Genomic DNA, 72,089 nt, shown 5'->3' on the forward strand with positions numbered 1-72,089 from the left:
ACAAATCGAGTCATGCCAATAACTTATGTAGCACATGTGCAGGTGTCAGTAAACAGGGTAGAATGCTGCAAATCCTGGCTGTACATACTGGTGAAAATTTGAACTGAAGAAGCTTATTAGTGAGCTTCTCAAACTCTTAAATTCAGCTAATTTTGCTCTTCGTGTAATAGCTAGAAATAAACGAATCAACCTCCTGATATATTTTGCATATTTCCACTAAATAATGTCTTACGGAATAATTTTCTGGGATAACTCACCACTTAGAACATCCATTACAATTTTAGAAGAATAGTGATGACCATACCTATAACACTGTAAGAAAATATGATCTTTATTGTCCTAATTAAAGCCCTGAGTGGCTCAGAAAGTTCAACATGTAGCAACAAACCTTTTTGATCACTTGCCCACTAACGTAAAGGTCTGGCAGGTAGAAAAACAAATTTTAAATCTAACAGATCACTTCTCCTGGACAACTCCTTGTATTCCATGAACGAATTTCTATTTCAAATTTGGTTACTTGAAAAATTAAGTGAAATTCTACGAGTAGGACTAGAAAAAAAAATAATGGTGCTACCATCAGTGAAAGTGTTGAAGAATTACAGAACTGTTGAATGGAATGGGCAGTCTAATGGGTGCAGAATGTGGACTGAGAGTAAATCGAAGGAAGACGAAAGCAATCAGATTTTGAAAAAATGAGGACTGGAACAAGCTTAACATCAGGACTAGTGATAACGAAGGAGATGAATTTAAGAAATTCTGCTACCTATTACCGTACACAAATCGTGTCAACTAAATTGTTCCGCATTATTTCAATACAAGAATCGTTTAGTGTTCCATGGGACATGTAATACCTAACGAACAAGTGGGAAAATAAGACTGGAAGACCGTTGCCAGAAAACGGACTGGTTGGAGAGGTATCTCCTTAGAAACACCAAAAAAATTAACTTGGTGTTGGGAGGAGCGTGTAGAGAGTAAACGTTGGCAGTAGACAGACTGCAATGCCGAGAGCAACTCCTCATTCAAAAATGCCGTGACGGTGCTTCACAGTCTTTCATTCCTTCGTAGTCATGGTCTGTTGGGGGTGTTTCCTTCTCGTCTATGGTAAGTGCCTTGTCTCACCGGTTATTTCCAACGTCGTTCAAGAACATATCAGCATGATCTAAGCGTTTCGCAGTACTTAGAACTGACCGTTTCCTTTAACGATTTCGAACTTATCCAGCAGTTCGTTTCGCGTGGCGAAGCTTGCTCAGGGGGTTGCTGCCACGGCAAATGCACGACCAACTGTAACGGATCCATGCCACGTGACAACTCATTGTAGACGATCAGACTCGTTGAATAACACGGCTTTTGCAGGCAAATGGTACTCGAACACTTGTGTTGATAAAATCACAGGAGTCATGTTCTGCCCCATCAGATTAGAAACAACTGCGTCGAGTCTTTGTCGCCCAACTACCTTCCTCTGCTGGGCACACAGACATATCATTTCGGTATCAGGTTGAAGAAGGTCTGAACATTTACTGGATATTGACTAGTAGCTGGAGTATGAAGAGCCTTTTCTGGTAAAATATCAATTCTAGTTCGCCGTTCGCTGTTGCTTTCCTTGCAGCTGAAAGCGGCAGATGGCTATCGATTCTAAAACCCTCCAGTAGCATTGCACCTTCACTTCACGGTGTTTTTCTCTTGTTACCAGCCAATGGAAAATATTACTAAAACGTAAATACACAAATTATTAAGCTATGCGTTACCTTCTTAACATGTAACGCAGATATATACCTGTGGCCGCAGACACACAAGGCGCCAGTGGTGCGGTCCACGGCTTTAGAAGGACGGAGCAAGCGCTGGAGCGTCAGTCACCTCGGCTCTCTCTGAAGATGGCTGGACGGTATTCAGCTGAAATATTAGAAGATGAAGTCAAATTTAGGCGGCTGCACGCCAGATATTTTATGGATCAGTATTTTCGCCTCAAAAATATGAAGATGCATAGCAGTTGAATCGTTTGGCAGTCAGCTTCCAATGCCGGTTCTCTAAATTTTCCCAATGGTGTTTCTCGAAAAGAACGTCGCCTTCCCTGCAGGTATTCCCATTAAAGTTCCCGAAACACCTCCATAGGACTAACGTGTTGTTCGAAGCCACCGGTAACAAATCTAGCAGCCCTCCTCTCAATTGCTGCAATGTCTTCCTTCAGTCGGACCTAGTGCAAATTCCAAACACTAGAGCAGTACTCAAGAATAGGAAGCACCAGTGTCCTGTTTGAGGTCTCCTTTACAGGCGAACTACTCTTTCTTACAATTCTCCCAATAAACAGAAGCCGACCATTTGCCTTCCCTACTACAGTTTTCACATACTCGTTCCACCTCATATCGCTTTGCAACGTTACGTCCAGATATTTAAACGACTTGACTGTGTCAAGCAAGACACTAGTAATACTGTAACAGAATATTAGAAGTATGTTCTTCCTGGTCATCCGCATTAATTTACGTTTTCCCCCATTTAGAGCTAGCTGCCATTCATCACACCAACTGTCCGCAGCTCGTGGTCTAGTGGCAGTTTCGCTTCGAGCGCCGAGCGGGAAGGATCTTGTTTATTTCACTTGCCTCACCGTCGCTTATGTGGAGTTTCCTTCGTTAGTGTTGTTCTGTCTGCCGAGTGAGTCGTAACGCCTCCGCTCCACCTTACTGTCAGTGTTCGTCTACTTACAGCGGCGTCGGCCGCTCCCTTATGGCTACCATAGTTTCCACGTGTATTCCACGAAAAGGTACTGTCAGCTTCATTTTCAATAAAAGAACGTGACATGTGCAGCCTGGGTTTCTAGAAATCCACGATTGGCTTGTCGATATAGTTCATGTGAACTCTCATCAGGTGCACACCGCTTATTTTGACGCAGACGAGTACGTGTTTTACGTGAAATTTATGGATCCCCTTCACGTTGAAAGATTACTGTCACGACATGGTTCTCAAGTCCCGTTCAAGCATCGCAATAATTCCGTTAGTATGGCACCACTCGCAGATGCTGAAATTGACTATACCAAAGTTCGAGTGTTCAACCTCCCGCCGGAGTTTGATGACAACTTTCTAAAGGACATATTGACTCCTTATGGTAACGTGAAAAACGTCCGTCGTGAACGTTGGTCTACTCAACACAGATTACAGTGTTACAGTGGAATTCATTGCGTGGAAATGCATGTCAAACTCAATATTCCATCACATTTACTAGTGTGTGGTTATCGCGTTCGTGTCATGTATACTGGTCAAGAGGGAACCTGCTTCCCACGTAATGAAAGCGGACACGTTCGGTCTTATTGCCCGCGGAGAGTTTTTGTATTAAAGCCGTCATTAATGCAGCGTCGTAGCTTGACGGTTGCTGATCTTGTTCTTTCCACTCCCGGCGTCGGACCTACGTCTGCTTCAGGCCACCAAGAACAAAAAGTCAGTTCTGATAATCGTGTAACTGATTTTCCGCCTTTATCTCCGCGACAGGTTCAGAATCCTATTGCCCCCAGGATAGAACCAGTAACAGTGACAAACAAGCAATGTCGCACTCAAGATGATGAGGATGAGGATTTGGCTGTGCCTTCTGCCCCAACCTCCTCCACATCGATTGTATCCCCTGCTCCTCTCGATGCTACGATACCTCCCATCCATGGTACGGTGAATGGCGAAGACGGTATATCCAGCATCCCTCCTGCTCGTGAAGTGGCTCCTCTTGAGCTGCCTGTATGTGGAGAGGGAGCAGAGACCCCCCCCCCCCCCTTCTTCTTTGTATCCTCCGTTATAGTCTGAGACAACGCATTGTCCTTCTGATCCTTCGTCTCTACACGCCGACGGTTTCCCGAATTTGCCGCCTACAACAATTCCTGAGGAGAATGAAATTAGCGACCAAGTATCACCTATTGTATTGGTAGTTCCACAGAATGCTTCCACCTTAGTGAATGGACCTGCAGTACATGACCCTTGCTCTGAGGGGCAGGAGGCTGTGACTATAGCCCTTCCCACACATCCGTCTGCAGAGGCCGCCATGCCACGTAAACGACAGAAACAGCGTATACAATCTGACCGTGCGGTGGCACGTCAAAAAGCTTGTGATGATGGGGGCTCTGGTCCCCCGATGTCTGATTCATCCGTGTACTCCGCAATGGACCTTGACGCTCAGCTGTCTACCTAATTCAGCTCAATACGTTCCGTACATCTGTGTTTAGTTGTGATCAATGACCCAAGCCTACACGTTCCTTTCCTTAAATGTTAATCGTGTGGAATCAGATTTGCGATTGGCTTCGCTGCGTCACTTCATTTACGATTCATGTGCGGACATATTATTCTTACAGGAGATGTTATTTAGTAATTTCTCCTTACCTGGTTTTGGTATGATCTTTAATGTACCACCTGAATATTTTACAGGGACCACGTTATTCTTTCGCGAAGGCATTCTTATTGTTGAGGCGGAGGCATAGGTTGGCAACTTCTTAATTTTACCTTGGTTCTTTTATATGCCCCTTCTGGCACTGGTCGCGCAGTGGATCGTTCGCGTTCTTATAAAGAGGATATTGTTTATCTACATCTACATCTACATCCATACTCCGCAAGCCACCTGACGGTGTGTGGCGGAGGGTACCCTGAGTACCTCTATCGGTTCTCCCTTCTATTCCAGTCTCGTATCGTTCGTGGGAAGAAGGATTGTCGGTATGCTTCTGTGTGGGCTCTAATCTCTCTGATTTTATCCTCATGGTCTCTTCGCGAGATATACGTAGGAGGGAGCAATATACTGCTTGACTCTTCGGTGAAGGTATGTTCTCGAAACTTTAACAAAAGCCCGTACCGAGCTACTGAGCGTCTCTCCCGCAGAGTCTTCCACTGGAGTTTATCTATCATCTCCGTAACGCTTTCGCGATTACTAAATGATCCTGTAACGAAGCGCGCTGCTGTCCGTTGGATCTTCTCTATCTCTTCTATCAACCCTATCTGGTACGGATCCCACACTGCTGAGCAGTATTCAAGCAGTGGGCGAACAAGCGTACTCTAACCTACTTCCTTTGTTTTCGGATTGCATTTCCTTAGGATTCTTCCAATGAATCTCAGTCTGGCAACTGCTTTACCGACGATCAACTTTATATGATCATTCCATTTTAAATCACTCGTAATGCGTACTCCCAGATAATTTATGGAATTGACTGCTTCCAGTTGCTGACCTGCTATTTTGAAGCTAAATGATAAGGGATCTATCTTTATATGTATTCGCAGCACATTACACTTGTCTACATTGAGATTCAATTGCCATTCCCTGCACTATGCGTCAATTCGCTGCAGATCCTCCTGCATTTCAGTACAGTTTTCCATTGTTACAACCTCTCGATACACCACAGCATCATCTGCAAAAAGCCTCAGTGAACTTCCGATGTCATCCACAAGGTCATTTATGTATATTGTGAATAGCAACGGTCCTATGACACTACCCTGCGGCACACCTGAAATCACTCTTACTTCGGAAGACTTCTCTCCATTGAGAATGACATGCTGCGTTCTGTTATCTAGGAACTCTTCAATCCAATCACACAATTGGTCTGATAGTCCATATGCTCTTACTTTGTTCATTAAACGACTGTGGGGAACCGTATCGAACGCCTTGCGGAAGTCAAGAAACACAGCATCTACCTGTGAACCCGTGTCAATGGCCCTCTGAGTCTCGTGGACGAATAGCGCGAGCTGGGTTTCGCACGACCGTCTTTTTCGAAACCCATGCTGATTCCTACAGAGTAGATTTCTAGTCTCCAGAAAAGTCATTATACTCGAACATAATACGTGTTCCAAAATTTTACAACTGATCGACGTTAGAGATATAGGTCTATAGTTCTGCACATCTGTTCGACGTCCCTTCTTGAAAACGGGGATGACCTGTGCCCTTTTCCAATCCTTTGGAACGCTACGCTCTTCTAGAGACCTACGGTACACCGCTGCAAGAAGGGGGGCAAATTCCTTCGCGTACTCTGTGTAAAATCGAACTGGTATCCCATCAGGTCCAGCGGCCTTTCCTCTTTTGAGCGATTTTAATTGTTTCTCTATCCCTCTGTCGTCTATTTCGATATCTACCATTTTGTCATCTGTGCGGCAATGTAGAGAAGGGACTACAGTGCACTCTTCCTCTGTGAAACAGCTTTGGAAAAAGACACTTAGTATTTCGCCCTTTAGTCTGTCATCCTCTGTTTCAGTACCATTTTGGTCACAGAGTGTCTGGACATTTTGTTTTGATCCACCTACCGCTTTGACATAAGACCAAAATTTCTCAGGATTTTCTGTCAAGTCAGTACATAGAACTTTACTTTCGAAGTCACTGAACGCCTCTCGCATAGCCCTCCTCACACTACATTTCGCTTCGCGTAATTTTTGTTTGTCTGCAAGGCTTAGGCTATGTTTATGTTTGCTGTGAAGTTCCCTTTGCTTCCGCAGCAGTTTTCTAACTCGGTTGTTGTACCACGGTGGCTCTTTTCCATCTCTTACGATCTTGCTTGGCACATACTCATCTAACGCATATTGTACGATGGTTTTGAACTTTGTCCACTGATCCTCAACACTATCTATACTTGAGACAAAACATTTGTGTTGAGCCGTCAGGTACTCTGTAATCTGCTTTTTGTCACTTTTGCTAAACAGAAAAATCTTCCTACCTTTTTTAATATTTCTATTTACGGCTGAAATCATCGATGCCGTAACGGCTTTATGATCGCTGATTCCCTGTTCTGCGTTAACTGTTTCAAATAGTTCGGGTCTGTTTGTCACCAGAAGATCTAATATGTTATCGCCACGAGTCGGTTCTCTGTTTAACTGCTCAAGGTAGTTTTCAGATAAAGCACTTTAAAAAATTTCACTGGATTCTTTGTCCCTGCCACCCGTTATGAACGTTTGAGCCTCCCAGTCTATATCCGGCAAATTAAAATCCCCACCCAGAACTACAACATGTTGGGGAAATCTACTCGAAATATTTTCCAAATTATCCTTCAGGTGCTCAGCCACAACAGCTGCTGAGCCAGGAGGCCTATAGAGACATCCAATTACCATGTCTGAGCCTGCTTTAACCGTGACCTTCACCCAAATCATTTCACATTTCGGATCTCCGTCAATTTCCTTCGATACTATTGCACTTCTTATCGCTATAAACACGCCTCCCCCTTCACTGTCCAGCCTGTCTCTGCGGTATACATTCCAATCTGAGTTTAGGATTTCATTACTGTTTACATCTGGTTTCAGCCAACTTTCTGTCCCTAGTACTATATGGGCGTTGTGACCGTTTATTAATGAGAGCAGTTCTGGGACCTTTCTATAGACGCTCCTGCAGTTTACTATTAGCACATTAATATTGTTATTCCCTGTTGCATTTTGACTACTCCTACTTTGCCGCGTCTCAGGAGGCGTCTTGTCGGGCCTAGGGAGGAAATTCTCTAACCTAAAAGACCCCCATGTGCACTCCACACGTACTCCGCTACCCTTGTAGCCGCTTCCGGCGTGTAGTGCACGCCTGACCTATTCAGGGGGACCCTACATTTCTCCACCCGATAGCGGAGGTCGAGAAATTTGCACCCCAGATCTCCGCAGAATCGTCTGAGCCTCTGGTTTAAGCCTTCCACTCGGCTCCAAACCAGAGGACCGCGATCGGTTCTGGGAACTATACTACAAATAGTTAGCTCAGATTCCACCCCGCGAGCGAGGCTTTCCGCCTTCAACAATTCCGCCAACCGCCTGTACGAACTGAGGATGACCTCTGAACCCAGATGGCAGGAGTCATTGGTGCCGACATGAGCAACAATTTGCAGTCGGGTGCACCCAGTGCTCTCTATCGCCGCCGGTAGGGCCTCCTCCACATCTCGGATGAGACCACCCGGCAAGCAGACAGAGTGAACACTGGCCTTCTTCCCCGACCTTTCCGCTATTTCCCTAAGGGGCTTCATCACCCGCCTAACGTTGGAGCTCCCAATAACTAATAAACCGCTCCCCCCGTGTGCCTGCTCGGACCTTGCTGAAGGAGCAGCCACATGTCCACTCACAGGCAGAGCGGGCGATGCCACACAGCCAGCCTCCACATTTACCCTCCGCCTCGTGCGCCGCGAACGCCGCTGAACCCGCCACTCCCCTTGGGGAGAGGGTGACCCAACCGCGCGCCGTACCCGCGAAGATGTCTTGACAGCAGGGACAGTGGGTGAAGCATGTAAAACCTGGGGTGTAGCTTGCGACGCACCAGACTCCCCACTGCCGCTACACTCCGAAGCAGCAGCCTGAAGACGGCTGACCGCGGCCATCAACACATTCAGCTGTTCGCGAACAGTGACCAGCTCCTCCTGCGTCCGTACACAGCAGTCACACATCCTATCCATCCTAAGGAATCTATTTACTGAAGAGAGTTAATCAACTTTTAACTAGACCGCTAATTCACTAAAGGCGGCTGACTATTGACTAAACTGTGATTGCTAGCCACTTCTTGTAGAAAGCAATGAAAATAGCTCTACCTGTCTCTGGACTGTATTGAAAACAAACACTAGCACTACTGGCACTATGGTTGACTAAAGGGACTCTCTCTGACTGTATTCAAAACAAACACGAAATCTATGGAACACTATTAATAGCACTCGACAATTAAAGCTTCCTAAAAGCAAAAACACACGGAAGAAGAAGTGACAAGTAAGAAAAATATAGTTAATACTCAAATTAAGGTAGCTCGCTGCGCAGCAGACGTGAAGCAGACGGCGGTTTATCTGTTTCGTAAGAGTCCTTCGAGTATTCTGTTGGGTCGTGATTTTAACTGTCTATTGCGTCCTGCAGATCAATCTCCAAATTTTAACTTCTCTCGTAAATTACACGATTGGTCCGCTCCTTACTCCTAAAACAAGTCTGGATATGTATATACCCGACGTTAGTTAAATTTACCCACTTTACTGCGACTTCTATTAGCAGGTTAGATAGGGTTTACTTATCAGACCTCCCGAGCGGCAGTATGCTTAATGTTGAAGTCATCCCAGCTTCCTTTACGGATCACTGTGCTGTGGCCACAACTCTCAATCTTGAATGGCACTGCTTCAAATTGTTTCGCCCTCTGTGTACGTTAAACGTCGCTCACCTAGCTGACCCCTCTCTCGATGACGTGATGCGAGTCGTGTAGGAGCGTATTCTATTGCGAACTGGGAAATTCTCTTCCACGCCTGACTGAAGGACACAGAAGGCTAAACCGAGGCTCAGGAAAACTTTGAACTTTTCTGTGCTTCCAAAGCGTGAGACTTCCTGCGAACATATGAATATTACTATTCCATCCTGTGTGAACTTTGTGCTGCTTCACATCACGCCCCTCTGCGAATTGCGGATGTTAGGCGTGTAAAGGCAAAATTGTTAACCTTGAACAGAATACAAATGGAGGGTCTGAAAATCCGATCGAAGCCGCGTTCGTTGGTGTTGGAAGAACTGACTTCCTTATATCACTTGCTTCCGCATCACACCCGTCGCCGACGCGCTTGTATTCTTTCTCTCACGACAAATGATGGACGTATCGTAATGGCGCAAGCTGATATAGTGCGTATCTTACATCAGTACTATGTAGACATCTAAGACATCGATGAGTCCACTGAAAATTTTTACTACCCAATTGTCAGCATCTTGGATACGACAATCACACCTGAACATAATGAAACGCTCTTAGCTGCCTTTCAGCCTGAGGAAGTTTACAAACTTATTGTGGGATCACCTTCACAAAAATTCTCGAGTCTGGATGCACTTGCCAAGGAATTTAACGTGCGCGGCTAGGGCAGTTAATAGTAGGATGTCGGCTCTGATGGAGACGATTGTTAACATCAAAGCTACGTACCTGGTCGTACCATTATAACCCTACAGTCGAGTGTCGTGACGTGGTTTCGGTTCCTACTGAAACGTCCGTCCCTTCTACCCTTGCTTTTCTAGACTTCGATAAGGCATTTGATCTTGTTAATCAAGACTTTCTGCTTCGGATTCTGAAGGCAGTTTATTTCACTGTTGACACAAGGCGAGTGCTCTCAAATCTGTTTACGGGTATTTCGGCTTCGGAGGTTGTTATTTACAACTGACGCCCCCAATAAATATCCGTAGGGGAGTGCCTCAAGGAAGCCCACTGTCAATGACTTTGTTTGCGTTGCCTCTGGAGCCCCTACTTCGGATGCTAGCAGCCCATCCGACAGGTTGGACGCTTTCCGGCGGGGCTATAGCTGTTCGTGCATACGCGGATGACGTGATGGTTCTACTTCGTAATCCTGCTGAGATACCTCGACTGAAGGCTGTAATACACTCCTGGAAATTGAAATAAGAACACCGTGAATTCATTGTCCCAGGAAGGGGAAACTTTATTGACACATTCCTGGGGTCAGATACATCACATGATCACACTGACAGAACCACAGGCACATAGACACAGGCAACAGAGCATGCACAATGTCGGCACTAGTACAGTGTATATCCACCTTTCGCAGCAATGCAGGCTGCTATTCTCCCATGGAGACGATCGTAGAGATGCTGGATGTAGTCCTGTGGAACGGCTTGCCATGCCATTTCCACCTGGCGCCTCAGTTGGACCAGCGTTCGTGCTGGACGTGCAGACCGCGTGAGACGACGCTTCATCCAGTCCCAAACATGCTCAATGGGGGACAGATCCGGAGATCCTGCTGGCCAGGGTAGTTGACGAACACCTTCTAGAGCACGTTGGGTGGCACGGGATACATGCGGACGTGCATTGTCCTGTTGGAACAGCAAGTTCCCTTGCCGGTGCCCGCATCTCGTGGTCGTGCGGTAGCGTTCTCGCTTCCCACGCCCGGGTTCCCGGGTTCGATTCCCGGCGGGGTCAGGGATTTTCTCTGCCTCGTGATGGCTGGGTGTTGTGTGCTGTCCTTAGGTTAGTTAGGTTTAAGTAGTTCTGAGTTCTAGGGGACTTATGACCACAGCAGTTGAGTCCCATAGTGCTCAGAGCCATTTGAACCTTGCCGGTCTAGGAATGGTAGAACGATGGGTTCGATGACGGTTTGGATGTACCGTGCACTATTCAGTGTCCCCTCGACGATCACCAGTGGTGTACGGCCAGTGTAGGAGATCGCTCCCCACACCATGATGCCGGGTGTTGGCCCTGTGTGCCTCGGTCGTATGCAGTCCTGATTGTGGCGCTCACCTGCACGGCGCCAAACACGCATACGACCATCATTGGCACCAAGGCAGAAGCGACTCTCATCGCTGAAGACGACACGTCTCCATTCGTCCCTCCATTCACGCCTGTCGCGACACCACTGGAGGCGGGCTGCACGATGTTGGGGCGTGAGCGGAAGACGGCCTAACGGTGTGCGGGACCGTAGCCCAGCTTCATGGAGACGGTTGCGAATGGTCCTCGCCGATACCCCAGGAGCAACAGTGTCCCTAATTTGCTGGGAAGTGGCGGTGCGGTCCCCTACGGCACTGCGTAGGATCCTACGGTCTTGGCGTGCATCCGTGCGTCGCTGCGGTCCGGTCCCAGGTCGACGGGCACGTGCACCTTCCGCCGACCACTGGCGACAACATCGACGTACTGTGGAGACCTCACGCCCCACGTGTTGAGCAATTCGGCGGTACGTCCACCCGGCCTCCCGCATGCCCACTATACGCCCTCGCTCAAAGTCCGTCAACTGCACATACGGTTCACGTCCACGCTGTCGCGGCATGCTACCAGTGTTAAAGAGTGCGATGGAGCTCCATATGCCACGGCAAACTGGATGACACTGACGGCGGCGGTGCACAAATGCTGCGCAGCTAGCGCCATTCGACGGCCAACACCGCGGTTCCTGGTGTGTCCGCTGTGCCGTGCGTGTGATCATTGCTTGTACAGCCCTCTCGCAGTGTCCGGAGCAAGTATGGTGGGTCTGACACACCGGTGTCAATGTGTTCTTTTTTCCATTTCCAGGAGTGTAGATGATTCAGGTGCAAAACGTAATGAAGGTAAATGCAAGCTTCTTCCCTTCCGAGGTTTTGATGTTGTTGTTCCATGGGCTGCTGCGGTGGATCAGCATACGTCTCTCGGTATCATCATTGATCGTTGTCCACTCAAAATGGTGGCGTTCAACTGGAAGTCTGTTACGTAAAAAATTCAGGGAGCGATACTAGAGCATGAAAGGCGTTCTCTTACTCTGCTCCAGAAACTCCGAATACTGGATACATACGTCTTATTCAAAGCTTATTACGTGGCCCAATTTTATCCGCTTCACTCGATGATGGCGATGAAACTACAATTTTCTAGGAAAAGACAAATATTTCGCTTACGGTATGAGGTGATCACGAAGCCTCGTTCCTTTCGGGGGCTGGGCCTGACTGATATACGAAGGAAGACGACATTGCTTTACTTGTGGAAGTCATATGTCAAATTGATTTTGGATCAGGACTCAATTGGCCTTCCTTACTCGATATTCCTTAAATTGCATACACTACGGACATAATATTGTGCCCAGATTCTTCTTTCTTTCCACGGTCGAAGACCCATGCCGCTGTGTGGTGGCTGGGACATTTCGTTAATTATGTTGTAGAAGACGAGGTGGAAGATCACATGAACTTCATGCAGTACGTGATCACTACCTATTGGAATGCTTGCGGATGCCTCGATATCGAGACCTCTTCGCCAACACGTTGAGTCTTGCTTTCCATCGGCACAGTGTTGGTTAATTTATTTTTTATGATGATCAGAGTTTTTCTTTGTTATGTATGTTCCCATCTGATTGGTTCAAATGGCTCTGAGCACTATGGGACTCAACTTCTGAGGTCATTAGTCCCCTAGAACTTAGAACTAGTTAAACCTAACTAACCTAAGGGCATCACACACATCCATACCCGAGGCGGGACTCGAACCCGCGACCGCAGCGGTCTCGCGGTTCCAGACTGCAGCGCCCAGAACCGCACGGCCACTTCGGCCGGCCCATCTGATTGCTTCGGCTTGTCCTCACCTGGTTTACCTGTTCGTTTTATTATGTTTTGACTTTGCACCGCTCCCGTTCTATTGTAAAATGGGTGTAGATGAAGTATTGCTACACATGAACGTATACATTCCTTGCAATAAAATTGGGATTTTTCTATGAAAACGAAAAAAAAAGTGGCTAACGTTGCTGTCTCTGGATCACCGGGTCCCGGGTTTGATTCTCGGCCGGATTGGGAATTTTCTCTGCCTGAGGACTGGGTGTTTGTGTTGTCCTCATCTTTTCATCATAGTCATTTGTGAACGTGGCTAAACTGGAGCGTATAAAGATTGGGACTTTGTACCGGCGCTGATGACCGAGTGGTTGAGAGCCCCACCAACCAAACATCGTCATCACACCAACTAGAAATATTGTCTAAGTCTTCTTGTATCTTCCTAGAGTCACTCAACTTCGACATCTTACCGTATACCAAAGCATCATCAGCAAACAACCGCACATTGCTGCGTTCCCCTGTCCACCAAATCACTAATGTATATAGAGAACAACAGCGGTCCTATCACACTTCCATGGGCACGCCTGACGATACCCTTTTGTCTGCCGGCCGGTGTGGCCGTGCGGTTAAAGGCGCTTCAGTCTGGAACCGCGTGACCGCTACGGTCGCAGGTTCGAATCCTGCCTCGGTATGGAAGTGTGTGATGTCCTTAGGTTAGTTAGGTTTAATTAGTTCTAAGTTCTAGGCGACTGATGACCTCAGAATTTAAGTCGCATAGTGCTCAGAGCCAGCCAGCCCTTTTGTCTGATGAACATTCACCATCGAGGACAAACTCACCGCCGAGGATCACGCGACATTGACCCATGGTCCAAACTTGATGATGTGAAGACTGCAGTCATAACTGACGCTGTAGTTGTATCAGCATGGGAACACTTACGGGTCGTCTCTTCCGGAGAGCTATTTTTAGCAACGTGCGAAGGGCGGTGTGCCCTGAAACACTAGTGTTGCACCAGCACATTCTTCGGATATGCAACATTCGCCCCCATCCTGGTTTACAAAATGAGCAGCCTTTCGACACCTGCGTTCTGTGATGAGGTGTAGAACCCAACGCCATGTCACCCACTCGAGATTTCACCGTCCTTCAATCACTTTCCATAGATCCTCACGGCGGTAGTGAACTGCCGACCAGCTACACCGTTTCTGAGACGCTCGTTTCCAGGTATCGATAGGGCCATAACAATCTGCCCTTTGGCAAAGCCGCTGATATTAGTGGATTCCCCAATTTGCTACCCATCCCGAAGCTAGAATGAATTCACATTTGTCTTGGTTCTGCTTATACACTTCCCTTATCGCCACGTGCCCACAGTGCAACCAGGCGGCATTCAGTCTCGCTGTGGGTAATAGTCATAATGTTTTGGGTCAAAGGTATGTGATTTCCAATAGCCCTTCCTGCTGTCCCCAACTGCTCGATCTGAGACATGCTACGCTCTGTACAGGTAATATGCACACTAGCGAAGGGCACCTATTAGTAGACATTAATATACGGTGTGTTCTCCCGTCACCTTTATGACGGACTCAGCTCTGCTGTGAACACTTTCAGTGAGATGGGTGAAAGTCTGTGGAGGAATGGCAGCCCATTCTCACACAGGAGATGAAACCACAGAAGGTAATGATGTTGGACTTTGTAGTCCGGAGCGAAATCAACGTCCTAACTCATGCCAAAGGTGTTCCATTGGAATGAGGTTGGAACACTGACTAAGTCAGTCCATGTCTGGAATGTTAGTGTCCCAAAAATATTGTCCACAAATATTGTCTCACAGATGCTGTTTTACAGCAGAGAGCACTGTCATACTGATAGCAAAACCATAAAAATCATCGTCCCCAATGTTTCCTCTACCTGCGTAGTACACAATGGTGTAAAACACGTTCATGCCCTTGGGAATTGCCGTTTTCTTAACTGCAGTATGGAGACTACACCTTAACCTTGACGAACGCCCCTGTCTCTTACTACTCCTCCTTCGTAGCTCGCTGTTGGCACTACACATACCCGCCAAATTAAAATGCTTCTATCTGATTGTCACAGGGCATAGGGTGATTAATAACACCAAATCAAACGTCTCGTCATTCTGCGTGGCTTACTGTAATCCATTTTTAAAGCTTTACGCATATTCGCTGTGCTAACTCGACTGCTCATACCACTTTTGAACTCAGTGATTCTTTCCGCTGATTTCAAGCGATTTTGTGCAGCCACCATCTGCAATACTCGATTGTACCTGTCAATTAGTGCGTAAGATCTACCTTGGTTTTGTTTCAACTGTGGTTGTTCTTTCAATTCGAGCAATAGTCCTAGTATCAAGATTAGCAAAATGATTCCACCCATTTAACATTAATTTATTTATAATAGTATTCGGAATTACCTTATTAACAATAATTAAATGATGACGAGATGTAGTACGAGAAGGAACTTATCAAGAATTACAAACAGGATTTGTATCAATTCGACGTCACAATCACATCACCAACAGCCGATTTGGACAGTTCTAGAAGGGCTACAAGTCTCGGATTTGTAACATAGGTAACGTTTCAAGTCACAGTCCCCTCCCGACCAACCATTTCTGCTGTTCTCCGTTGTCTTAATGATTATGAGACAGAGTTATCCTGTGGGTCAACCTAACGTGGGAGTGAGGGAATGAGTGTCATTTTATAGATTTCTTCAACACTGTGAGAACAGTTACAGCAATTTTACCCAAATTCGCGCACACGCACACACGCGCAACAACACAGTACTCCCAGCCTACTCCTATACTGTTGGGTTTTTTCTCATGACAACTAGTGGTCAATTCCGCAGTACATAGGGGTGTACGGATGCTTCTGATCAGAATGTGTGCATCCTTGTCAAGTGTGGCCATTAACGTATAGATTCCTAGACCGCAAGGAATCATCTGGTTGCAAAAACGAAGAAGCACTCATCGACACAACGAACAGAGTGCTGATCGAAAGCAGAACGAAATGTGAACAGTAACCGAAACTGAATGCTGTTTACGAAATCCATAGCAAGGCCAAGTTAAAAGGTGGATGGCGTGACAAGTTTTTAATTCTATGCAATTGCTTGGGAACGTGACACTGCGGGAGTGTTGTTCGGTGGCCCACGTGAGCGCTGAGCGTCTCTAGACGGGAGGTGGCGGCTGGAGCCGGCTGGAGCCTCCAGAGAGGCGGCCGCGTGCTGCAGGACTCTTGGTACAGACGGCAGCCGGCGGCCGGCGGCGACTGCGCAGAGCGGCAGGGCCGCGCCGCAGCCATTAAAATAATCGCATTCCAGCCCGCCCCTTCACACCTGGCCAGCCTGCCGGCCGCTGATTAAACGGGCCGCCGCCGCCTCAGCCGCCGCCGCCACAGCCGTTCGGGGCCCGCTGCGGCCTGCCCAGCGATATATCGGAGCGGTCGATAGGCCGCGGCGCTCGGTAGTTTCTCCGGCGCCGATAATCCCGACGCTATCGACTATCGCGGTCGCGGACGCCGCCTTTGGTTTCCAAGAGTCGTAAGCGGCCGCCGCCGCGCTACCGCGTCCTGCTCACTGTGCAACCTCGTCGATCGCCGACAAGAACAACAAAAACAGGTAATACATCGCAGGGCTGAAACTTCCTGGCAGATTAAAACTGCGCGCCAAACCGAGACTTGAACCTGGACCTTTGAATTCGTAGCCATGTTCTGATCGACTGGGCAATCCAAAAACGACCCACCTTCGACGGTTCTGTTCATCTCTTTAACTGCTCGAGCTATGGCGGAAAATCCTTCCACATCTTCTGGACTAGCAGTCCTGCGAGAAAGAAGACAGTAGGGATTAGACAAATTCGATGATCATCGGTGTCTATGAAACATCCATGTAGCTATTTTAAATATCGATGTAGCTATTTTACATATCGATGCTTCAAAACCGATAACATAGTCTGAGACATTTTGAAACAAAAATGGTTCAAACGGCTCTGGGCACTATGGAACATAACATCACATACATCCATGCCCGAGGCAGGATTCGAACGTGCGACCGTAACGGTCACGCGGTTCCAGACTGAAGCGCCTAGAACCGCACGGCCACACCGCACGGCTTTTGAAACCAAATATCGATGTTAGATGTTGGCAAATACGAGGCTTCTTATTACCACTTCACTAAATTAATCGTAATTTTAATAAACCTACACATAACGACGCTATTGTAGTGGTTGAAGGAGTCAAATTAGCATTTGGAAGAAAAATACATCTCCTGTTTTGCCCACATTCTGCCGGCCGCTGTGGCCGAGCGGTTCTAGGCGCTTCTGTCTGGAACCGCGCTGCTGCTACGGTCGCAGGTTCGAATCCTGCCTCGGGCATGGATGTGTGTGATGTCTTCAGGTTAGTTAGGTTTAAGTAGTTCTAACTCTAGGGGACTGATGACTTCAGATGTAGGAACTGGTTCAATTGACTCCTTCCTCCTTTTCTGGTGCCCTTTAACGAACCAGCTCCAGGATAGGACTGGTGTATTTAGTCTCCTAAATCGTGGAGAACCACCCACACATGCTGTTACTAGGCGCGTTCAATAAGTAATGCAGCACATTTCTTTTTTCAAGACCAATTTCGGTTGAAAGAAGGCGGAATTTGTTGTGGGACATCAAGGAATATTCCCGCTTCATCCCCTACAGCTTCATGAAGTTTCGATAGATGTCGGCCGCATACGTAATCCTCAGAATGGCGTCTGTAGTGGAGACACGTTCCATGCAGAGAGCTGTCATCGAGTTTCTGTTAAAGGAATACCAGAGCTTCGCAGATATTCTTAGGCGCTTGCGGAATGTCTACGGAGACCTGGCAGTGAACATGAGGACAGGATATGTCATCATCGCACCAAAATATCGTAAACGTGCCCAACTCTTGCACTGTTGGAACGTGTGGACACTCTCATTCGGCTGATCGACGGATAAAATGAAACACTACGCTGCACAACTGGACGTCTCTGTTGACAGTACTCACACTCTCATCCACAAGCTGGGAAACTCAAAGGTGTGTGACCGCAGGGTTCCTCGCTGTCAAACATATCAGCACCTGTTTCGCTCAGTGCACTCTGCGGGAAGCAGTACGTGAATGATGGGACGTTATTGATGCAGCAAGACTTTTTGTCTCGGACGTCGACCAGTAGAATGGTTCCATGCGGAATTATAGGTCCTTCCAGTAGGATGGCGTAAGGCCGTCGCATTGAATGGAGATTATGTAGAAAAATAGGGTTTTGTAGCCAAAACAGTGAGGAATAACATGGTGTATTGGAAATCTGAATTAAATCAAGTTGCTTTCAGAAAAAAATGTGTTACATTACTTATCGAACGCCCCTCGTATTAAGAGTGGATCGCCACTCCCAAAGGAGTTTTAAAGCTACTGTCAGCTGTCCACTCTCTCTGCCCCGTCCCCTCCCTATCTCGGGTCCACTCATCTGCCTGTATCCATTTAATCACATGCTCAAATGTTACATCGTGTTTCAAAGTGTTCGTGCATAGCGCATCTGAGGCGGGGCGTGAAAACCAGCCTGTTAGTTACACTACTCAAAAATGTTCAAATGTGTGTGAAATCTTATGGGACTTAACTTCTAAGGTCATCAGTCCCTAAGCTTACACACTACTTAACCAAAATTATCCAAAGGACAAACACAAACACCCATGCCCGAGGGAGTACTCGAACCTTCGGGACCAGCCGCACAGTCCACGACTGCAGCGCCATAGACCACTCGGCTAATCCCGCGCAGCATTTACAATACTGGCCATTAAAATTGCTACAGAAAGAAGAAATGCAGATGATAAACGGGTATTCATAGGACAAATATATTATACTAGAACTGACATGTGATTACATTTTCACGCAATTTGGCTGCATAGATCCTGAGAAATCAGTACCCAGAACAACCATCTCTGGCCGTTTAACAACGGCCTTGATACTCCTGGGTATTGAGTTAAACAGAGCTTGGAGGGCGTGTACAGGTACAGCTGCCCATGCAGCTTCAACACGATACCACAGATCATCAAGAGTAGTGACTGGCGTATTGTGACGAGCCAGTTGCTCGGCCACCATTGACCAGACGTTTTCAATTGGTGAGAGATCTAGAGAATGTGCTGGCCAGGGCAGCAAGCAGTAGAACACTTTCTGTATCCAGAAAGGCCCGTACAGGACCTGCAACATGTGGTCGTGGATTATCCTGCTGAAATGTAGGGTTTCGCAGGGATCCAATGAAGGTTAGAGCCAGGGGTCGTAACACGTCTGAAATGTAACGTCCACTGATCAAAGCGCCGTCATTGCGAACAAGAGGTGACCGAGACGTGTAACCAATGGCACCCCATATCATCACGCCGGGTGATACGCCAGTATGGCGATAACGAATACACGCTTCCAATGTGCATTCACCGCGATGTCACCAAACATGGATGCGACCATCACGATGCTGTAAACAGAACCTGGATTCATCCGAAAAAATGGCGTTTTGCCATTCGTACACCCAGGTTCGTCGTTGAGTACACCATCGCAGGCGCTCCTGTCTGAGATGCAGCGTCAAGTGTAATTGCAGCCATGGTCTCCGAGCTGATAGTCCATGCTGCTGCAAACATCGTCGAACTGTTCGTGCAGATGGTTATTGTCTTGCAAACGTCCCCATCTGTTGACTCAGGGATCGAGACGTGGCTGCACGATCCGTTACAGCCATGCGGATAAGATGCCTGTCATCTCGACTACTATTGTTACGAGGCCGTTGGGATGCAGCAGGGCGTTCCGTATTACCCTCCTGAACCCAACGATTCCATATTCTGCTAACACTCATTGGATCTCGACCAACGCGAGCAGCAATGTCGCGATACGATGAACAGCAATCGCGATAGGGTACAATCCGACCTTTATCAAAGTCGGAAACGTGATGGTACGCATTTCTCCTCCTTACACGAGGCATCACAACGACGTTTCACCACGCAACGCCGGTCAACTGCTGTTTGTATATGAGATATCGGTTGGAAACTTTCCTCATGTCAGCACGTTATAGGTGTCGCCACCGGCGCCAACCTTGTGTGAATGCTCTTAAAAGCTAATTATTTGCATATCTCAGCATCTTTTTCCTTTCGGTTAAATTTCGCGTCTGTAGCACGTCATCTTCGTGGTGTAGCAATTTTAATGGCCAGTACTGTACTTAGGTGGATGTGGAAAACAGCCTAAAAGTCACATTACGACTTGTCAGCACACCTGACCGCCGTCGTTACTCCGCGGTAGACGTTGGGCCCGGAGCCGGCGAGTCTCCCCGTGCCCCAGAAACGGGCGGTTCAACGTGCTCGGCCATCCGTTAAGACTCTATGCGATTGCTGCTGTGAAAATGGCTGTAATGTCGTTTAAACAAGGTATAGTGACAAAAAATGAACTAAGAAAAGAAACAGACCTGAAACGAAATGAAGACATATTCACTGTGTACCCGAATTGACTTACAAATTTAAACATGTATTCTTTCTACAACACTGTACATGCACGATAAATATAATTTTGAGATTTGCTATTCCTTTTGAAGTCGCTAGTTTAATGGCCAGTAGTGTAAAGAATCACGAAGTACCTCTCCGAAGAGAAGAAAATTCTTTTCGAAGCAATCTTACAGTGTCTCTCAAAAAATCTGGATAATGTTCCTTTGTTACTTGCTTGTGCTTTAATAATTCGCTGCCGTACCATGCCACTAGTTAAGTGTAGAAAGTAAAGCAGAGAATGCCTGCTGAATCTCACCTTCAAAATCTAGGGGATTTTCGTAAAATGTTAACTAGTATACTGTGTATCTAAGTGTATATTATAATATTTCTGTTCCGGTTCAGATTTAATTATTAGAAGTGTTTTAATATTGCAATTTATAAGGGCAGCAATACTAAAAGGCTGCTAAAGACATAATTTTCTTACTACTTCGCACCGTACCATCTCTGGAGTGGTCAGCTATCCAATTACATTTGAAAAGGATTATCCATTATCAATGTTCTGCATCAATATAATGCCAATCATTAAAGATCGTAATTTTTTAATATGTTAGTTATTTTGTAAAATGACGTGTGTCGGAAATTAACTTCACTAAATGAACTATTTTTGTTTCTTCGTGTTATTGGAAGACTTCCATCACTTTTAATGAAATTTTTAATGTAACTGAGGCGGGCTCTCAACAGGAAATACTGGAAAAAATTTCCCATGGTTAAGATACCGACGTCATATTTCTAAAGGGTGAGAGCAGCTTCTTTGCGAAGTAGATCATCAGTTATTCGGAGCCACTTTGCAAGCACGCTAAATATTTCCAGAGGAAAATACTCGCTGTTTTAAATCAACTACAACGAAAGTAATGGGCAACTTCCGTTGATACGTCGGCTATCTCGGATTCAATCACTGGACGCGGCGTTAGCATTCGTCGGTAGCGTTCCGCTGGGTACACGCAGAACTCCACTTACAGTTGACCGCAATCTCAAACAACCGCTATAGCGCTTCACTTGGTTACTTGGCGGTTTCTTTTTCTCCTGCCGCAGACCTTGACATGGAACACAGACTATGTTCGCACGCATAAACACACACTCAGAGCCCCACAAGCAGACGCACAGCAAAAATAGTACAGCTTCAGTGACGATACGGCAGACATCCAGAGCGTTTATTTGTAATCTTGCGGTCGAAGCAACACAAACAGAGAGAAATTTTCTTTCTGGACGATTGCCCGCCCAGCAATATAAATGTGGTACGAACTGTCGGCGGACGATGTAACGACAGCGATAATGGTCGACCGACCACTGTATTGTCGTTTGAACGTCGTTGTGGCCGAGTCGCCTCTGTTTCGGAGACCGCCTCTCACGCCTCGAGACTTGGAACGTCCTTGACTGCCGACAGGCGGCGCTCCGAGATGTCGACAGCAAAAAGGAACTAGGTCTACGACGATACCTATGAAGGGAAACGAGGAAAAATCGCCAATGAACTTGGCACTATTCTTGTTACTGGGTAAGAACTTTTATGTTTCCCAACGTAGCTAATTTTATCGGTAATTAATGCATTATGATGGAGGAAATGCATATCTTTGATTGGATGAAGTATTTATTTTATCATGAAAAAAACGATCCACTCTTGCTGTCCTTCTCTGTATTTACTTCTCCTTTTGTCTAGAGCTACGTCAGCACGCCATTTTGTTGCTCTATGTAATATTAGAATGCTAAGGGTCATATTCAGTCCGAAAATGCAGTTGCTTCATTGTAAAAGTACGTTTGTTAATACAGGAATGAAATTCTCACTATGCAGCGGTGTGTGTGCTAGTATGAAACTTCCTGGCAGATGAAAACTGTGTACCGGACCGAGACTCGAATGCGGGGCCTTTGCTTTTGTGGATGAGTGCTCTACCGAACTCTTTTTTTTATCTCATTTTGGTCTACATTGTTCTTTGAATTTGTTCGGGGCGGACGTCCGATGACACCCATTTAGTTTCTTCGTTGTTCCATTTACTCAGTTATTATTATTATTTTTTTCAGAGTGTAGCTAACCCTCTGACCGAACCCGCTACCATGTCGGCATCGACAGAGCTACCCAAGTACTACTCACGACCCTTCCTCACAGCGGTACTTCCGGCAGTTCCTCGTCTCTTACCTCCTTCCACACTCTGCGAGCCTTGCTGAACTAGCATTTCGGAGACATGGCTTAGTCATGGCATGGGGAATGTTCCCACTCGGTGGAGCACTTGCCCTCGAAAGGCAAAGGTCCCGAGTTTGAGTCTCGGTCCGGTACACAGTTTTAACCTGCCAGGAAGTTTCTTATCCTTATTATTACCAACCATTTCTAAAGATCTGCTCTTATGTTTCAGCAGCGTAATTACGTAGGATAGCGACACGTTTGGTGATGTCGATTGCACGCCATCAGTGCGATATCAAATTTACAGGGTGATTCAAAAAGAATACCACAACTTTAAAAATGTGTATTTAATGAAAGAAACATAATATAACCTTCTGTTATACATCATTACAAAAAGTATTTAAAAAGGCTTTTTTTCACTCAAAAACAAGTTCAGAGATGTTCAATATGGCCCCCTCCAGACACTCGAGCAATATCAACCCGATACTCCAACTCGTTACACACTCTCTGTAGCATATCAGGCGTAACAGTTTGGATAGCTGCTGTTATTTCTCGTTTCAAATCATCAATGGTGGCTGGGAGAGGTGGCCGAAACACCATATCCTTAACATACCCCCATAAGAAAAAATCGCAGGGGGTAAGATCAGGGCTTCTTGGAGGCCAGTGATGAAGTGCTCTGTCACGGGCTGCCTGGCGGCCGATCCATCGCCTCGGGTAGTTGACGTTCAGGTAGTTACGGACAGATAAGTGCCAATGTGGTGGCGCTCCATCCTGCTGAAATATGAATTGTTGTGCTTCTTGTTCGAGCTGAGGGAACAGCCAGTTCTCTAACATCTCCAGATACTGTAGTCCAGTTACAGTAGCACCTTCGAAGAAAAAGGGACCAAAAACTTTATTGGCTGAAATGGCACAGAAAACGTTCACCTTAGGCGAGTCACGTTCATACTGAGTTGTTTCCCGCGGATTCTCAGTGCCCCATATACAGACATTGTGACGGTTGACTTTCCCGTTAGTGTGGAAAGTTGCTTCATCACTAAACACAATCGTTGAAACGAAAGATTCATCTGTTTCCATTTGAGCAAGGATAAAATCACAGAAATCGATTCTTTTAATCTTATCAGCTGCAGACAGTGCTTGAACCAATTTCAGACGATAAGGTTTCATAACTAACCTTTTTCGTAGGACTCTCCATACAGTTGATTGAGGAATTTGCAGCTCTCTGCTAGTTCTGCGAGTCGATTTTCCTGGGCTGCGAACAAATGCTTGCTGGATGCGTGCTACATTTTCATCACTCGTTCTCGGCCGTCCAGAACTTTTCCCTTTGCACAAACACCCATTCTCTGTAAACTGTTTATACCAACGTTTAATACACCACCTATCAGGAGGTTTAACACCATACTTCGTTCGAAATGCACGCTGAACAACTGTCGTCGATTCACTTCTGCCGTACTCAATAACACAAAAAGCTTTCTGTTGAGCGGTCGCCATCTTAGCATCAACTGACGCTGACGCCTAGTCAACAGCGTCTCAAGCGAACAAATGTACAACTAAATTAAACTTTATAGCTCCCTTAATTCGCCGACAGATAGTGCTTAGCTCTGCCTTTTGTCGTTGCAGAGTTTTAAATTCCTAAAGTTGTGGTATTCTTTTTGAATCACCCTGTACATTGGCAGCCATTTAAGTCGAACATGCAGTTAATTCTTTAAATATGAAGTTCGATTTTTCTTGTTGTCCAATGCGACTTATTTATAGCATTGTACTGCATATTTTCACGGCCCGCCGTCACTAAAGTTATCTTCCAAACAAAAACAAAATGTTCAAAATCAATGTTCAAATGTGTGTGAAATCTTATGGGACTTAACTGGCAAGGTCATTAGTCCCTAAGCTTACACACTACTTAACCTAAACTATCCTAAGGACAAACACACACACCCATGCCAGAGGGAGGACTCAAACCTCCGCCGGGACCAGCCGCACAGTCCATGACTGCACCGCCTTAGACCGCTCGGCTAATCCCTCGCGGCAGTTATCTTCCCTCCCACGAGGTTATCTGCGTCTGACGTATTCATAAAATATATTCTTAAAGTAAAAGAGCAAATTCAGGCATAGCCAAGAATTTGATGTAAATCCAGTCAGAATTTCTAATTGTCCATGACAATTTTATTTATCGCTTTGGCCTTTGTGATCTATCCCACCTCCGAACAATTAGCATTCGGAGGTAGAATACAATCTAGCATTCCATCTTCATTCTGACGTTAATGTACTTTGTCGTAGATGAGTGGCTTGACTGACGTGCAGCGGGTCTGTGTTCAATTCCCGGCTAGATCGGAGATTTTCTCCTCTCGGGAACTCGATGTTGCGTTGTCCTCATCAGCATTTCATCATTATCGACACGCAAGTCGCCCAATGTGGCGTCATCTGGAAAGAGTTACAAATCAACGGCCGAACTTCCGCAGATGGAGACCAATCCCATCCGATCTTTTGATTTTTTTTTTTTTTTTTTTTTTGATGTTTGTGAGGGATATATCAACAGCTAAATGCGATTCGATTCTGTAAAATAATGAAACGGCGAAACGAAGTCCTCGGACTGTATGCAATAACATTTTGAATGAAACTGTTAGTTTCCAATTCACAAAGAGAATCAGGGATATCATTTAACAAATATGAGGGTATTGTTATTGAAGAAAACAGCCAAATAATAAACGACAGATGACAAGCAGGCAAAGGTTTTAATTACCTCTACGTGGAAGCAGCGTAGACGATTGGCACTTACAATTCAAGGACAAAAGCAAAAGAATACGTACAAGAAATAATACCACATACTTCCAGGGACACACTCAATTACTCAACTATCTGCCATAGAAATTAAGAACGCAATTTCACAAGCTGCGACATTGTCGGGAATACAACAGTGATCCTTATATACTATACGTTTCCTTTAATTTACGTCTATTGTCAAAAACTTTTGTTAACAGATTACTGGTTTCGGTCTATAATTACCATCATCAGATCAATTTTTATAAAACAGATCTGATGATGGTCGTTTTTGTAGAATACATCTGATGATGGTCATTATAACAGAAACCGGTAATCTGTTAATAAAAGTTTGTGACCATAGACGTAAATTAAAGGAATGCAATTATCTCTCCCAAAAATGAACACTCATATGTAATTGACAATATTTCCATGTAAGTACCAAAATTCTGTCCTCCATGTAGACCCTTACCGAGCGAGGTGGCGGAGTTGTTAGCACCTTGGACTTGCATTTGGGAGGACAATGATTCAAACCCGCGTCCCGCCATCCGATTTAGGTTCTCCGTGATTTTCCCTAAATCGCTTCAGGTAAATGCCGGGATGGTTCCCTTGAAAGGGCACAGCCAACTGCCTTCCCCATCCTTCTCTAATCCGATGGGACCAATGACCTCGCTCTTCGACCCCCTCCCATAAATCAGACAACCAACCATGTAGGTCCTATGTATAATGGGTCCACTCACACAAACAACACATCGTTGTTGCAGGGGATACCATGTCACTGCTTTCTTACTACTGAAATGTACAAGAAAGGTTTTGTACGCAAGAAGCATAATACACTTCTCTCAAAATAAATTACTTGGTCTTTGTCAATAGCGCCTTTCCACCGAACGTGCCATTTTCGATTTCACGAAATTTAAACAAAATTCAAACGAAAGAATAATACAATCTGATATTTTCTGTGACTTACCATCATCATTTGGATGAGCTGTACACAATTTCCTCCGAAACAGGTTAGAATATTGTGCTATCAGCGATGGTAGAGATACAGAGAGTTGCTTGAAGAAAGGAATCTTCAAAATGGGTAGGTGTAGCACAGGGATCGATATTGGATCATCTCTTACTATTGTCATACACAAATTTCCTGCCATAATACATCCAAGAATTAGAAATAGTTCTCTTTGCTGACTGTTTAAGTATTGTAATCAGACCTAATGGTTACCAGCAGCGAGTACACATGACAGCAAAACTTGCAGCAAGTTTGCGTCGGTTGCCGAACTATAGTACATAAAATATGAAGCAAAAACTCGGCAGAATACTCGAAAGTACACAATTAATCAACCGAGCCAAGATAAATAAGGCGATCAGTGCACTTAATCTCATAATTTTAATCCTTCTTTACTGATAAAATTAAGAAAAAACTGTCATGAAACGTCTATTATTTTATCACTGTTTTTGGAACTGTAAAAGTGAGAAATCTGTATATGCTTGGAAGCTGAAAAGCACCAATAAAGCCGGCAGTCTGTCTCCTCACTCACCACACAGTCCAGTGCAGTTGTACGCACCTGCAGGTGAACACAAAGAAAGCACTCCACTCAGAGCGGCAGTGGTAGCAGCGGCAATGCATCACACGATCTTCAGGTGCTATGCAATCATTTCTCAAACAACGGTGCAGAAGCTATTCGGTACAGTTTTGATTCTATTGTTACTTGCAGCTTGTTATGTCAGCTTTATGACGAACTACGTATCTTTTCGTTAATCGTTATAGTTACAGAGATATTTCAAAATTAAGTAATCCACTGCATGAAATTCAAATAGTAATGAAATATAAGAGTCATTGTGAGTTTAAGTTTGCTGCACATTAGCTTGCGCATTGCTGCATATAAAATGTAGCTAACAGTAAGACACTGAATTTTTCCAGTCTCAAGAAAATGGGTTTTATGTCGCATAGACACTGCCATCTGTATGCTGCATTACGGCATAAATTAATTATTCATCACATTTATTTCATAAGCAGTTCAAAATATCAAAATGAGGTTTTGGAAAATGATAGTTCACAAAGGCAATAGTGTTTTGGCATGTGGTTAATAAGTCAAACTTTCGTTATCTATCGTAATAGAAGTACCTATAGATGTATAGAATGGAATGATGTATTTTTTAAGGGTCATCAATAACTGTCGGAAATGGAAATTATGTTGGTGTGCAGCAACGTAACCATAAATATTAAACATATGCCTTTACACTGACAATGAGCTTTTCCACAAGCTATTGACCTGTATTGTCGGCAGTTGCTTGTTTAATAATAGACTATGACCTAGGATTCCGTGGCAGTTGCAACTGCATTAACGTGTTAGCGTGAAACAAGGCCTTTTTCATTTAGTTTGAGGAAGATTACGTATTTATAAGGCGATAACAGAGTGGAATCCAACAGCAATGTTTTTGGGTTGGATTGGGTTGTTTGGGGAAGGAGACCAATGTTTTTCTTAACGTATATCGGATCGCAGTGATTGTTCATACTGAGCTCTTTAGAAACGGCAAACGCTTTTGGCCTCTCTTATCTCATTTATTTTCTTTAACTGCCCTGACGGGGGATGATTTCGATTTGCGGGAAGAGACCAAACAGCGAGGTCATCGGTCTCACTGGATGAGGGAAGGATGGGGAAGGAAGTCCGCCGTACTCTGTCAAAGGAACATACCAGCATTTGCCTGAAGCGATTTAGGGAAATCACGGAAAACCTAAATCGGGATGGCCGGACGCGGGATTGAACCTTCGTTCTCCCGAATGCGAGTCGAGTGTGATGAGGTTTCAAGGTTTTTGATTACTGTTTTCTCGAATAAAATCAGATGATGAGACTTACTCCATTTGCAGTATTCTTCAAGATGTGATGGTGGACATTCTGCGTGGAGAGACACACGGGTCAAGCAAACTGCGAGCGGCCGCATCCACGGGGTTCCAGGAAGGTCGGCACGATGGGCGCCGTCTGCTTTCTCTCTGCTCTGCTGGAGGGAGGACAACGAGGACTGTGTGGAATCTGCCACTGTGATATGGTGCTTGGCCAGAGTGGTTGGGCATTGTATCGCTGCATTCTTAGAGTCGTGCCTCTGTGACAGCGGTGTGTCTGCTAAGCTAGTGTCTCATCTTGGCACAGTATTTTGCTATGTTGGTTAATCTTCCCATGCCATTGTCTTCCCCTGTGCGCTTTACAAGAGAATCTGGCCGGCGGAGTGTTGGTGACGGTTGCTGACGTAACAAGGCACTGCTAGTTTTTGGAGGCAAGTCCCTCAACTGGAGTAGGATTTTTTCTGATATTTTAGTGAGGCTGTAGCGGCGATTTGCACATTCATGATTGGCGCTAGGATCTGCATCCGGCCGCTATTGGTAGTCATGGATCTTGGTGGTCTTGGCGAGTCTTAATTTTTTCCTATTTCTAGGTAGAGAACAAAATTTATGGGGAACTCTATTCCGGACCACCGGAGAGAGAAGTCGTGAAGTAGAGACCGGAAATCGGTCGGGTTAAGAGAACTCACTGTCTTGGTAGCCGGGATAGAGTTTTTGTATGCGCTGATACTGTAGTTGAGTCCTGTTACTCGATCCCTGCACCACAATTTAATGAATATCCTATACTTAACCACATTTTGGGGGGAAGTTATTCAACACATTGCAGAGTATATAAAGGTATAGGCCAATGAATTGTCATTAAAGGCAGGGCGTAATAGACTCTTGTTCACTTAGACATTCTTGCGCATAATAGAGAGTGTGACAGTTCCTGGAGTTAGTGTGTATCTTCATAACACTGAGATACTGGCTTCACTCAGATCAGGGGACTAGTTTCACCTCACCACTAGGCAACCAGGCACTCTTGCACTCTTCTACTTTCATTTCCTTTCACTCAACAAGGTGTTGAGCTCTCACGCTTTCTGGAAGTTTTCTGTGTGTGTGTGTGGCGGGGGGGGGGGGGGGGGGAGGCACAACGCACTGGATTTGGGACAGACGGGGCAGTGAACATAGCGGAAAATGCTGCCCTTATGCTGCCAGCCCAGACTGGAATTTAATGTGTTTGTCGGGATGTTGGCGTCAGCCAACGGGGATAGCAAACCACTGTGCGTTTTACAACACGGGCCTGGCCAGCTGCTGAACTGAGGACGGAAGGCGACTCTAGCAGTAGGAAAGCAGCGTTTTCTCATCTTTTGCAAAAATACAATTTTTGAAAACATTATAAGCCATCTTATATTAATGTGACGATTAAAAAACAGTCTTGATGGCAAATTTCTTTTAATCGGAGTTACCGGTTTCAATCCTTAAGGATCATCTTCAGACTCGAGAACGGCAGATGGACATCTATGGAGTAGGCTGTGCCGATCCACGACTCTGAACTCACTGCTCACTCAGTTCAGCGTCGTGGATCAGCACAGCCTGCCCCATGGAAGTCCACCTGCCGTTCTGGAGTCTGAAGATGATCCATTAAGGATTGAAACCGGTCACTTCGATTAAAAGAAATTTGCGATCAAGACTGTTTTTTAACTATCGTTTTGCAGAAATTCTTTTAGAGATAAGAATCTTACGGTTCTAGAGAGAAACATGGTCTGCCTAAAATAATTGCCTAGCCTCGTGAGCAACTTTCTAATTCCATAGGACTTCAGATGTGAGGCTAGTTGCTGGGGGCGAAAATGCGCCATTTGTAAGTTTGTCAGTGACGTCATGGGGATGGAGCTCAAATATCCGTTAATTGGACGTAGCAGAGCGTATTGTAATGTGATAGACATTTCACAGTGATGAGCTATGTTGATGGAATCTTGTGTGCTTGAAGGAACCCCCCGGTTGCGTGGCCATGAATGAATTTTCCAGTTTTGGTGGGCATGTACGGTTTGGCAGGAGGAAATAGTCAGATTCTGTTAAACTGTTAAGGTGTCGGTGGCTAGACGTGAATGAGAGTGGATCAGAGTCAACGATCAGCAGCGCTAACGAGCACATCTTTAGAAAACGTTTGAACACTTGGAATTGTCTGCGTCACGAGCATGTCAGTCATGTACATTCTAGATGGACAGTGGCGCACATCTTAGCATACAACTACGGTCCTGAGTTGTCCCGTGACCTCTACTGCAGAACAATTTGCACAATGACAGTGTTGTGCTTGTCCATGGGTGAATGATTATAATGTCAACAGTTAGAAGCACCAATGTGATAGAGGATTTTCTTGCTCCGCACATGCGGAAATCGATAAGAACGACTGCTTCAGATCCAGCATTGCTGTGGTGAATGTATGAGATTTTCAATCACTATCTGGTCAACAGTAAGAGTTTTTCAGTAGAGGTTAACAAAGTTCGAGAGCAAATATCGGACTGCCATTAGCGGCAGAGGGGCATTGAGTTTTTAGTTCCAGTAACACTGCAAATCAGCGTATCCGTTAGTCAGAGTTTACCAGAAAGAATTTGTGTAGAATTTCGAGTTCTATTCATATTAATTTATCTGTGCAAATTTTCTTTCTAGGAACTTACGGATAGACCTTTAATAATTTGCATTATGAAACTTCCTGGCAGATTAAAACTGTGTGCCCGACCGAGACTCGAACTCGGGACCTTTGCCTTTCGCGGGCAAGTGCTCTACCACTGAGCTACCGAAGCACGACTCACGACCGGTACTCACAGCTTTACTTCTGCCAGTACCTCGTCTCCTACCTTCCAAAGCTGTGAGTACCGGTCGTGAGTCGTGCTTCGGTAGCTCAGTGGTAGAGCACTTGCCCGCGAAAGGCAAAGGTCCCGAGTTCGAGTCTCGGTCGGGCACACAGTTTTAATCTGCCAGGAAGTTTCATATCAGCGCACACTCCGCTGCAGAGTGAAAATCTCATTCTGGAAACATCCCCCAGGCTGTGGCTAAGCCACGTCTCCGCAATATCCTTTCTTTCAGGAGTGCTAGTTCTGCAAGGTTCGCAGGAGAGCTTCTGTAAAGTTTGGAAGGTAGGAGACGAGGTACTGGCAGAAGTAAAGCTGTGAGTACCGGTCGTGAGTCGTGCTTCGGTAGCTCAGTGGTAGAGCACTTGCCCGCGAAAGGCAAAGGTCCCGAGTTCGAGTCTCGGTCGGGCACACAGTTTTAATCTGCCAGGAAGTTTCATATCAGCGCACACTCCGCTGCAGAGTGAAAATCTCATTCTGGAAACATCCCCCAGGCTGTGGCTAAGCCATGTCTCCGCAATATCCTTTCTTTCAGGAGTGCTAGTTCTGCAAGGTTCGCAGGAGAGCTTCTGTAAAGTTTGGAAGGTAGGAGACGAGGTACTGGCAGAAGTAAAGCTGTGAGTACCGGTCGTGAGTCGTGCTTCGGTAGCTCAGTGGTAGAGCACTTGCCCGCGAAAGGCAAAGGTCCCGAGTTCGAGTCTCGGTCGGGCACACAGTTTTAATCTGCCAGGAAGTTTCATATCAGCGCACACTCCGCTGCAGAGTGAAAATCTCATTCTGGAAATTTGCATTATACTTTAAAGTTGTTCATACTAATTTGTAGCTTAGAGATTAAAGGCGTGTCTGCTCTTGGTCAGTTTTCTGGGTCAGGATAACATTACAGATACTGATGATCCTGTGTTCAGGATAAGATTACTTGGATCTTCAGGGAACTAGTCAGAGTTTTTGTTCATTCATTTCATATTCATTATGTGAACTGAAAAGAGACTTACGTTGTACTGTCGTAGTTTTCGTACTTGCTGGTGCCAATTTATAGCTCACGTATTTTATTTTCTTCAACTTGATGTCGATGGTTCATTGGACGCTGCTCCATGTATGATGGTTTATATGTTTTCCAAATCAGCTTTGCGCAGCTGGATGGGAATAAATTCTCCCTTGAGGGAATCTATGATAGGCTATAATGAGTTTAAGTATCAGTAGTAATATACTGTTAGTTCTGTTAGTACTAGCCGGCCGCGGTGGTCTCGCGGTTCTAGGCGCGCAGTCCGGAACCGTGCGACTGCTACGGTCGCAGGTTCGAATCCTGCCTTGGGCATGGATGTGTGTGATGTCCTTAGGTTAGTTAGGTTTAAGTAGTTCTAAGTTTTAGGGAACTGATGACCACAGCAGTTGAGTCCCATAGTGCTCAGAGCCATTTGAACCATTTTTTGTTAGTACTATTATTAGTAAGTCACCTTTGAATGTTGACATGAAGGAAAGTGCATCATGAATTAACTCAGGGCAGTAAGAAAGCAGATAGTTTAATGAAACAAGTTAAAGCTATAGGGTCTTGTGAGACAGGAAAGGATCAAATAAGCTATGCCACTGAGTAGTCAGACCTGATAAATGGAGATCACATAGATTAACGGGTGGTACCCCTTTAGAGAATAAGGACTGTACAGTGAATGGCAGTATACGCAAAGAAGAAGGCGAGGTCACATCACAACGTGTGAAAGTAGTGGTGATAATCCGTAGTCACACAGATGAGGAGAGCAAGTAGTCGAACCAGGTAGTTTTAATATTTTTGTGGGATCTAAAATTTGAAAACCTCTCTCACACCGGCCTGATTTAGCTTCACTGATTTGGACAGTAAAAAACATGCGTATATTAAGGGAATTTTCATTCACAAAGTACGCTTATCACATTCACACAGTTCAATACTGTTCTATCCTGATTAAATTGAGCTTAACTTGAATTCCATAAGGCAGTGAAGCAATTTCGAAGTCTCGGTGCGACGAAAATTGTCAGTCGATCTCCTGAAAACATTTGTAATAATTATTAACTTTCGGTGATCACATGGGAAAGACCGGAGATCTGCTGGTAAGACCGTGTTAGCCTATTTATTGAAAGTGATAAAGTGGATATCTTGAGCATACAAAACGGCAGGTTCGTCCAGTGTAAATCAGACGTTCCCCACTGATCCCGTGCAACACAGCGTAGTAAGCAGACACTGTCAATAATAATCAGTTAAATAATACGCGAACACACTTACTTTAGTTTAGTTCATGTATTAAATTCCTTCTCATACAGAATCTCATCAAGATGGCGACTAGCTCAACAATACATACATATACATCTTCGTTCTTTCACGGCTAATCGGCAAGATCTCCTTCATTCTTTTCATAAGAGAAAACATAGATAGCAGAGAAGCTATTCCATGTAGTAAATGCACGCCCCAAGGAATAGTAGGGCTTGAAACTACTTTGCATTGATAATCATCGTATATTAAAGTTTAGGAATCGGTAAGATCAGAAGAGATATTTCGAGATATGTACTGAGTTATATAACTTATAAAAATTTCTGAAAATATCACGGAGAGACCGCTGCAAGAGACATTACATAGTGATAGATGTTACTCCGACAGGATCACAGGCAGCTTCACTAGACAGAACTGGTAGTGAGATGGGCGATGACAATTTTAGCATCATAAAATATTTTAAGGTAATGAAAGAAAATAAATGCATGAGAGAAAGGTACGAGATAAAATAAGGCAAGACAGTAAAGGCGTGGGAGAAAAGGTACAGAAAGAAAATAAAGGCACGGGAGAAAGGAAACAAAGAAAAATTCGGGAGATAAAGGGAGAAACGAAGAAAAATTCCCAAATTGGCAGAAGAAAATTTTGGAGGAGGCTAATGAAGCAAGCAGGGCAGCAAAGAAGGAGAAGGAAGAATATAAGAAAATAGAGGAAGTTAGTCAAGAGGCAATGTCAAAATTAGAGAGTAGGAGCAAAAAGTAGGAGAAGAATCGAGAGGAGAGGGAGAGACTGACCGACAAGTCAGAGGAGCGTATGGACAAAGTAGAAGAATATAAGAGAACAAACTTCGAAGATGCCACGCATGAAATACAGGTCAAGAAGTAAAAATGATAGTAGAGGGATCAAAAAGGTACAGGCACACACACAGAGACCAAGGTGAGATCTACAGAAGTACGGTTGCACTCTGGTCTCAGACAACCCCAGAAAAAAGTCATCCAAATATACATGATGAAAGCAGAGACATGGAAGGAGGATGCTGATCAATTTTAAATACAGGAGAACAGAACGATAAACATTAGTAAAGCAAAGTGTAGAACGACCATTAATAAAACTATGCATTAAGTTGGCAGTGCAGAATCAGCCATTACTGTGGCAGGAGTTAGCGTTGTAGATGTTGAAAATCCAGGAAAATACGGAAATTGTGAGTACAACGAAAAACCAGTCCAAATTTGCAACTTTGGAGTGCTTTTTCGTTGCCTTGATTAACAGAAGTTGCTGACCTACAGCTACTCCAGCGTGCTGGAAGTTCGGAAATTGTGAGGCCGACGCAGAATTTACGTCGAGGGAAAAGGGAATGCTTAGCTACGAAATTTACACGTTACCACATATGTTCACCAAATTCAAAGACAATGGGACATCGATCGATCCGGTGATTAGGATGCGACAGTTCGATAATTGCTTTCCTCGAAAATGGTCAGAATTTCATCTCGATTTTTTAATGATGCACCTCGACCGAGAGAGACTGAACAGACTGTCACCAGTGATTAAGAAATTCTCGCCGTTTCTGGCTTTAAGAAATTCTCGCCGTTTCTGGATTTCCGGGAGAAATTTCTCAAGATATAATGACCACGTGCAAAACAAAGTAATACTGAAGATGTAATATTGAGCTTAAGGGCACTAAGAGACGGATAGGGTTCATGAACGCAGTCCAACTGCTCAACAATCGAGAAAGATAGAATTCCTTCACAGAAATCATTTGGTTGTCCGAGGATAGGCTGCCCAAGAAATTTCGTTGAGCCTTCACTCAAGAAAGAAAATATAGATAGATTTAGGAAATGGTTGAGGACATCTGGGATATAGAGTGAGAGGAGAGAGAAGAAAAAAAACGACGGCGGTTCTGTATACAACGGGGCGGACCACGTAAGTGGCAAAACAACCACGCAAATCATGCTGATCACGACTGACAAGAGTTAAAGTTTATTAAACAAGGAATAGAAGCCAATTAATATGGACTTTGTGTAAACAGACGTGCTCAAGTGCGGACGGGAGGTGCAGCCTGGGGCAGACATGAATCATGGAATCATTGGTGAGGGAGAGCAGCTTTCTGTGTGTTTAGGATTAGATTTAATGAATAATCAAGTAGTATGGTTTACGAAAGTTTATCTCTCACACTGCTCTGTTGAATTAACTAGTGTAACTAGATTATTCATGGCCATGAGTATTATTCCACGATTAGTTGTCTGTGGGCCAACAGTCTTTCCACAGTGGTAACACTGGTTCCTGGCTTATCACAAAAGTGAAGTGCTATTCGACTTGGCTAGAACATGAACTGGCGACTGTTCAGGTCTGTCAATCACTGTTGGCAAGCACAATGCTCTCAGCCCTTGCAGAACCAGTTAAGGAGCTACATGATTGAGAAGTAGCGGCTCTCGTCATGAAAGCTGATAACGGCCGGGAGAGCAGTGTGCTGACCACATGCCTCTTCATATCTGCATCTACTGAGGCCTACTGGCTGAAGATGACACTGGGGTCCTGCGGTACTGTTGGTCCTTCCGAGGCCTTTTGGAACGGAGTTACTTTAGTTCTTTAAGATTGTTTATGTATGAGTCCTGTATAAAATTTATTATGCGTGTTTCATTTTTCTATTCCCAGGAATCTATTCCTCTATAATCTTGCCGAAATGTAGCGTAAATGTATTTGGTTAGAGTGCTGATGAGAAGGCAGCTGGGACTGTGATTTATGACAGTTGGGAATAACAAAGTATTTAGGGCTCGTGCTGAGGTTCAATAAAGAGAATTTGACGTGACGCACCGATGTCTGACACTCACAGAAGGAGAGTATGAGCATGATAGCGGAGGAATGTCTAGCTGCAAGAGAGACATTGTAAGTCAGGTATTCGTATCATGTCAGTTGGCTGTTGTGAGGAATACCATACGGATGCTTCTTATTTTCAAGTTGTTATAATTGTCTGGTCATCAATTGATAGTGTGGGATGATGTCCTCTTTCATTCAGTCGTCGTCGACCAGCGTTGAAGACGACGGGTTTTATACGTGTACTGATGTCCTTGTCAGTGATGGGAGTGGACCCGAATTTGTTGGGATTTTTTTGTTATTGTCATTTGACGTCAGCGAATTTCCAAATGATATGTGGTTCAGTGCGAAAAATTCTTTGTTTTTTATAGGAGTATGAATGGTAGGTGTTGAGGCAGTTTTACGTCGAGCGGTAGATAACATAGACGAAAGATGACAGTGGGAAAACGTATTGTGCTGCAGAACATTCAGAAGTTCACCAAGGTGCAACAATCCAGTCTCCAGCAACAATTAGTGATTAAATGTGGCGTATACTGCCTGTTAATTTGGTTTTGTTTGTTTAAAAACGTACAGGAGAGCGGAAGCTTGACGAACAAAAGGATAATAAATGATAAGGTTAAAGATACAGTGAACGCTGGATGTATTACAATAACGAAAGACTGGAAAAGCATATGAAAATCATACGAATACAGGTATGTTATTTCATACGGAGCTTAAAGTAACATGATAAATAGTACAACTCAGCTTTGCATGTAGTAATTTGATGAATAGATAATCTGAGATAGGATCTTGTCTTGTGTACGAGATTTTGTCTACAAGAGTCTTGGAGTATACAAAGATAATGAAGGAAATGGTCAAAAGGAAAGGTAACTTATAATCTGAATGTGGAAGGATGGAGTAATCTAATGGTGGAACTGCAGTTTGTATACAAATATTTTGGTTTTGCTTAATTAATCGCTTTGCCTCATAGTTACATGCATGATTTACAGGAATAACTAGATTTGCAATAAATGGGAATTAACCATTTTGGTACTGCTAAAGTATGGTATGAATGGAATGTGGAATATACTAATTTACGATCTACCTATTAACCTGGTACTAACACATTCCTGAATTATGAAAGTATTGCAAGGAACAAAACTACAAAGATCAAGTGGCCAACAGCAGCACTGTCAGCCAGTCTTCATCTAAATCACTGCTACAACAGGAAACCCTTAGTGTACACAGCGTAAAATTTGATGTTGCAAAGACTTGTATGTTTTTTTCTTTCACTCTCCATTTTACTTGGACTCATATTTGTGATCACTATCTTGTATTTACTATTAAGAGTCAGTCGATTTTGTGCAAGTTTATTATCGAGATAATATTAGAATGTACTTAAAATTATAAAAGAATTATGTACAGAGTGTGGTCTTAAGGACTGTGCAGAGTCATGTGAACTCAAGATGCGGGGACCCGACGACGACGTGCGACATGCTGTCAGCTTACGTAGGTGGGGCTCTGAGCAGCAGCGCCACGCCCAGAGGGGAGATGGCGAGCGTCACGATCCGAAATAGTGGGGTGAGCAGCAGGTCCAGTGCTGCTGACTGTGGCTGCGGTCATGTCCGTCGGGCTACAGCCGGTAGGCGGCTTTCACCGGAGCACTCACATGACTGGAGCATGGTGGGTTTGGAATCACAGAGGAGAGGTCCCAGGAGACAAGGGACAGCTGAGCAGCTGTCGGAGCGACGGAGCGCTCGGGACTGGTAATGCTTGTCTATACCTCAACAAACGAACACTGCACCCCAGATAATTCATGACAGAATGTATCTTCAATATTGTAACATGAATTGACCTCCTCTCTTGCCAGAGACAAGTACCCACCAGCTATTCCCTACCAATATGCCGTAATGAGCTATATAACCACTATCAGTTACAATCACTGTTTTCACTGTGACAACATTCTGATTCTATTTACCGTAACATCCACTACAGATCAGTACACCATTTGGAAATGGACCTTTGGAGAGCGAGGAATGACTGCCCAAGTTACTCCACAACTAACTTCTGTTCGGCTCTAGCAAGCAGATTAGCAACAAATTAATAAGACCCAAATATTTGATGATATTGTATGTAAATTTACATTATCATACAGCTGAGTGCTTAGGTACTTGAAAAGACGGCTACACATAAATTCAGTAAATGTATCGACACTGTATGCTTACCACTGTGTCAACTACGAGTAGTTCGATAGAGCCTATTGTACAGAAATACTGCATTTTATGAAATATCCCACAATACAATGAAAGGAATAGATTGCGGAGATAGATGTTGAGTCGCAGATAGGCACAACAAGAACAGTATCAAACAAGTAATCTTTCGGCCAAAAAGGCCTTCATCTGAATTAAATGACACACATACATACACACAGACGCGCAACCAACTGCAACTCATACACACATGATCCCAGTCCCTCCCAATGCCAGGCAGTGTGTGTGTGTGTGTGTGTGTGTGTGTGTGTGTGTGTGTGTGTGTGTGTGTGTGTATGTATGTATGTATGTATGTATGTTTACAAATTCAGATGACGGCCTTTGTGGCCGAAAGCTTACTCGTCTGACAGTTTTTTTTTTTTTTGTGTGTCTATTAGCGGCTCAACATCTCTGCTATATGGTGAGTAGTAATCTATCCTTTTCATAATATTGTCATTGTTACATTCTGTATTTTGCACCTTATGAACATTCTTTTAGGTTTGAATTGGTCGCAACTGTTGCTAATGATATTAACAATATTTAATTAATATTCACGCGTTCTAGATGACATTTTGATCACACTTTCTGATTACTATACTCATTTGCTGGTACGTAGCATGAGTGACCATTCAGTCATCGTTGTTGATACCGTAATCGAATGAATGGACAAGAAACCACATTTGATGCTGGGCAGGGTAAGAGATTGGAAGTTGAGTGTCATGTTGTCTCTGACCCAGTAAAGAGATTTGTTTTGCATTTGTGCATTTGTTCAGCTGGAACTCGAATCGTTATTTGCTACTTTATATTCCACAATTCTGAATGACCTGCCTTCAGCATTTAGTCCAGCAATGAAGTAAGGTTATGATGATGTGTCTTGTTCTCAGTTAGTTTTCTGGTCACGGAAACAATACACAGGCAGTGAGTTTCACATGCTAAGCTACAATCAATTTATTCAAGACTGGAGATACATACAGATCTCCTGCCAAGTTTAAAGAAAAATGCATTATATTAGCTAGACTTCATATGCAGGAATGTATGACCTATGTAATATGCACCAAACATAAATTCAGTTCTTCATCCCAAGTTATTGGATAATGTGCGATGGGTTAACTAATTTCGAAATATGACACTAACTATGACCGTTAACGAGAAAACAGTCGGTTCTCCATAAAGCTGAAATATGAGGCTACTAGTAACGAAAGAATCTAATTTTCCACCAAATGGTTTCTGTAGAATCGTTTTCCAAAGATTGGAGAGCAAACAATGTGTACGCATCTCTGTTCCTGCAGTGCAGCAATTCTGCAACATGCCATGTCAAAGTAGGCACGCTAGGCAGTCACCGCCCGTCCATTGCCACCAGGACAGCCACCCAGTTGCCAATGTGAGCTGTTCCACTACCTAACATGGGATGCTCTTTGCCCTCTTCACGCCAGTTCATGCTCATGTCCACTAGACATTTAACCCACTTTCTTTGCGTTTGCGCCCTAACCGTGAGGTATAAAGTGTTATATGTGTAACACAGTTTTTTTGTCATCAGTTTCTAGAAGAACCCTGATAAGTCGCCTGCCTACATGTGACTGTCGCGAAACACAATGTGTGCTTGATCCACACTACCACGGGTGTGTCTGATGTATGTGAACCATCGCTTATGGAGACATTTATTTCTCTCGACTTATTTTCTAGATGTAATGGAGTCCTGTACATGATGCACAAAATTCTTTTTCTGTATTGTTAATTCACTGGATTAATCACATCGAATTTCAACAATAGTTACCGATGCCTTTTCTTGTGTTGTGTGATTATACCAGTGAATAACTTCTTTATCAAAATAATTTAAAATCACTGGTTATTGTCAAATTTAATGTGACTGTATAACTGAATTTTGTATGGAAACTACATTTGCCAAACAAATTCGGTAAATAATATTTGTCCCATCAAAATGGCTATCTGGAAGCTGATGTACATAACATCACCACGTAATAATATCTGTCTCAGACGTAAGAGCTCAGAACGAAATATGATTTGCTAATCATTAGATGACTTGTCAAAACAATGTAGGGGGTAAAACGAACATAACTGGTTTCAATACGTTGGGGAAGTTTAACACTGTCGTTTAAAAAATCAAATTCGGTAAACGTAATAAGTGCTGAATGTCATGATCAGTACATATGAAATGAACTAATTTTTAATTCTGTGTAACGCCGGAAATGCATATCCTTCAATTTCCATCTATTGCACTGCAAATTTTTTTCCTTATTTTGTTACCTGAAGATATAACATTTCTGTGTCTTTGTATATTGTAATTGTTTTACTATTTGTATATATATGCATTTATGTCGATGTATAATTGGTTTGTTTTGTAAATATTATTTGTATTTTTACGCTGGGTCTTGCCTAGGGAAAACTATGCTATCGAACGAATACATCGGTAGGTCGTGTGGAGAACGAAAGTGTTTAGGATCTTTGGTAGTGTTAACTCTGCCGCGTGGAGCGCGGGCTGAGCAGAGGGAGTCTGGCTGGGGTAGTGCAGTGGAGCAGGTGTGTTGTGTGAAGCTCCCGCGAGTTGCCGCGCTTTCGGGATTTGGCAGCATGTAATTGGGCTCGACTTGCAATGATAGTTTCTGACATGGTGTCGCGGACGGGAAGCATTAGCTGGCGCACAGCAAGAGCCCGTTTCGTCTGGTGACCGTGTCGAGAAGAAGGCGCGCCAACATCCAGCTTCTGCAACAGCGACGGCCGACAATGAGTGACTGTCGCCACCTCCTCGATCGACGGCTTCAAACCTTCAATCAACCAACAAGGAAGACTGGAAGCACGTAAAGTTTTAGAACTGTATGGCACACCTCAGCTTTTCAAACTTTTAAAACTGCTCAAATCACAAAATTACAGCAACGTAGCATGAACCTCCCCCCCATGAACCATGGACCTTGCCGTTGGTGGGGAGGCTTGCGTGCCTCAGCGATACAGATAGCCGTACCGTAGGTACAACCACAACGGAGGGGTATCTGTTGAGAGGCCAGACAAACGTGTGGTTCCTGAAGAGGGGCAGCAGCCTTTTCAGTAGTTGCAAGGACAACAGTCTGGATGATTGACTGATCTGGCCTTGTAACAATAACCAAAACGGCCTTGCTGTGCTGGTACTGCGAACGGCTGAAAGCAAGGGGAAACTACGGCCGTAATTTTTCCCGAGGGCATGCGGCTTTACTGTATGATTAAATGATGATGGCGTCCTCTTGGGTAAAATATTCCGGAGGTAAAATAGTGCCCCATTCGGATCTCCGGGCGGGGACTACTCAAGAGGATTTCGTTATCAGGAGAAAGAAAACTGGCATTCTACGGATCGGAGCGTGGAATGTCAGTTCCCTTAATCGGGCAGGTAGCTTAGAAAATTTAAAAAGGGAAATGGATAGGTTAAAGTTAGATATAGTGGGAATTAGTGAAGTTCGGTGGCAGGAGGAACAAGACTTCTGGTCAGGTGACTACAGGGTTATCAACACAAAGTCAAATAGGGGTAATGCAGGAGTAGGTTTAATAATGAATAAAAAAACAGGATTGCGGTAAGCTACTACAAACAGCATAGTGAACGCATTATTGTGGCCGTGATAGACACGAAGCCCACGCCTACTACAGTAGTACAAGTTTATATGCCAACTAGTTCCGCAGATGACGAAGAAATTGAAGAAATGTATGATGAAATAAAAGAAATTATTCAGATAGTGAAGGGAGACGAAAATTTAATAGTCATGGGTGACTGGAATTCGAGTGTAGGAAAAGGGAGAGAAGGAAACGTAGTAGGTGAATATGGATTAGGGCTAAGAAATGAAAGAGGAAGCCGTCTGGTAGAATTTTGCACAGAGCACAACTTAATCATAGCGAACACTTGGTTTAAGAATCATGATAGAAGGTTTTATACATGGAAGAACCCTGGAGATACTAAAAAGTATCAGACAGATTATATAATGGTAAGACAGAGATTTAGGAACCAGGTTTTAAATTGTAAGACATTTCCAGGGGCAGATGTGGACTCTGACCACAATCTATTGGTTATGACCTGTAGATTAAAACTGAAGAAACAGCAAAAAGGTGGGAATTTAAGGAGATGGGACCTGGATAAACTGAAAGAACCAGAGGTTGTACAGAGTTTCAGGGAGAGCATAAGGGAACAATTGACAGGTATGGGGGAAAGAAATACAGTAGAAGAGGAATGGGTAACTTTGAGGGATGAAGTAGTGAAGGCAGCAGAGGACCAAATAGGTAAAAAGACGAGGGCTAGTAGAAATCCTTGGGTAACAGAAGAAATATTGAATTTAATTGATGAAAGGAGAAAATATAAAAATGCAGTAAATGAAGCAGGCAAAAAGGAATACAAACGTCTCAAAAATGAGATCGACAGGAAGTGCAAAATGGCTAAGCAGGGATGGCTAGAGGACAAATGTAAGGATGTAGAGGCTTTTCTCACTAGGGGTAAGATAGATACTGCCTACACGAAAATTAAAGAGACCTTTGGAGATAAGAGAACCACTTGTATGAACATCAAGAGCTCAGATGGAAACCCAGTTCTAAGCAAAGAAGGGCAAGCAGAAAGGTTGAAGGAGTATATAGAGGGTCTATACAAGGGCGATGTACTTGAGGACAATATTATGGAAATGGAAGAGGATGTAGATGAAGATGAAATGGGACATACGATACTGCGTGAAGAGTTTGACTGAGCACTGAAAGACCTGAGTCGAAACAAGGTCCCAGGAGTAGACAACATTCCATTGGAACTACTGACGGCCTTGGGAGAGCCAGTCCTGACAAAACTCTACCATCTGGTGAGCAAGATGTATGAAACAGGTGAAATACCCTCAGACTTCAAGAAGAATATAATAATTCCAATCCCAAAGAAAGCAGGTGTTGACAGATGTGAAAATTACCGGACAATCAGTTTAATAAGCCACAGCTGCAAAATACTAACACTAATTCTTTACAGACGATTGGAAAAACTAGTAGAAGCCGGCCTCGGGGAAGATCAGTTTGGATTCCGTAGAAATACTGGAACAAGTGAGGCAATACTGACCTTACGACTTACCTTAGAAGAAAGATTAAGAAAAGGCAAACCTACGTTTCAAGCATTTGTAGACTTAGAGAAAGCTTTTGACAATGTTGACTGGAATACTCTCCTTCAAATTCTAAAGGTGGCAGGGGTAAAATACAGGGAGCGAAAGGCTATTTACAATTTGTACAGAAACCAGATGGCAGTTATAAGAGTCGAGGGACATGAAAGGGAAGCAGCGGTTGGGAAGGGAGTAAGACAGGGTTGTAGCCTCTCCCCGATGTTATTCAATCTGCATATTGAGCAAGCAGTAAAGGAAACAAAAGAAAAATTCGGAGTAGGTATTAAAATCTATGGAGAAGAAATAAAAACTTTGAGGTTCGCCGATGACATTGTAATTCTGTCAGAGACAGCAAAGGACTTGGAAGAGCAGTTGAACGGAATGGATGGTGTCTTGAAGGGAGGATATAAGATGAACATCAACAAAAGCAAAACGAGGATAATGGAATGTAGTCGAATTAAGTCGGGTGATGTTGAGGGTATTAGATTAGGAAATGAGACACTTAAAGTAGTAAAAGAGTTTTGCTATTTGGGGAGCAAAATAACCGATGATGGTCGAAGTAGAGAGGATATAAAATGTAGACTGGCAATGGCAAGGAAAGCGTTTCTGAATAAGAGAAATTTGTTAACATCGAGTATAGATTTAAGTGTCAGGAAGTCATTCCTGAAAGTATTTGTATGGAGTGTAGCCATGTATGGAAGTGAAACATGGACGGTAAATAGTTTGGAGAAGGAGAGAATAGAAGCTTTCGAAATGTGGTGCTACAGAAGAATGCTGAAGATTTGATGGGTAGATCACATAACTAATGAGGAGGTACTGAATAGGATTGGGGAGAAGAGGAGTTTGTGGCACAACTTGACCAGAAGAAGGGATCGGTTGGTAGGACATGTTCTGAGGCATCAAGGGATCACCAATTTAGTATTGGAGGGCATCGTGGAGGGTAAAAATCGTAGGGGGAGACCAAGAGATGAATACACTAAGCAGATTCAGAAGGATGTAGTTTGCAGAAGGTACTGGGAGATGAAGAAGCTTGCACAGGATAGAGTAGCATGGAGAGCTGCATCAAACCAGTCTCAGGACTGAAGACCACAACAACAACAACAGCATGAACCTTTGTTGCTCATTGTCCCAATTGCATTACCAAGCAGGGTTCCTTCCTTTTCCGGAATGAAGCCGAGTGTCGTTGAAATTCAAACGCCAGCATTAAAGCAATATTATTCTATTTCACTGCTTTAATTTCAAAGTTCAGTTAAAGTATTCATAGCTGGCTACAATATTTAGATTACACAAGCACAAATTATGAGTGCGAGTTTTGTTACCATATTTTAGCTTACCTGTGACTACAGCTCAGCTTGGTACGTACTAAATTTTACTATTGTTAATTGTTCAGAATCATTTAATCCAAGTTCAAAGTTAAACCTCTTATTTCTAAATTGCGTGGATTCAAGTAGCTTTTAAAATGATTGTTGAGGTAGCCCAAGACTAACCGCATTTTACTGAATTTCGATGTGCTTCAGAAACAATGCTCACTATTAATTTCAGTCACTAAATTGACTTTCAATTTTCCGGTTTTATTAATTCTTTTGCTAAATTAAGTCAGAGTGTAGCGAAATTTATTACTTCTGACAAACTTTCAGTTTTCACACTACACGTGTCAACCTTCAGTTGCCACGCTTCTAGTGCTAATTATATGTGTAATAACCTTTCTTTATCAGTTACTATAGTAATTGTCCATAGGACTGGCGACCGTAATTTCCCCCAAATATCAAATATCTAATTACCGCTAGTTAATTGTTAACGTAACGGCCGCACATGTACTTTCTTTATTAACTTTACCCCTTTTCAAAATTAATTTCCACGAGTTTCATTGGCATTTTTTTCTTTCATTTAGATGTAACCCTTTCCTCCCTCGTTACCGACAGAGTAACTTTGGTTACGATTGCTTTTCGCAAATTTCCATTAGGTACACGCGGATTAATTTTTCACTGTCATTAAGGTCGATAAGTGAGGGCGAGGTTACAACTGGATTAGATATAAGGGGTGAAGAAAAGTTGCCGCAGTTGGCAGATGGTGTGCGATTCTTCATCCCACTTCAAGACAAAAACGCATTTAGGAAAACCCAGTCCTGCCAGTGTGTTTAACAGAAATGCGCTTTTAAAAAACTAGGCTCTGGTCACACTGTAATTGCGTGCTGCGTGCCCAGAAAAAGGTAGCATTAAATCTGCCCCGTGCTGCAGCTGTTCCTTCATCGCAGTGAGACGAGGCAGTGCGATAGGGAACAGAGATATTCTAGTCGCGTTCGTGCCAAACTTTTTTGTCCAGTTAAAGAATCAAATTGTATCCAATTTACACCTCCACAATGCAGTATCTTGTGCATATTTTCCTGTTACCCTTATTTAAACATTAAGACATAATATGAACTTTCCACGGACGTAAACTTTGATTAGCCTTGACACAAAAAAAGCCAGTGGAATACAATAACGGATACAATAACATAGTCTGTGTTCAGTGAGCTACAAGAAACACAATACGTAAGCTACACTAGATTGTATACTATGCTACACTGAATAATTACATGCTGTACCTTTCGCGTCCAGGTTTATCTTCACAGAGCTAGTACGTAATGTATGAACAATGTTCACTTTAGAGAAGATGTTCGAAGCGACCACCTTGCGTATGCAGACACTTCGCCACTTGCAGGATCATAGTTTGTTGTAATGCACCATCATGTTGAAACCACAGGTGTCGTCGAACACCAAGTGGAACGCTTTTTACTGCGTCAGATGAAGTACTACAGGGCCGCGATCGACCTTTCCGGCAGTAGGTAACGGCCCAAAAGCACTCCTCCCATGATTACAGCCCACAGAAAAGCCACGTTCACGGGTAACTTGAAGGTTGTTTTCCGACCAATAATGGCTGTTGTGGAGGTTGAAAATACTTTCACAAGTGAAGCCGGATACGTCAGTCCATATTACGTTAGCTATAAAAAGTTCGTTGTTATTCAATTGCTGCGAAAGCCATTCACAAAACGGTTCTCGTCTAATGCGGTCTTCTGGCCGGTGGTATTGAGTTAGAGTGTAAAGATACCGATGTAGCTCTTTATAGTGCAACACTTCAACTACCATTGTTTCAGATATCTGGAAGTGGGTTGCAATATCAGGGGTACTCCACCGAGATGATTGGTGAATAGTTTCTAGATTCGTGTCCCCTATTTGTAGACTACATATAGTCCTTGGACGACCTCTGTCCATTACTTGTGGACGAATATTACGCGTTTCCCGAAGGCGTTATTCAAGGTGACGAAAAACACTCTTTTCAGGATGGCGCTTTCGGGAGTACCGTGCAGCATACGCACGAGCAGCAACAACAGCTTGGTTATGAGATGCATCCAGCACCAAAAGCATATCGACGTATTCGTCGTTTGTGTACTCCATCGGGAAATTGGGAAGCCGCCCTACATGAACTTGATAGGACGAGCTATGGTTGTGCTCTGCGCGGTTAGTAGACACATGCATGCAGTTTAATGGATCTCGTTGTCGTGTAACATGCTACTGTCGTGTGAAAAAATTATATCCTGCTTATAAATGACTAGAACTAGGGAACGGACGTCTAAAAAATAGAAAAAGGATTCTGACGAGTATTCTAACAATAGTTCTATGATGGATGTGGGTTTGATGTCGCAGCAGGCTACTTTTTCCCTTCTTTTTTTTCCCTTATGTTCGGTTCATTATTGTTCGTTGTATTTGATCTTAACGGACGTCACATGACATTTGTTGAAGCTCTTTGTTCTAATTTCTATATATAATGAATTGAAGTGTCAGAAATGTATAAGTCAAATGGTTCAAATGGCTCTGAGCACTATGGGACTTAACATCTGAGGTCATCAGACCCCTAGACTTAGAACTACTTAAACCTAAGTAACCTATGGACATTACACACAAATCCACGCCCGAGGCAGGATTCGAAACTGCGACCGTAGCAGCAGAGCGGTCCCGGACTGAAGCGCCTAGAACCACACGGCCACAACGGCCGGCAGTTGGTTAGTTTTACCAGAGGAGAAAATTATTCATGTACTGGGTATGTCCTTCTCTTAATCTTCGTTCCGTCTGCGTTCCTATAAACATATTCAAGTTATCCCATTAGCTCGGTGCCTAGGTAATGTTTTGCATAAACATTTATGGCTGCAACACCGCTTTCTCCTACAATTTTTTATTGAAAGCAAAATGTTGATTTCCTGCAGCGTTCTATATATGTGACGAAGTTACACGAATTTTGAATTCCACTGTATATCCTTCCTTACTGTCGGGTGACGTGGAAGAGGCAAAGACATTCCTCCAGCTAAACGATTAGTCCTACCACAACTACTGGAGCACTGTAGTGTTCCGACAAGGCTTAAGGTTGGTAATCAGTTTTTTCTTATTTTTCCGTTTTTGTTCCTTTTCCCTTCGTAAGCTGTTGTGGAAGCACTTCTGAAACACTAGAGAGAAGAAAAAGGATTTGTACTAGGAGAGGACAGAGTTTCTCTCTGGGAAGACATCGTTTACGTGGAAGAAACATTTGCTTCTTAACCAAGGAGGGCATTCGTAATGCCCTGGGTAGAACGGCGTTAATCAAAAATTTTTATGTTAGAGATCGGATACTGATAAATCATCTGTCTCGATAGCTCAGTTGTACCAACGCGGTAGCTCAGCGTGCTCCCCGCAATAAAAAACAGAGTTATGGGATCCACAACGAACTTCAACGGATGTCATGTGATGTCCGCTACGACCAAAGACAACAACGAACAAAATGAAAAAAAGAAGTGGCCAGCGTGACGGAATGCCATGCGAAAGGGCCGGGTTCGATTCTCCGCTCAGGGACTGGGTGTTGTCTTCATCATCATTTCATCCTCCTCGACACGTAAGTCACCGAAGTGGCGCCAACTCGAAAGACTTGCAGCTGCCGACCGGTCTACCCGAAGAGAGGCGCTAGACACATGGCATTTCATTTCATTTCAGTGATAAATCATTAATACATGTTCTAAGCGTATGTCAGTGCATGTCATTCCATAAATATAAAATAAAGGTAAATACCTCGGAATGTACCTCAATATATTTCTATTCTTTCCTCGATAGTACTCATGAATATGTTTATACTATTATTACGGGGCGATTCAAGTAACACAAATAGGCAACTAGAGTGACAGTGTTATTAGGATTAAAAACGTACGTGTTCTTTCACGCGTCCGTGACGTTATAAATGACCGAGTCAGGAGTCAAACGAAGAAAATATATTTTATCCCGGAAAACACTTGACGACCTATTCTCAGCGAAAGATTTCAGCAACGTCATAAAACAGCTAAACTAGAGCTAATGAAAGTTTACGAGACCCTACAGTGGTGCGTAAATGGGCCATAACCAGATGTAAATCCTAAAGTAGTGTTTGTTAAATGTTCACATCTACACATAAATACATTCTCTCGTAAGTGTCCACAAGTGTTAAGCTAACGAATGCTGGTCTCGTCGAGAATATTTCACATTCTGCCGTGAGTGCTACGGCATAATCCGGATCCGGAATGTGGGTAAGCGTTTCACTAACCGGCTGTTGAATTACAGAGAATGGTCAATGTGCAAACAAGAGAACTCTGTCAGTAAGACGTTAAATCCTCCACAAAGTGCCCATTCTAAACCTTATTTCAGTTTTGAGTTTCTCTTATACACAGTACACTATCATTTCATTCGAACAGAGTCTGTACTATTAAACAACCGTTCTGCCTATCGTACGTGAATTTTATTTCGAACGGTTCTAGGATTTTACAATAGTTTGATGTCTACGTAAATTTCCTTGTAATTTATCTTTTTATTTTCAAATTTGGGTCCCAGATCTTGACACTGGTTGAGGAGTGTAGCTGCAATGCTCATTATAAAATACACTCCTGGAAATTGAAATAAGAACACCGTGAATTCATTGTCCCAGGAAGGGGAAACTTTATTGACACATTCCTGGGGTCAGATACATCACATGATCACACTGACAGAACCACAGGCACATAGACACAGGCAACAGAGCATGCACAATGTCGGCACTAGTACAGTGTATATCCACCTTTCGCAGCAATGCAGGCTGCTATTCTCCCATGGAGACGATCGTAGAGATGCTGGATGTAGTCCTGTGGAACGGCTTGCCATGCCATTTCCACCTGGCGCCTCAGTTGGACCAGCGTTCGTGCTGGACGTGCAGACCGCGTGAGACGACGCTTCATCCAGTCCCAAACATGCTCAATGGGGGACAGATCCGGAGATCTTGCTGGCCAGGGTAGTTGACTTACACCTTCTAGAGCACGTTGGGTGGCACGGGATACATGCGGACGTGCATTGTCCTGTTGGAACAGCAAGTTCCCTTGCCGGTCTAGGAATGGTAGAACGATGGGTTCGATGACGGTTTGGATGTACCGTGCACTATTCAGTGTCCCCTCGACGATCACCAGTGGTGTACGGCCAGTGTAGGAGATCGCTCCCCACACCATGATGCCGGGTGTTGGCCCTGTGTGCCTCGGTCGTATGCAGTCCTGATTGTGGCGCTCACCTGCACGGCGCCAAACACGCATACGACCATCATTGGCACCAAGGCAGAAGCGACTCTCATCGCTGAAGACGACACGTCTCCATTCGTCCCTCCATTCACGCCTGTCGCGACACCACTGGAGGCGGGCTGCACGATGTTGGGGCGTGAGCGGAAGACGGCCTAACGGTGTGCGGGACCGTAGCCCAGCTTCATGGAGACGGTTGCGAATGGTCCTCGCCGATACCCCAGGAGCAACAGTGTCCCTAATTTGCTGGGAAGTGGCGGTGCGGTCCCCTACGGCACTGCGTAGGATCCTACGGTCTTGGCGTACATCCGTGCGTCGCTGCGGTCCGGTCCCAGGTCGACGGGCACGTGCACCTTCCGCCGACCACTGGCGACAACATCGATGTACTGTGGAGACCTCACGCCCCACGTGTTGAGCAATTCGGCGGTACGTCCACCCGGCCTCCCGCATGCCCACTATACGCCCTCGCTCAAAGTCCGTCAACTGCACATATGGTTCACGTCCACGCTGTCGCGGCATGCTACCAGTGTTAAAGACTGCGATGGAGCTCCGTATGCCACGGCAAACTGGCTGACACTGACGGCGGCGGTGCACAAATGCTGCGCAGCTAGCGCCATTCGACGGCCAACACCGCGGTTCCTGGTGTGTCCGCTGTGCCGTGCGTGTGATCATTGCTTGTACAGCCCTCTCGCAGTGTCCGGAGCAAGTATGGTGGGTCTGACACACCGGTGTCAATGTGTTCTTTTTTCCATTTCCAGGCGTGTAAATCTTTGTTCACACAAGGCGAGAGAGTGCGATGCTCCTTCTTTTCTCTTAATTCTTAGTATAACTGGCCACGAATTTGGCCAATGTGCACAACGACAATGCCGCCACGGTGAGAACAACAAGCTTATGTCTGCACCCGGCTATACAGGATATTCAGGAGGAATTGCCAGTATTTAGGGATATGAAAGGAACGATAATTCGAAGCAAAAAGTCTAATAAACGTGGGCTCCAAAATGCATACCTTAAGAGGCACGAACGCTTCTTTACCTTCAGTACTGTAAAACCAGTCTCTTCCACTGCAAGCTCTTTGCTTTCCATATTTTTAAACGTGGTAATATGGACCTAAAAAGGAAAAAAAATTCCACGGAAACATTTGATCCGAAGTGCGTACGTTACGAGCCACTGTGAAACACGTATCTTGTAGTGAACGAGTGTTCATAGGTCTTAAGATATGAACCGTAGATCCGATATTTGTTAGCCTCTTTTGCGTCGCATAATCGTTCCTGCCATACCCCTGAATACTGACCATTCCTCCTGGGGCACCCTGTACTTGTTAATGGTGTGTCGCATATCCATGAAGTTGTAGGGCGACGTAAAGGGTCTTGGAATCGAAGTGAACACTGATGTCAACACATATTTATTAGCTATAATGACTGGCAACAATTACAATAAAAATTAACAAAGTTCTCTAAACCTCGAATCATAGTACAGTGGTGACGTACCAAAAAGTGTGGAAGACTGTATAGAGAAAGCGCAATTAGATCTGCTCATCTGAGCAGCTCGCGAAAGCAAATACTACAAGATGCCACAAATTACGACCAAATTAAGCGACACAAATTCCGTGAATAAGTAAGCAAGTAACGGGCATTCACCAGAATCAGCAAACCAAGCGCCCATCAGCATCAAACAACGGATGGTAGAAGAGTGAGCCTCACGGCTGACAGCAACCGAATTACCACGAAAAATGTATCTGCCTCCACAACTCTTCACCTTCAAAAAAATATCTGCTATGTGCGGGGGACGACTCAATACCGTTTCCAACGTAACAGATGAGAATATAGCTAATTTCATTCAAAAACAGGGCAATGTTGTAGAAACTTCCCACACTTTGAATACGACGCGAACCTTACCAAATAAGAGATTGGTACTGGGATGGAGAACTGTCTCATTGATTGGTCGGCTTTTTCGAGCCAAACACAGTGGCGGGGCTACTCAATTTGATTGGGACCACCAAATTTTGGAACGAAAGCAAGGCACTTTCCGTTCTGGGCTAGTAGAGACGCCGGCTCTGCTGACGAAAGGACGAAGCAGGGCGCAGCCTTACTTCTACGAAAACTGCCCAGCTCCCAGGGGACCTTCGCCCTTGCTAATAAAATCTACGGATCGCCTCCTGCTGACAAAGAGGACCTAGAGACCGCACCAGGATAACGTCTTTTCAGAAAGAAAAATGCAAGATTTCCTCCTTGCAAATTTGCCCAGCACACTCTAACCAAAATTAACCAAGAACTTATGGCAAAAAATGAATAAGCATTTCGTAGCACACTCTTTCCACATTTGTTAAACACAGGTTTATCGTTCGTGAACAAGAATATTTAGATATGAAGCAGTAGCCCAATATGCGTGTACACGCTCATTGTTAAAAAAGATTGAACAATTCTGTCGTAGAATCTTTAGAAAACAAATTACGGAAAAAGTCTGTTATGCAGAATGCATGGTCCTCCTGGTAAAAGTGTGCATATTCCCATTAGATTTTCTTTTACTACATTTCACTTCGAATTCATATTTCTACTCATTCTTGTACCCAACTACCACAATGCGACTTTTTTATTGTTAGCCTTCGAAAACTTGCCAGAATAGTTTATTCTCATTGTTATTATTAATATTACTATCGGTATTTGTGCAAAGGCTACAGTTATTTTAACAGCTGATAACCAATTTATTGCATTAGAAGCAAAAAAAAGAGGAGTGGGGTAGAAAATGATGAACTAAACAAACCTCTTGGAAACTAAGGGGACATGAGGAGAAGTAAATGAAAATTTTATAACTCTTTGGAAATAATAAGAGTATGAACAAAAATTAAATAGCAACAGAAATTTCAGTTAAATCAACACCACTATTCATCAGTTAACACAATGACTAACAAAAAAATGCGAATGATTAGAAAATTTGAAAATTTCTTTAGAAATGTATGTAGTTCAGGAAATGAATCATTAACACAGATAGCCGCGCGGGATTAGCCGAGCGGTCTGGGTCGCTGCAGTCGTGGACTGTGCGGCTGGTCCTGGCGGGGGTTCGAGTCCTCCCTCGGGCATGAGTGTGTGTGTTTGTCCTTAGGATAATTTAGGTTAAGTAGTGTTTAAGCTTAGGAACTGATGACCTTAGCAGTTAAGTCCCATAAGATTTCAAACACATTAACACAGATATCTAATAATTAAGAGAATGACATGCCGGAAATAAATCCTTTTAGGGAACTTGTATATGTTTACAGAAGTCCTGCAATAAAGACAATTCCATAAAATTGCATTTGTTCAATTTTACAAGAAGAAAGATGTAAGGAAACGAGGCAACTGTTAAGTACCTCTCATGTATATCCTAGATACTCAGTAAAATTATCAACGGTCGTATCGAAGGAACAATGGATTTTTTATAAATAAAAGTAACTAGCTGGTCTTAGAATAGTTCGTAGCATAAAGGACGAGTTTCAGTCATGAAGGAAATTATTCAACAGAGCAATGACTGTGAATTATTACTTTTTCTGGGATTCAAATATAATGAGAAGATGTTCGAGGGAAAAGCATTGATACAAACAATACACTGAATGATGTACACATCAGTGTCAAGCGTCTAGCAGCCAACAACAGTGGGGAAATCAGAGCTGACTGAGGAGTCAGAGAGTTCCTATACCCCAAACCATTTTGTGCAGTCCTAGAAGGGGATTTCAGATCACTAAACTAGGAAAATATAGTAGGACTATAAGTTACTGGAATATATCTATACTACTGTTTCACTGCTAATATAGCGTCGTTTGCCTCCGATACATATGAAATTTAGTAGTCAGTGATGGAGCTTAACAGAACATGAAAGTAAGCCTGGAAATCAAATAAAATAATACTAAAACAATGTCTAATCGACACGTCAAGAAGAAAATACTACAAATTAACAACGATGTGATACAACCATTTGATGAGTTTTTATATTTAGGCACTGGAAAATAACTGCTGAATGGAAAGAAAAAGAAATGAACAGGATTTTTATGAGCTACATAAAGTTTCCGAAATGATTTATTGCACCATGCATAACATTTGATTAACACCATAACTGTATTTTGGTAACACTTTGTATGGCTAAATAAACTGTGCTGTTTCATCAAATTTCACTGCAAAGGACTGGCCAATGCAAAATTTCTTTCGATATAGTCATTGCAGTTGATGACAGGAAAAAAAAAAGATATTAAGTAATGTAATTGACAATTTTCAGTCATTATGCATGCTATGAAATGAAAAAAAATCGCCCATTATTCTTGTGAATGTCACTTTCTATATTAAAGTTACTACAATGTGGCAAAAGTGGAATTTTTGTTATTTACAGTAGTCATTTCCATCCAATGCTGGGTGAACACCTGTTACGGGCCCACTTTGGTTGGTCGCCATGGATATGATGGGTATACTTTCGGCTCCATTGTAGTTGTACAATATCTTCACATCAATGTAACACTTTACAGGAATATATAGGAAACGTCTCCCTATTTTTTCCTTTATTTAAGCTATGGTTCTATGCATGTGAATGTGTCAAGAGAAATGTTGTGTAAATTCATGACATTATTTTTTTCCATTGTAATTGTATTCTAACAATTTGTACAGAAACCAGATGGAGTTTATAAGAGTCGAGGGACATGAAAGAGAAGCAGTGGTTGGGAAGGGAGTGAGACAGGGTTTTAGCCTCTCCCCGATGTTATTCAATTTGTATATTGAGCAAGCAGTAAAGGAAACAAAAGAAAAATTCGGAGTAGGAATTGAAATCCATGGAGAAGAAATAAAAACTTTAAGGTTCGCCGATGACATTGTAATTCTGTCAGAGACAGCAAAGGACTTGGAAGAGCAGTTGAACGGAATGGACAGTGTCTCTAAGGGAGGATATAAGATGAACATCAACAAAAGCAAAACGAGGATAATGGAATGTAGTCGAATTAAGTCGGGCGATGCTGAGGGAATTAGATTAGGAAATGAGACACTTAAAGTAGTAAATGAGTTTTACTATTTGGGGAGCAAAGTAACTGATGATGGTCGAAGTAGAGAGGATATAAAATGTAGACTGGCAATGGCAAGGAAAGCGTTTCTGAAGAAGAGAAATTTGTTAACATCGAGTATAGATTTAAATGTCAGGAAGTCGTTTCTGAAAGTATTTGTATGGAGTGTAGCCATGTATGGAAGTGAAACATGGACGATAAATAGTTTGGAGAAGGAGAGAATAGAAGCCTTTGAAATGTGGTGCTACAGAAGAATGCTGAAGATTAGATGGGTAGTTCGCGTAACTAATGAGGAAGTATTGAATAGGACTGGGGAGAAGAGGAGTTGGTGGCAGAACTTGACAAGAAGAAGGGATCGGTTGGTAGGACATGTTCTGAGGCATCAAGGGATCACCAATTTAGTATTGGAGGGTAGCGTGGAGGGTAAAAATCGTAGAGGGAGACCAATAGATGAATATACTAAACAGATTCAGAAGGATGTAGGCTGCAGTACGTATTGGGAGATGAAGAAGCTTGCACAGGATAGAGTAGCATGGAGAGCTGCATCAAACCAGTCTCAGGACTGAAGACCACAACAACAACAATTGTATTCAACTTCTGTGAATCTTTGGGAGCTTTGTCCCAGCAGGACACATTTTATCTATGTAAAACAAAACATAGTTAACATGGAAGCTACAGCTGAAGAGCAGGAGTGTCTGGTGGAACTCACGTAATCTGAGGCAGATGGATGCGGCATCTCTAATAATTAGAGGAACTTCAATAATTTGGTGGAAGACAGAAGAGCCTTTAGTAGCGGCGAAAAGTGGACGTATTAGGAGGATTTCAGGGACAGTGTGATGAGACAGTCAACGCAGTAATTTATGTGGGGAGGCGAGAACTCAGGACCTTCTGAAAAGCGACTGCTTCACTATTATTGCAACAGTTTCCCAAGTTATCGAGAGGGAGGTTTATTCTGAAAGCCCACATAGAAGAGGCTTGGGATGATGCATAATCTGCTGCAGACTGCAACATATCAGCTCTCCCTCCGACCTCGAGACGAAGTCTGAACTCAAGTATTTTCTTCTTTCTCCATAAATGAAAGTGCACTCTCTGCCGAACCACGGACAGACGTGTTCTCTACTGAAGTTCGTACGGAAGTGTTCTCTAATTCTCCAACAACACTGCCTTCATCCTCCACTCTAGAAGTCTCTGCATTTTTTTTGTGCCATTGAAAAAAGTTCTTCAGAGTGCTGACCAATAGAAGTTTTGTTAATAAAGCAACCATCTCTCCTCTAAGCTAACGTTTTGCAACATTAACCAATCGTTACAACCTGGGCTTGCGGTTCTTAAATAAATCTGAGTTTATGTCCCACTCTTCAGACAATTTGATGTCTTAGCCAACACGCTCATCTCCGCATAAACACTTCATGGAAATTGATGATCTGGCTTCTACTCTGCTATTTGCTTAGGTTAGCCAATGACGAACTCTTTTGCAACCATTTAGGCCAAAGCTTATTCGCTTCACGTAAAGTGGCGACAGAAAGTTGGTCTATGTTCATAAAGAGAAAATAATTGCTGCTCAAGAAGCAGCCCAGCTACAACTCACGGAACACTACGTCTCACTGACTGCCCCTCGCCTAGCATTCCGGGAAGGTGACTTCTGGGTGCAAAAGAAAGTTCCTTCGAAGATGGTTTTACCCGGAAGTTTTTCCCAGATGGTCCTGCTTGTAATAAGTGACAATATCCGCGACTGCAGAATTTCGTCACACCACGTTAACTACACTCATTCTCATAAATTAAGGATAATGCTGATACATCGTGAAACAATGCTCTGGTGGGCAGTTTGCGGGTTTAAATCACCTCGGGGTATGACCATGCGGTGCATTTGACCTGCGGTCGTCGCACAGTGGCGCTGGCAGCAGTCCACACACGCAGAGGTGCGTTGGTGTATGTCAGAGTACGGCGCAGCGAGTAAGTATGCAGACGTTTTCAGACGTGCTAATGGTGACTGTGTGTTGAAAATGGCTCAAAGAACACAGATTGACGACGTTATGAGGGGTGGAATACTAGAGTGGAGGCTGGTTAGACACAGCATGTCGTAGCACAGGCCGTCCGTGTGCCACAAAGTGTGATCTCAAGATTATGGCAACGATTCCAGCAGACAGGAAACATGTCCAGGCGCTACAGTACGGGACGCCCACAATGTAAAACAACACAAGAAGACCGATATCTCACCATCAGTGCCCGCAGGCGGCCACGGAGTTCTGTCGCTAGCCCCGCTCGGGACCTTACTGCAGCCACTGGAACAGTTGTCTCCAGACACACAGTCAACAGACGACTGAACAGACATGATTTATTCGCCCGGAGAGCTGCAGGGTGCATTCCACTGATCACTAGTCACAGGAGAGCCCGTAAAGCCTGGTGTCAAGAACACAGTACATGGTCATTGGAACAATGGTCCAGGTATAGTCCGAACAGTGATTCTCGCCGGCTTTTCATCTGGCGTGACCCAGGAACCAGACACCAACACCTTCTGGCCTTGAAAGGGACCTGTATGAAGGTCGTGGTTCGATGGTGTGGGGTGGGATTATGATTGGTGCACGTACACCCCTGCATGTCTTTGACAGAGGAACTGTAACAGGTCAGGTGCATCGAGTCGTCGTTTTGCACCATATGCCCGCCTTTTCAGGGGTGCTGTGAGTCCCACCTCCCTCCTAATGGATGATAAAAGATGGCCCCACCGAGCTACCATCGTGGAGGAGTACCTTGAAACAGAAGATATCAGGCGAATGGAGTGGTCTGCCTTTTCTCCTGACCTAAACCCCATCGAGCACGTCTGGGATGCTCTCGTTAGGCGTATCGCAGCACGTCTTCAAACCCCTACGACGCTTCAGGAGCTCCGACCGGCACTGGTACAAGAATGGGTGGCTATACCCCAGCAGCTGTTCGACCACCTGATCCAGAGTATGCCAACCCGTTGTGTGGCCTGTGTTCATGTGCATGGTGATCATATCCCATATTGATGTCGGGGTACATGCGCAGGAAACAGTGGGGTTTTGTGCACGTGTGTTTCGGGCGGTTTTCTCAACTTCTCACCAATACCGTGGACTTAAGATCTGTGTCGTGTGTGTTTCCTATATGCCTATGCTATTAGCGCCAGTTTTGTGTAGTGTCACTTTGTGTGGCACCATGCAATTATCCTTAATTTATGAGCATGAGTGTATTTCTGTGAACTTAGGCGTGAACTCATATCACACAGAGCACACAGCATTATGCGAAAACTGCAAGAAGGCGACTGGCCGTCCCTCATCAACGCTACAATAAGCTGGATTGGTGTCCGACACCTGCTCTTAGCGGTTGCTTCACCTTGCGCTTTTAGTTGAAACGGCAGGCCGCTACATCCCAGGGGGGTCAGTACGAACATCAGGTCACTGGCCTAGCCCACTAGGCCTGCTTTGGCTCATCATGTACCCAACTGAACTACAGAGAAAACTGCATGCAAAACCGTCACCAGAAAAAATGTAGGAAGTAATACAGAAGTAGCCGGCTTACTTCTGGCACTCACTAACATTACTCATTACAATCGTTGACTGTTTTATTAAGTCGCAGATAGTAATCAGCTTAATCCAGATTATGAATATCACACGAGACGCGCCAGTCCAGGGATGGAGTGGCATATCTCAGTTGGATTAGAAATGAAGATGCAGGTAATTCAAATAATCTCATGAAACGTCGAGCCCGGTGGGCTAATGGTGAAGAGTGTGCATGGAAACTGAGAGATCACAGAACCGAATCCTAATCGAATCATGCATATTTTAGTCTGCCATTAACCTAACCTCCACCTTCCAATAACGAGAATAGCGAGGGACGACAGGTGGCTCAGACTCCACGATAACTGTAGGAATAGTCGGGCAGGTTAGGAACACCCAAGTCGTCGAAGTGGAGTCCAATTAAAGAACTTGTACCAAACTGCTGAGCCACATGGACATACACACTGCTAAAATATAGTATTTGGCTTAACAACATTACAGTGTAATCTATGCTTAACCAGGAAACATTCAGGCTACCTAACACTTGTGTATGAATGACAGCTACAGAGTAACATAAGATGTGGTCAAATTTGACCTTTGACCATAGGGCTGCCTACATGCAGGGTCAGGGGTAAGCACCTGATGTCATGATTCCTCTCCTAAGCCACGCTTTCTTCCTAAGCCCTCCCCTCCTCCTTCCTCTCCACTCCATCCCTTCTCCTCCCCATTTTCTATACCATGCCCCCCCGCCTCCCTTCCCCTTTCCAAAACCACACGCCTGTTTGGTAATACGCCAGTCTATAACGAAAATTATAAAAACACAATTGTAAATATATTTTTATAGTGTAGAACATTAGTCATTATCATCTTCTGGCCTGAAATCTGTTTGGTGACCTGAGCCATTAATTAAAATTTCTGAAAATATCAGTTGATAGTAATTAATTATTTTTACCCACTATTCTCTGCATATTATTTATAATGAAAGAAGTAGTCCCACACTATCACCAAAGTACTGCTCGTTTTGTACAGTGAGTTAGGGAAAATCTGTAGTACCGGTACATATTAAATAAACAAATAATTTACATTTTATTCACAAGCATTTCAAATACAGCAAACTAAGAAAGAGGTTATTGATTTACCCGTGGCAGTGACTGTTACTTCAATTTTTTTTTCTCAAAAACGTCAAAACATGAGAGAAAGCCAATTGGTGTATTACGCTAATCTTTTATATGAATTCATATAATTTGAAAGGCCTAGCTGGTCAATAAATCCACCATCTTGAGTGTGGATGCAGAATTACGTTCGTCTTCCTACGGGACTCTGAGAGAGCGAACATGGAGGAAATGTACAGGACTGCGGATAGGTGGCGGCCGATGTGTATGTGGATCGGCCGTGAGGGGTGCTGAGACAGTTGCAACAACGCTGTGCTTCGGATGGCGCAGTGGTTAACCCACCAGCCTAGTAAACAGGAGATCTGTGGTTCGACTCCCAGTCCGGTACACATTTTCATTCGTAGCCACTGATTCCGCTTAACATCCCTATGCAGCTGAGAGCAGGGATTCCCTCCCTTTCCTTTCCTTTCTTCCCCTCTCCACCTTCAATTTACATATAATGCTGTTATTTGTCTGAGATGCCCACAAGGCCAACACCCACACGTCTAGACACATGTTGCTCAAGACAGCTACATCAAAAATAAAAGTCTAGCAAAACAGACAAATAATTTCCGAAAAAAGTACTCACAGTAAAATGTTTCACTGTTTTAGACCCCCAGAGTACAGAAAACGAACTAGCATTGGCTGTGGCGAGAATGTGTCAGGTGCCATATATGTATTATGCAATTGTCAACAGCACTAGGCGAGAATGAAGTTGTTCCCCACCCGTCATTCCTGTATGAAAGTCTCTGACCTATTTGCACGATAGAACCATAGCTTAAGTATGAATTGAGAAATGTAATCGAATAACCTGATGTGGTAGTATAACACTGAGCTGTGGCCGGACTCAGTATGTGCCTCGTAACCGACGTCGTATCTCATCTCTCTTGTTATATGTCTTGTTATAGCAAATAAACAAAAATGGTCCGGATCATAACTCTTTATTAGCGACTGCCGGTTTCAATCTGCACTGCAGATCACCTTCAGGTTTGGCGTCCCAGAGTGCAGTTTGTTGTGGTTGGCAGGAGAGCCAACACCGTGTTACTAGAGGAGGCCGAAATGGACGCGTTTTAGCTCACGCAGGCTGGCGTGAGGTCTGGAACAGGACAAGGAAATTAGAATTTAAAAAATCGGACGTAGCTGGTGGAATACTTAACTTTAGTCCATTAATGATGAACGTCGGTCTTGACGGTACATGATTCACTATATTAATAGTAACTGATAATGGCGCCTTGCTAGGTCGTAGCAAATGACGTAGCTGAAGGCTATGCTAAACTATCGTCTCGGCAAATGAGAGCGTACTTGTCAGTGAACCATCGCTAGCAAAGTCGGTTGTACAACTGGGGCGAGTGCTAGGAAGTCTCTCTAGACCTGCCGTGTGGCGGCGATCGGTCTACAATCACTGATAGTGGAGACACGCGGGTCCGACGTATACTAACGGACCGCGGCCGATTTAAAGGCTACCACCTAGCAAGTGTGGTGTCTGGCGGTGACACCACACTGTTTGTCAACACTTTTGACAAACCACACTTTTCACAGGACATAGCGTTATCAGAACGTGACAGAGCTGTAAAGGGGACTCATTGTCGTTCTCAAATTGGCCGGCTGCTCGAGTTGTCCAATATCCAGATTTGTGGGAGTATTCGAATGTAACAGTGGCCTGATGTTACATTACCTGGAAACGTGAGGGCAGGGATACTCTACGTCTGGCCGACATAAGGAAGGTTCGAGGTAATGTGCACCAAGCACATTCTCATACTTTCACACCCGGGACCACTGGTCGTAGACTAACAGCAACAGTACTAGTAAATCATCGTCCCAACTTAGACTGCCGTTACATCACAGCCTAAGCGGCTGCATTTGGAGTAGCGCCATGGCCGGGAAGCATGAACTGCTGGTGAATGGCATCGCTTTCTATTTAATGATGAATCGCGGTTGTGTACAGCCCTGCAAGACCATCTTCGGCGATTATTGGTGCTAGCTCAGGCGATGTGCCTCTTCCAATGTCTTGGAAATGCACAGCAGTGTTTCTCTTAGTGTCATAGTGTGGGAATCATTCGGATGTGACTCAGACACTGCTGGTAGTGATTGAGTAACTCTGACGTCAAAACGGTACGCCGCTAACTTCCTGTGTCCCTATATGTTAGCTCCCATGCGATACTATCGTGGTGAGACTTTCCAACAGGACAATGCTCATCCACACGTGGCAAGTGTCTCTATGAACTGCCTGTGTGATGTTGAGGTACTCCTGCGACCAGATAGATCCCCAGATTAGTTCCTGATAAAATGTCTGTGGGACCTGCTTAGTCGTCAAGTCCACCCCAGCGCTATTGTCTAGGATATCATGGACCTGTAACAACAGCTGCGGGACACTTTACCTCAGGTGAGGATGCAACGACTTTATGATACACTTCCTAACCGAATCAGTGCATGCATCGAAATAAGAGGAGGTGCAACGTCGTAGTGATAAGTGGGCTCTACTGCCGAGTTCTTTCCAAATCTGAGTCGAAGTTGTAATCAGTGAAATAACATCACATATCCTCTCAATCCGCGAAGTTTCATTTCATTTTCTTCTGCTCTTCGGAGTGCTTCACTTGTTCCGTCAGGAATGAGTATACTCATTTCTCATTCTGGAACTTGGGTACGCGTGGGATTTCGGAACGCTGTGAGTAAAGCCCTCTGTGATGACCAACGTCTTCCTTCAACATCTCACATCACCGTTTGTTAAGTATTTCTGTAATACTCTCCAATGACTAAACAAATCCGTCATGAACAGAAGAAATTTTCTCAGGTTTTTCCTATCTCTTCCGCTGAAATTAAATTGGCGGTGGATAATAACGTTCTACAACTGATTACAGTGTTTTTGTATGAGACCCGTTTTGTGCGTTTTGATCCAGTTAATTTTCTTTAAGGGTGCAATTTTCTATTCAACTAGTTATTCTTGAAAGGCTGGTACCCCGTGCTAAATGAATTTCATTTGTTTTTGGTGAAAGAAAAAAAATTAATAAGCAGTTTTATTCTGACCATTACCCAACCTGTGAATCTTGATTTTCACGTTATTAATTAGAATCACATTACGTAGTCTTGAGACTGGTAAAGCAAATTCGGGATTAATTGATGGTTTAAAGTAACCTCCTTTTAACTGATTAATTGTTTAACAAAACTGTTGTTTTCTGAAATGTTGTGATAAATACATTTTTCTGTTTGAAATTAAACGGTGGATATATTCTTGAACAACTTGGTGCAAGCCCTTCGATGTGAGTGTTTTCCTAGAATTTCCTTGCGGCGTATAATTTGCCCATTTCAGTTCCAGTAAATCAGAGCTTGTCGTCTGCCTTCCCCAAGGGTTCATTTTTTTTGGATTTTTTACCAAAAAGCACTCCGAACAGAAGCTTCTACATAGTTGAACGCTGTCACTGTACGCCGATCAGGTGTCAAACGATATTGGCACACTTCTTCTACTGACGCTCGTTACATTTCAATCATGCTGTTACTCTTTGATCGTGTAGCGACTTCACCTCTTTGTACACTAATTCGTCGTTTGCTAATAGCCTTACATGCAGAGCTCTGTGTGTGTGGATCTGGATATCCGTAGTAACAACTCCTTCGCAGGTAAGCGCCTGCACTGGTGCGTATATCGGAGGACATACTGTATTATTACGCATTTGAGGTGATGCCACTGCATTGGCTTCAATGCGCAGTAGACTGGAGAGGCTAGATACGATTTTGACACCAGCAAAATTTTTGAGTACGTCGCCTAGCCATTCTGGAGGCGGGGATATCTCGAATTTGTTTGATAACGCTAAATTTATTCTTCTTAAATTTTCGTCTGTAGTATTCAAATGTGAAGTATTACTGCCTACATGCGGAGTTGAATTGTCACCTCAGCAGAGGCTCGTTGTTCCCATGAGATGCACTGACCGACGATCCTCCAAGCACCACCTTCTGAGCGTCGGAGGGAAACCACTTGCTGTCAGCAGGATGCAGCCAGAGTGTCATGTGGGACGGCGTTAGAACGCTCTCTCTGGTCCCAGCGTCTAGTTGAACATAGCGTGCACCCTCTCCTCTCGCCTATTTGCTTTGAGACGTTGTTCCCATGACCACCTGGGCCTGCTAATGATCTGTCATTCTGTACTACGCGTTCCCAGTTGTATTTCGTGCCGTCAGAATACAGGTAAATGCGTTTTAAATAATTCTCTTAGTTCTTAAAGAAACACACAAGTTGCAAGCCCACAGCCTTGAAGATCCTGGCGTGACCTACAGACACTCGGTACACACCTCTTCGTGGTTTTTGTACACTTACACATACATCCTCTTTTTATCATATCAGCAACTGCTTTATGTCTCAGTCGTTGTTTCTTTTTATTTTTTTTTAAGTAACAGAGGTCACTTATGCTATTGCCGAAGCTACCACAAAACTATTGGAAGGGCTTGCTGGGGTACTTCTTCCATTGAAATTTTGCTTCATAGTCTAACTCCTGACTATGTACAGTGAGGTGAAAGTGAGGTGAAAAAAAGGGATGGGATATCGATATGCACATTAAAAAAAAAAAGGCAGTGAATTGTCAGAGCAGTCATTTGTACTCAGGTGATTCATGTGATAAGATTTCCAAAGTGATTATGGCCGCAAGAAATGATAACTGGAGCTAGATGCATGGAACATTCCATTTCGGAAATCGTTAGCGAATTCACTACTCCGAGGTCCATAGTGTAAAGAGTGTGCCGAGAATACCGAATTCCAGGACAAACCTCTCACCACGGACAACACAGTGGCCAACAGGCTTCGCTTAACGACCATGAGCAGCGGCGTTTGCATAGAGCTGTCGTTATGTCAGTACCAATATACAGGCAACACTGAGTGATCAACAGCAGAAATCAATGTGGGCCGTACGACGATCTTAGCTGTTAGAGAGCAGTGTGGCGACATTTGGCGTTAGTGGGCTATGGTGGCAGACGACCAACGGCAGTACCTTTGCTGACAGCGCGACATTTCGTTCTGCGCCTCCCCGGGGCACGTGACATGACTGACCGAAGACGACTGGAAAACCGTGGCCTGGTCAGACGAGTACCGATTACAATTGGTTAGAGCTGATGGTAGGGTTCAAGTGTGGTGCAGATCCCAAGAAGCCATAGACGCAAGTTGTCAACAAGGAACTGTTGACTCCATAATGGTGTAGGCTGTGTTTACGTGGAATAGACTAGATGCCCTCGTCCAACTGAACCGATCATCGACTGGAAATGTTTATGTTTCGCTACACGGAGACCATTTTCAGCCATTCACAGACTTCATGGTCCCAAACAAAGATAGAATTGTCACCTGGCCGCAATTGTTCACGATTGGTTTGAAGAACGTTCTGGACAATTCGAGCAATTGATTTGGCAACCCAGATCGGCCGACAAGAATCGCATGGATCACATATAGGACATAATCGAGAGGTCACTTGGTGCACAAAATCTGGTCACTGGTAACACTTTCGCAATAGTGGACGGCTCAGTATTTCTGCATGGAACTTGCAACGACTTGTTGAGTCCATGCCACATCTAACTGCTGCATTACGCCGGGCAAAAGTAGGTTCCACACAGTAGTAAGAGGATCCCATGAACTTTCGTCATCTCATTGTTTGTCATGGGTCAAAAACATTGTTCGATACAAAAGCAGTGAATTTACCGGTGTTCCTCTTCAATGTATTATAAAGTAAACAATGTCAAGCTAATTACTTCGAGATGTCTAGCAAGTCTGCATGATTAAACATTATGATGAATTGACGTAAATTGGACAAATGAAAGATATGAATAACTGTAAAGAGTACACATTTATGACTACAGCTTGGAACACGACTTCATTAGGGTTCCATAAAGCGAAAAAGTTTTCTAGAAAATATCATAAAATTCATTTCACTAATTACAATACTATGTCGTAATATATGGAGCCTATCAACATGTCATTATTTGTTGTGTTAAAATGTGGTCATGACTGGCTTCTACGTACTTAGTCCGAATTCAACAAATGAAATATTAAGCCGGGGGCAATCATATCGCCTGATCTCCGGGGTATCGTACGGGCTAAAATATTCAAACATCTTACGGGAATGCAGCCGACTGACATCTTCGCCAACAGCCATTATTTTTTTTTTTTGTGTGTGTGTGTGTGTGCTGTATTTGGACTACTAGGGCCGCTACCTGGTAAGTTTTGTGCAGACTGTAGGGCTCCACTCAGTCCACTTAGCCTGGGACCAATGACCCCAACCGCGAAGCTGTTACGCTACGCAACTGAGGCCTCGGTCTGTATTGCCCATGCAGCACCACGTGGAGGTGAGGCCTCGTGTAGATCTATTGTCCTCTTTCTTAGTGTGAATGGTATCCATATTATACTTATTAAATTATTATAAATGAAAAATTGGAAGGAGGGTATGATAAGAGGAAAAAGTTTGATTGAAGAACAGCGAGAAAAGGAGATACGATAGACTGCGAAGTATATGTCTTCTCACCTGCGCTGTCCAGGAAGGAGATCTCGGAATGTGACCTCGAGCCCGACATACGTGTGCAGTGACTCCCAGGGCTACTTACTAAGATGTTTTAATATGTTCGGTACTTAATTCTAGGTTATCGTTTTATATGTTTACCATTGTACCTGTTACAATAACTGGTTATTACTACAGGTTATACATTCTATATGGTGTCTTTATGCAATGTAATAAAGGATTACTATTGATATGTGTTGTGTATGCTATGTATTCTGCTTCCTTGTGTGTTTTAAAATGTATGTATCTTTTGTGTGCCTCGTTGTCACTGTAGGCTTGTACCATGGGAAGCAAGGAGAGAATATTGTTTGGTGGCCAGTATCCTCCTTCTATAACACAAACTGCACACATGTGTTAACAGGGTTCTTCATTCATAAGAACAAGAATTGACTTAAGACAGTCCAGATGTTGTGATACAAGCTCTTCTGCAATAGTCCACGTTAGCCTCACTGCTGGTGGAGTACAAGTCTCGCTGTGCACACTACTCCGGTCGCTGTGTGCTGTCTGACTCTGAACTGGAGGCTGAGCTGACTGCGACTGAGACTCCCACTGGGCTGCGACTGATGACACGACTCGTTGACTGACTCGATGACTGACTGGGCCGCCCGGTCCGCGGCAGCGATCTAAATACTGGTGGTTGTTAGGGTGTTGGTGGCATGTTGCCTGCGAGTCTGTTTTTGGCCTCTCTCCTGACAGGCGCGTTGCTTCCTCCTATTATCAATCTTCTCGCAATTTCTTGGCTGCCTGGTGTGCTGGCGACAGCTTAAACCAGCACAGTACCCTTACTGTGGTTTATGCTATGTGCTAAAGATCTATGTCACATTAGTAACAGGTTTAACGTGGCCCTTGGAACAAGGACCACCACGATGATATGATAACAAATGTCTCTCTGCTTTCATCTATGTTTCTTGGTCATATATTTGGATGTCCACATATCTTCATCCTCATCTACATCTATATGCGTACTCTGGAAGCCACCGTCCTTCATCACTGCTAGCTATTTCCTTTCCTGTTCCACTCGCAAATAGAGTGAGGGGAAAACAACTGTCTACATGCCTCCGTATGAGCCCTAATATCTCGTATCTTACTTTCTTGGTCCTTAAGCGCAATGTGTGTTGGCGGCAGTAGAAACGTTCTGCAGTCACCTTCAAATTTCGGTTCTCTAAATTTTCTCAGTAGTGTTCTTCGAAAAGAACGTCGCTTCCCGCTGCTCCGTAATACTAGTGTATTGTTCTAATCTACCAGCAACAAATCTAGCAGCCCGTCTCTGAACCACTTGGATGTCCTTTAATCCTCGAGCAGTACTCAAGTACATGTCGACTAGCGTCCTATATGCGTCTCCTTGACAAATGCATCACACTTTCCCAAAGTTCCACCAACAATCAAACCTTCACGATTCGCCTTCCCTACCACAATCGTCACACACTCGCTCCATTTCATAATGCTTTCCAGCATTACGCCCAGATATTTAAATGCTACTGTGTGAAGCAGCCGGCCGGTGTGGCCGAGCGGTTCTAGGCGCTTCAGTCTGGAACCGCCTGACCGCTACGGTCGCAGGTTTGAATCCTGCATCGGCCATGGATGTGTGTGATGTCCTTAGGTTAGTTCGGTTTGAGTAGTTCTAAGTTCTAGGGGACTGATGACCTCAGATGTTATGTCCCATAGTGCTCAGAGCCATATGAACCATTTTTGTGAAGCAGTACCCTACTAATGCTGTATCCGAACATTACGGGTTTGTTTTTTTCTGCTACTCCTCATTAACTTATATTTTTCTGCATTTAGAACTAGCTGGAATTGATCACCTCAAGTAGAATTCTTCTATCCTTCTACAGTCATTCCACTTCGACACCATCCCGTACACCACACTGTCATCAGCAAATTAGCAAAAAACCGCATACTGCTGCTTGCCCTGTCCACCAGACTATTTCTGTATGCAGCAAATAACTACGGTTCTGTCACTCTTCCCTGGGGGCACTCGTCACGATAGCGTTATCTCTGCTAAACACTCAGCGTCGAAAACAACATACGGCGTCCCATTCCTTAAAAAGTCTTCGAGCCGCTCACATGTCTGGGAATCTATTCCATGTGTTCGTACCCACGTTAGCAGTTTGCATTGGAGCACCATGTCAAATGCTTTCAGGAAATCTAGAAATATGGAATCTACCTGTTGCCCTTCATCCATAGTTCGTGCAAATCATGTGAGAAAAGATGAGTTTCGCACGACCAGTGCTTTCTAAAAGCGCCGTGATCAGTATACAGAAGCTTCTCATTCTCAAGCAGATTTACTATATTCGAACTGCAAATATATTCAAGCACTTCTTCGTGAGTCATGTCCTAGGCGTAGATGCTGTAGGAGTCCATTCTACTGGAGACCACATCTGAACTAATCGATTCGTTTCTTTTTCGTCTACTACAATGCCTGTCAAGTCTCTTTCTCTGTCTCTCTCTTTCTTTTTTTCTTTCTTTAGATGGTGTGTTCTGCCTGAGAAATGTGACTGTTAGTTCATTTACTTGTACCTGTTTGTATGAGTGCCTGTGTTAATGTATAAGTGTTAAGGTGATTCTTGTTGCGTTTCCCCGTGTGTGTGAGTACCGCTCACAGTACAGCCCAAATGTGTTCAGGGCTCCATATTCACCGCATTGGCAGTTTCCATCCGCAGAAAACAAGACACGCTGTAGGTGTGCTAGACCTTGAGCAGACAGAGAATGAGCCACACCACGGCTACTACTCGCATCATTAATCCTTAACCGTTCTCTGATCTGCGAGACAAAGCTGGACATCCTACAGCCATTATCCTTCGGTCCAACTCACGTTGCGAGACAGCCAACCGCCAAATATTTAGTTAACGTTCCCTTCTTAAGCCAGTAGCATACGGTCAGGTGGTCAGTCCGTTATTTTCATTGCGTAAATGCAACGAAGTTTAAACTTCCGTTAGGTGATGCTACGTCGGTCAACAACCATAATACCAATTATGCAGAAAGACAACACATGTACTCTATAAACAACTAACGCCACCACGTAACTAAAAAGACCAACGTCGGTGAACATTATTACCAATGGGTGAAAGGTCCCGTCGACAGCGTGGCAATTAGAGGAGAAACACAAGCTCGGATTATGCGAGGATAGGGAAGGAAATCGACCACCCCATTTCAAGGAAACCATCCTCGAAATAGCATGGAACCATTTAAGAAAATCACAGGAAATCAAAACCTGGCTATTTAGATGGGGAATTGAAACGCCGTCCTCCGAATTCTATCCAGTCTGCTAATCACTACGCCACCTCGCTCGGTACCAACGAGTAAACAGGTAGCTTCACTCTAGTTTTCTGTTGTTTGTTTTTTGACCAGAGAGAGAGAGAGAGAAAGAGAGAGAGAGAGAGAGGGAGAGAGCGTTATTCTAAGCAGAACTTACGCAAACACCTCCCTCTCTATTTTTAAGGTTACTTCTTAACCTAATCTCAACCGTTTCCTCTAAAAAGGCAGGAAGCGCACTCCAAAATCTCTGCGCTGAAATGGTTATCAAAATACTAGCATGCGGATAAAAGACCAGTGGATGTGGATTTTATTTTTTATGTTTTTTGTTGCCAGTTCCTGTTTATTTCCACAACGCTTTTCTAAGGTTTAAACCTTCATCATCAGGTAGAGTTATATACGATAATATGGCAAGTATGTATTGTGTTACAACTTGAAGTAGCCTGTGGCACCGTCTAGTGCAAAAAAACAAAACTCTATTTCTGTACCTGGTTCTAGTACTTGTTTCGAAGTAGTGTTTTAGTTTGTTAAATCTGCTTCGCAGTTATTAGTTTGTAGACGCCATCTTTGTTGTCTCAGTGTTTACAGAGTGTGGTGGTGTGTATTATGTATCACGACAGGAAAGGGAGCCTGTGAACAGTGGAGCCATCTTACCACGTTTTTATTAGATCGCTTGCTTGTGTTTATGTATTCGGTAAAAAATTTCATTTTGATTTTATGCTAACTTGCCGACAAACTAGACACTTGAAACTTTCGACAATGTGATATTATTATAATTTACTTTCCTGTCTGGTGTGTGGCGGGGTGTGCTCTGTTTCTGTCTTTTGTCTGTTCTACAAATTTTGCAATTGATTTCAACCTAACTTCCGGATGACCTAGAGATTTTCAACTTTCGTCATGATAACACTATATTAAATCGTTTTTGTGTTTCGTTTGCGGGAATGATACTTTGTTTACCATTGCTATTAACGCTTTGATCAGTTTGAATCGCGAGTGTTTCATGGAAGTAATGAATGCTGGTAAGACTTCACGTGACGTCGATCCTTCTAATTTTTACTTTCACAGTGTTTTCGCGAGATATACATAGGAGTAAGCAATCTGCTTACTGAGTCGGGCAAAGAAAAACAGAAATAAACCTGAAATTTACCACACGTCTCTGTTGCAATCTCATCAGAATGTTTGAAATCGATTGAAAAATTTCACTCACAAGACTAAAAAGCAGAAAATAATTATTTAAACATGTAATCTTTTAATGTAACATGGTTTTGAAACAGACTAAAAGGGTAAAATGATTTCTCCTAGCCCCATACAGATTCCTAATCCAATGTAAACACTCCTGAATATTTGTGAATCTTCAAGGGCTATGACAATACTAGTAAAATTTAAAACGAAAAATGTGGGGCGCATGCAATAGATAATATTAAGGACTGCAGAGAGTAGCTCTTGTTGGCTAAAATCATACAGCTGTTCATATCATTTGCAGTGCAATAAGATGGCTAGTGGCTTAAGTGTATTATTCATGCAACATTATTATCGTGTGCATGAGACCCACGTTTTTCATTTAAATTTTACAAGTATTCTCGTAGTTGTTAAAAGTTCACAAGCACAAATTTTCAGTATTATCTGTATAGGGTTAGAAATCTCTAGGTAGCTAGGATAATTTATTTTCTAGCCTTTACTTTGATTTCCTTATCATAGCAGCGCTGTCGGGCTTGACAAGCTGCGGAACAGGTGACAACCGGGGTCTGTCAAGCGCTGTTGGAACGTGGGGTGTACTAAGCTGTTCTGAGGCCAATTGAGGAGCTACTAGACTGAGAAGTAGCGGTTCTGGTATCGAAAACTGACAATGGCTGGGAGAGCGGTATGCTAACCACATGCCCCTCCAATTTCCGCGACCTGTGGCGCCTAACGTCTGAGGATGACACGGCGATCGGTCGGTACCGTTGGGCCTTCCGAGGCCTGTTCGGACGGAAACGAGTTTCACTCCGATTTAACAACGTGTCATATAAAGATGCTTTTTAGTTAAATAACTATTTTTTATTTATTTTACTTTGTCTTTTAGCCGCGCGGGATTGGCCGAACGGTCTAGGGGCTGCAGTCATGGGCTGTGCGGCTGGTCCTGGCGGAGGTTGGGCATGGGTGTGTGTGTTTGTCTTTAGGATAATTTAGGTTAAATAGTGTGTAAGCTTAGCGACTGATGACGTTGGCAGTTAAGTCCCATAAGATTTTACACACATTTGACTTTTATATATTCCATCGCCTTTTAGTCAAAGATCTCCACAAAACTTTGAGCCACGTACTCTCTACTAGACAGTCCCACATTTTATCCCATGGTCGTAACACAAGACATGCATGCCTGATGTCCACTTGATGATGGAAGTTTAAGCCATAGAAACGCGTTGTGAAACAAAACTTCGGTTTGATGACGATTTTACCCTTACTTTTTAACGTCTCTCCGGCTTGTCATATTTAAAGCACATCTCTTGAGAGGGAGGTGTCCACGTAGCGCGCGAACATCACACTCTGCTGGGTCCAGGTGGGCGGGAGCAGCGACCTCGGACACTGGTTTCTGCCTCACTCAAAGTCCGCAGGGCCGCCTGGGAACCCAGCGGGGAAGCCGAGGTTGCGGTTGCGCTGCGGGGCCCTGTACCTGCGTCCGGCTCCGCCCACTCGGCAAGCCGGCCTCGCCTCTGTGTGCGTGTGCGTGTGTGTGTGTGTGTGTGTGTGTGTGCCGACAAAAGGCCGGCTGACGGGAGGCTAA

This window comes from Schistocerca nitens, chromosome 6 (assembly GCF_023898315.1).
Source record: "Schistocerca nitens isolate TAMUIC-IGC-003100 chromosome 6, iqSchNite1.1, whole genome shotgun sequence".
In the NCBI taxonomy this organism is placed as follows: domain Eukaryota; kingdom Metazoa; phylum Arthropoda; class Insecta; order Orthoptera; family Acrididae; genus Schistocerca; species Schistocerca nitens.